The 65,906-nt window shown below is 32.3% G+C and overlaps 3 protein-coding genes and 1 pseudogene across 11 annotated transcripts; all 4 read right to left on the bottom strand.

Annotated features, from left to right (window-relative positions):
* Window positions 1–6,521: 6,521 nt before the first annotated feature.
* On the bottom strand, window positions 6,522–14,234 carry LOC148191804 (putative disease resistance protein At4g27220; annotated as a pseudogene).
* Window positions 14,235–20,408: 6,174 nt separating this feature from the next.
* Window positions 20,409–23,464, bottom strand: LOC148191805 (uncharacterized). 2 transcript variants are annotated; one of them, XM_088100760.1, is made up of 4 exons: window positions 23,011–23,464; window positions 21,392–22,210; window positions 20,851–20,907; window positions 20,409–20,651 (listed from the first exon to the last, which is right to left on the bottom strand). In XM_088100760.1, the coding sequence occupies exons 1-3, from the start codon at window positions 23,380–23,382 to the stop codon at window positions 20,893–20,895; spliced, it is 1,206 nt and encodes a 401-aa protein (XP_087956886.1). In that variant the 5' UTR covers window positions 23,383–23,464; the 3' UTR covers window positions 20,409–20,651; window positions 20,851–20,892. The 2 variants fall into 2 exon arrangements, 1 of the variants encoding a protein (XP_087956886.1); XR_015782664.1 differs by lacking the exons at window positions 21,392–22,210; window positions 23,011–23,464 and adding an exon at window positions 20,995–21,073.
* Window positions 23,465–24,811: 1,347 nt separating this feature from the next.
* LOC148191806 (putative disease resistance protein At1g62630) lies at window positions 24,812–26,532 on the bottom strand. Its single transcript, XM_088099967.1, has 2 exons — window positions 25,880–26,532; window positions 24,812–25,606 (listed from the first exon to the last, which is right to left on the bottom strand). The coding sequence occupies exons 1-2, from the start codon at window positions 26,183–26,185 to the stop codon at window positions 24,812–24,814; spliced, it is 1,101 nt and encodes a 366-aa protein (XP_087956093.1). The 5' UTR covers window positions 26,186–26,532.
* A 15,281-nt stretch (window positions 26,533–41,813) lies between these two features.
* Window positions 41,814–60,103, bottom strand: LOC124849249 (uncharacterized). 8 transcript variants are annotated; one of them, XR_015782659.1, is made up of 16 exons: window positions 55,080–55,278; window positions 54,815–54,890; window positions 54,547–54,630; window positions 50,412–53,488; window positions 50,087–50,329; window positions 49,306–50,010; window positions 47,551–48,372; window positions 45,993–46,577; window positions 44,552–44,612; window positions 44,305–44,387; window positions 44,035–44,112; window positions 43,833–43,931; window positions 43,598–43,690; window positions 43,467–43,499; window positions 42,566–42,648; window positions 41,814–42,062 (listed from the first exon to the last, which is right to left on the bottom strand). XR_015782659.1 is itself a non-coding variant. In XM_088100758.1 (13 exons), the coding sequence occupies exons 3-12, from the start codon at window positions 53,445–53,447 to the stop codon at window positions 43,601–43,603; spliced, it is 5,802 nt and encodes a 1,933-aa protein (XP_087956884.1). In that variant the 5' UTR covers window positions 53,448–53,488; window positions 54,547–54,633; window positions 54,815–55,278; the 3' UTR covers window positions 42,563–42,648; window positions 43,598–43,600. The 8 variants fall into 8 exon arrangements, 2 of the variants coding, with proteins under 2 accessions (XP_087956884.1, XP_087956885.1); XR_015782658.1 differs by having other exon boundaries at window positions 54,547–54,633; XM_088100758.1 differs by lacking the exons at window positions 41,814–42,062; window positions 43,467–43,499 and having other exon boundaries at window positions 42,563–42,648; window positions 54,547–54,633; window positions 54,815–55,278.
* Window positions 60,104–65,906: the final 5,803 nt, after the last annotated feature.

Consider the following 65,906-nt stretch of genomic DNA (forward strand, 5'->3'; position numbering starts at 1 on the left):
ACTTATCTTTTCAAACTATTTTTATTATACAATTTAATTTCAGGATTGTAAGAACCTAAAAAATAGAGTATTAGAGTATATAGGTGTATTAAAATAATGAGACGAACATTTTATTTTAAAATAACCTTATAATATAAATATAACTTTTTAAAGCTCGGTTCATTATCTAAAACACTTTATCTCTCTAAAACACTATTCTCTTCCGTTTCTTTAACTTCTCTCTATTATTCCTCACTTTTTGGTTGTCGGTTTGATGATCAAGAGGTACCTAGACGATCACGGCGTCAAGGGCTTCACATCTGACTGATCAATTGGGCGAATCGAGTGGGTAAGTGGTTAACCTTTTCTTGAGCGTCTAGGGTTCTTGATCATGCAAATTGGTTCTGTTTGCATGGATCAAGGGTTACCTTTTCTTCTAAATTGTAGCTCAATTTAAGTTCTAAGGTTGGTTTTCCATCACCAATCGATGATTGGTAGGGTTTTCTAGAGTTACCTTGCGGTGTAAGCATTGATTGGAGTTTTCTAGAATTGGGCAGCATATCTCTGAGGTAAGGGAATCTAGATTTGTTTTGAATTAGAAATTTGTAATATATGCATGATGAAATTGTGAATATTGAGTTGGTTGAACTGAATTTGATTTTAAGATATATGTGATGTGTAACTTGAATGTGGTAATGTGCAAATTGATGATATGTGTAATTAAACATGATTAGATGTTGTGTAATCTGTAATTGGCGGTGTGAAAGGTTTAAAATTTGTTAGGAAGGTGTTTAGTTTGAAAGTGAAGTGATTTATAATTGTTTTAAATCATTTGTGAGGAAGTGGAGTAGTGAAAATGAGAAGTAGAGGTTAGATGCTCAATTGTTTAGTTGGAGCAGCTTTAGCAAGTCAAATGTGACTTGCTTGAGTTCTTAAAGTGGACAAAATTGTGTCAAAAGTGGTATAAGGGATTTTGAGTCCATAAGTTGTGATTTTTGAGGTTTTGAAGTAGGAATTGATTCATAAACACTTTAGATTGATGTTAGATAGGTTTAGGAACGTTTAGTTAAGTCTAATTAGGTGTATAATACAAATTAGGATGGTTAGAAGTTGGAAAAAATAGTTAGAATTGGTAAACTTGGATTGTGGTTTTATCACACAAAAACATTCAGTATGCATACAGTAGATATAAACTCAATTTTGATCATAGAAGTATGCAAACCAAACAACATATCATCATATGTATCAATCATAAAGAAACATTTACATATCAACATATGTATCAATCACAAATACACAATTCTGTTGTTGTTATGAAAACACATATGTGTTGTTACAATCAATGTGTTGTCATCATCAAAAATCAAACACATCAGGGATTTGGTTTAGCACTTATATTGCTCCTCCTATCAACAATCTCTCCCTTTTTTAATTATGCACAATCATGATGTACAATGCACAACCAAAAATTATTTTCAAACATTTATATTCAGGCACATAGTCACATATATTTTATCTATCAATCCAACATTCATAATGTCAACTATCTCTCTTGTTAATTTAATTAGGATTAACAAACAAATTCAACTATCTCTCTCCCCTTTGGACATTAGCAAAAAAGGTATCAGAGTAGATATTTGATGCAAGAGACTATAAATCTTGCAGAGATACATCAAAATGTATATGTATGAAATAAAATGATGCTCCCACTGTCAATAATCAGTAGCTCAATTTTTTTCAATTTCTCCCCTATTAATTTGTAGAAAAGCTAACAGTAATGGATTTAATCAATCAGAGTATAAATTATCGATAAAGTTTTAAGAATATATCAGATGTAATCAAACATGTATCAGATATGATCAAGCATATATAAGAGTAAAACAGTTAGTGCTTGAATGCCAACGTATTTATGTTTGTGAAACATTTAAGAATACACATGTTCATTAACAGCGGATGTAAAATGATAAGTATCAGAATGTATGACCAGATATATCATCAAAATTAGTGGTTCAAACTAAATGATTTAACAGTTCGAAATGTTCAAACCACATTCACGCAATTTTATCGATTTTGTTAGAAAAGAAGTGCCTTGTTTCTCTTACCAAGGGGGGAGGGGGTGAATTGGTGATCAATAAAAACAATTTATTTTTCAATCTTTTCATAAACTTAGAATGATCTTTAATCTATCTTTAAATCCAAGCAATGAAGCGCATGCAATGAAAGTAAAAGAGATAAGGAGAGAAATACAAACACAGGGTTTATATTGGTTTGGCCTCAATGCCTACATCCACTGTCCTTTCAATCAACTTAAGATTGAAAGCCAATTGCACTATATTTTACAACAAGGCTTCACAACGACCAATCTATCAAAATATAAATCACCTCTCTAACTCACTAATCTAATATACCCAATAACAAAGCTCTGTAGTAAGAACAATCCTCTTCTACAGTCACCCTTTCAAACACCTCTCAAAGTACAAAGAACTCCTCGCTCTTCTTCCTGGCCGCACGCACAAGGAACAAAACAATCCAAGATTGCTAATAAACGAAATCTGATCAGTAAAAAGTACACCTCAGTAGTGCAGTAGTTGATTAGCAGTGAAAACCAAATATGTTCTTTAAGAAACCTTCAAGATTATCAACTTCTGTATATCTTGTTTCTTGGAGTATCTCAACACACCTGTAATTCTTTTCTCAATTAATATCAGATATGAAAGTTAAGAATGATCAAAAGTCTTGAGAGTAGTGTGCAATGCGTCAATTTATAGTTTTCTCATAACAAACTCAATTCAATCGATTACTTAAGTAATGTAATCGTTTACATTATTTACATTTGTAACAAAATTACAATTAAAAAAGTTCTAATTGAATGCACATTTATTGTAATCGATTGCTAATAAATGTTAGTCAAATTTTTTGAAAAATATGACTGTTATTACTGTCATGACTTAGCTTGAAAACAATTTTCAAATAATAACCGACTTAATTGAAAACTTTTTCACTTCAAAACTCATCACAACACATTTAAAAAGATGTTTGCAAAGACACTAATTTTAATCGATTATACGCTTAATGTAATCGATTAAAACTTGTTGTTTTGCTACAGTTTAAAACATAAGTTATCTGATGAACTTAATTGATTACAACATCACTATAATCGATTATTTCATACAGAGTTGCTTTGTGCTTGTGGTTTTATCACACAAAAACATTCAGTATGCATGCGGTAGATATAAACCAAATTTTGATCATAGAAGTATGCAGACCAAACAACATATCATCATATGTGTCAATCATAAAGAAACATTTACATACCAACATATGTATGAATCACAAATACACATTTTTGTTGTTATGAAAACATATATGTGTTGTTACAATCAATGTGTTATCATCATAAAAAACCAAACACATCAGGGATTGGGTTTAGCACTTATATTGCTCCCCTATCAACATTTTTTTTACAATTTTAGAATTATTTTATAATTAAAAATCAATACTTTTTATTATTTCAAAGTTTCTTAACCTTGATTAGTGAATAAACATAATTGTTATGCATAATAACGCAAGTCTCTATGAGAAATAATATTTGGACTTATCCACTTTATTACTTGTACGATTTAATACACTTGTCAATTTTGTAACACTATTAATAAGCTCAAAGAGTCGAAATTATCTAGAGAAAAATATGTTTTTTTATTTTGATTGGCAAAGTGCAATCCGTCTCAATAAAAACTCGACCTTGCATTCGATGTCAAAGCATATGAAGGTCATATGTCATTGGATACTATGTACATTACAAAGGAAGCAATTATCATTAAAGAAAATTCATATGGATTAGAATGATTCATACATGATGACAAAGATTTTACTTGCAAGAACTTGCTACATTAAAGGAAAAAACTAGTTTTGTTAACCATGATTCCAATTAATTGATGAGATGAAGATTTTGTTTGATGGGACCAATTTATTGGACCCTAGCTTAAAAGAATGCAACCATTTGCATCATGTTGTTTAGCTAGATACCCATTGAGACATTCTTGTGTCTTACTGGTGAAGATAATATTTTCTATTGATTCTTGAAGCTCTAAAAAAATTTATGATATACTTATTAACTATTATTTCTGGAATAGTTTTGACTGGACTTCCCTACAATTTTTCCTTCATATTAAAGTTTTCCACATTAAAAAAAAAAGTTTGGTGTTAATTTCTTTCTTTTATTTGGTACATTTCATTACTTTACATTTTTTTATATAAAAAAAATTATGTAAATTTAACTTTCACATATTATTTTTAAACTTAACATTATTACATTTTTTATGTAAATTTAACAAAGAACATAATCCAAGAGTTCTCTAAAGCCCCTTTTCGAAAGGACTTCAAGTGTAATTTTTACAGCGGAGGACCCCTTCAAGAAACCATAACACACCACAAGCTTCTCCACATTTGGCATGAGTTGCATAAATTCCAGAAATACATCGGACTCAATATGAAAGCACAGAGTAACTACTTTTAACTTGTGAAAGTGGTTTCCTTAATATTCTCCGTTCACAATCATCTTCAATTCATTTTTACCCACTGTCAGATGTTCTAAATTCGGTGTAATTACTAAGAAATATAAAGCAATGACGAAATAAAATTATTGCAACTCTGCTACTTCACTTTAATTCATGACTTTCACCTTTACTCAATATTCATGACCGTTCATCACTTTTAATCTCACACATTACACAATATAAATAATATAATGTATAAATCTTCAACGAGGTAGAACAACACAATTTTTTGTTTTATAAAAACACAATCACACAGATATAGTAAAATAGGGACAAATTCATCTTCATCCACTCTTTAATTATGTCTTCAATCTCCTCTTAATTACTGCAATATTGTAGTCGGCAACTCAGATTCAACCTATACAAATTATAAGAATAATTACTATACTTTCATAAAGTTTACTAAGAAAAGAATATGAAACTAATTATAAAGGAAGTAAAAGTAGAATTATTTATAGAGAATATCATTCTATACTTAAGTCTCATAACTAAAACATCACAGAAATATCCATTTAAAGAGAAATCAATAAGACATTAAATTAAACTAAAATAAATTATTTACAAGCTTTGAAATCTGCACGTGCAAACAATAAGTAAAAATATGAAACTAATTATTTACAAGAGTCAATCATATATTTAAAATTAATTAGTACTCTACAAATATGAAATACTCATTATTTTTATTAGTGGTTTTTTTTTTTTTTGCGAAAAAAAACACACTTTACATACCTAATTCACATTACCTGACTTCAAGACTTGCAAAACCAAGTTAAGAATTGAGATTTATAATTTTATTTAGTTATCATATTAAAAATTTGTTGAACAGTTACGGTGTGTTTGTGACGAGTAAATAAATAAATAAATAAAAATGGTTATTATGAATGATAAAATTTATAATTATTTTAAACAATGTTCTTTTTCCTTCTTCTTCATATTTATTATTTTTAGTGACAAATAATATATATATAACCAACGGGCTCTCAGAGGTGCATTTTTTATATAGACCAGAACGTAACAATGTTCAATAAAAAATATATTAACGACGTACCTTTCTCATAAATTCCTTCTTGATAATAGAGTTGAGACCTATTTCCAAAGTAGTGTTTGATCCTTCATGTTTAACTTCAGACAACTTACTTGCCTCCAGAGTACCTCCACATAAATTCATTTTCACCCACTTTCAGATGTTCTAAGTTCGGTGTAATTAGCTACAAAGAGAAACAAATAACGAAGTGGAAGCAGTTAGCAGAGTCATATATATTGGTCTCTTTATATAAAATTGAACTCGTGAACTTTCATGCTAAAATAAGTCTGATAATTAGTGAAAAATTAAACAAATCAATATAAAATAAAAATAGGTGTGAACAAGTCAATTTGAAAGAAAAAACGTTTATTTACAAAAGTGTAAAAAAGATGAATTAACCAGGCCAGGTATACCGTATGCACTTACAACAATTTCGAGTTTAAATTTTAGATGAAAAATTTGATAAATGAGAGAAAGGTGGTTCCTCCGTGTAGAAAATAATGTAAAAAACTTTCGATGGTTGATAGGAGATTGTTATCAAGATTTAAGCAATATTTGATGCATCATAATTTCAATGGATGTAGAAGAATCTATGTATACTACTATGATTCAACTTCGGCAAATGACAGTATCAATGACGTTACACTGAGAAATTTAACCTTAGGATTTGTTTGCTCTGTAACAGTTTCAGCAGGATCTTCATTCCAAACAGTTTCAAGATTTGGCAGCTTCAGTAAAACTAATTTATTAAGAGGAAAAGTGATTGTTTCTTGTGCACATTGAACATCAAATATGGTTTTGACAGAATAACAGTTTCGAACTTCCCATATGATAAAAGTTGGCATCCATCCACAACCAAGGTTTCCAAGTAAGTGAAACAGTCGGGGTTTTGCAGTGAGACACGCCATATCTCTTTTAGGTCTGTCCTATCTCTGAACTCAAGAATCCATCTCCTTCCCATCTTGCGAAATCAGCACATGTAAACGAATAAATAAAAATATGAAATTAATCTTTTCCACGATAACAAGAATTCAGATTTTTTTTAATATAGTTTTGCTAGAAACCACCAAATATAACTAATATTTCAGACATTCAGATTTGTTTGTTATCATAGAAAATGTTCCTTTTTTGGTACCAGAATGTTGAATAAATAAACACGTAGCTTGCTCATAAATTCCTTAAACAGAGTAGAGCTAAGATCAATTTCCAATGGAATAACTTCGGCCAACTTAATTGTCTTCAGAGTTCATGGACATAAAGTTGCCATCTCGTCGCACTGTGTTATTGACAAGTCCTCCAACAATGGAAAACTTAAACTCCCTTTGTAAAGCCATAGGAGATTGTTCAGATATTTAAGATTCAAACAATTGAGCTTCGGAAATATTATTTCATCCTCATCATCTGATTCCTGTTGGTACCAAATATACTTTTATTGAAAATAAAAGCTTTCAGAAATACAACAATCACTCTTTACTCTCACAGTGGTGCACACAACATCACAACTCGCAATAACTCAACACAATAAATAACATACTCACTTTCTCTCTTCACGGTGGTGCTACACCAATTTTCCCGTGGTTCTCCCTCTCTTCCCACACACTCACACAGCTTTCTTTCTCTACTGCAACTTTGCTTATTTCTTTCTCGGTGGTGGTGGTTTTTTCTTTGCACATCTTACACTTCTTTTATAACCAATAAAAGAACTAAACTCCAAGAAACATTGTGCATATTTTCGGTACTTCAGCAGACAAGGAAAAACACTTTCCCCAAAATCCTCAACTTTACAAAGTGGGGAACATTGGCTTCCTTATTCAACAAGTGGTGGTTCCCACCCATTTAACGTTTACCCAACAATTCCTCCCCTTTAGACGCTATTTCTTCTATTGATTCACACTCTTCTATCGCCATTCTTTGGAGTTTAGCCAAACTTTTGGCTGTTGAAGATGTGAACAAATATGACAAGCTATCGCAATTTTCAACTTTTAAATATATCAGATTCGAGAAAGACACTCTGCATGTTACCAAGTTTTCTAAACTGGAACACTTAAGGATTTCAAGGGTTTCTAGATTTCTGACAAAGGGCTGAGTCAAAGAGTTCTCTAACCCAATGGAAACCAACTTTTCGAGGGACTCCAAGTGTAATATTTTCAGCTGTAATAGAAGTCCACTATAATCTACATTATTAGGACTTTGACAGCAGAACATCTTCTTCAAGGAACCACCACATACCGCAAGCTTCTCTATATTGGGAACCTCTTCTAGAATTTCATACCCAAATGCATCCGAAAACAAGATAGTAAGAACTTAATTCTCCACGTAAAATCATCTCTACTCCCTTATTCCCCAGTGACAACCACTTTAACTGAGAAAAGCACCAGCAAAAGCAGGTTATGGCTATTAGTAATCCATCTCTTTTATATACAAGACAAATAAATAACCTTGAATGCTCGAATATTCCTGATAAGTAATAATCGGTGACAAATTAACTACGTGATGGTACAAGATTGTCTGTGAGCAGCCTTAGCTTTAGAAATGCAAAAGTAAAGGCTGAGGAAATCTTTACTTGCACAACTTAAAAGTATAGGCCGAAATCATAAATAAGTATCCAATAAATAATTTTTCAAATTGTGATTGATGCATGTGTTCAATCACGTGTGTAAAATCAATGCACGCTTAGTCACATTATAAGATTGGCATGTCGGAATTCATTTTCATGTTTGTTACCCAAAGTTACATAGATTGAGGGCTGGAGGCCAATGATGATATGTAATAATCACTGTCAGATTGTGATAATGTAGAGGACGAATTGATGATATTTGATCTATAATTAATTGAACATACATTTGCTCGTAGAATTGTAAGGAAATACGACACTTGCAGCAAAGTGTAAGGCATATGCTGAATGATATCAACTTTGTCTTGTCAAGATAACATCTCATTTATATAAAAGAAAGTGATTCTTTGACAGTACCATCACCACTTGACAATAAGGTAATATATACTTATAAAAAAAGGGAATTTTTGAATTTATAAAAAAAATTGAAAAAAAATATATGAAGTGATTGTAAAATTTTATTGAGTGTCAAAGTATTATAATCCTTGTATAAAATATTTGATACATGCACACAGAGTACATATGTTGTCTCCACTAATGTAATCAATGGTGTATGTAGTGTAACCGGTGGGCACCGAAAGAGGCCTAGTCCGGTAAGGAAGGTTGGCCAATCGGTTAGATAGGGAGGTGGCTGATCGGTTAAAACTGAGAGTGGGTGGAGGCAAATAATAGACAAATAAAGAGCATTAAAGGTCAATCAATGCAGTGAAAAAACGAAACATGGGGCGTTAATGGTCAGAGAACAAACAATAGGAAATAAAATATACGAAATGAATATGGCATTAATTAGCAGGTAACGGTCGTCGTTAGGAATCAAGTTGATAAATATATGATGCGTGCCCAGGTTAAGGTACTTTTTGATCTAAATAATTACAGCGTTGAGACTTTTCGAACTAAAAAACTGACTTGAGCGTCAGAGTGTTTTCCTACAGGAGACGACCGATCGGTGTAGTGGAGTTGATATCTTGAAGGGGATCGCGGTGGCATCGCGCTAAGACCGGGACCTTTCGTGGACTTCCTTTATGCAGAGGAACCCCAGACATTGGCCGAGCTGCAGAATAGGGCAGCAAGGTTTATTCGAATTGAGGAGGGGCGTGCTTTCTAACAAGCACAAAGAGAAGAGGTGCTTCTGTAGGCTAGATCAAACCGGGGAAGGAAGGATGAAGGACGGATGTTGGGGAGAAATGAGGGAGAAAGCGAGCAAAGACACAGAGACCTTCCTAGGGTGCCTCAGTATGTTCATTATACGCCTTTGAATGCACCAAGGGCGAGGGTAATGGAAGAAGATGGTCTGCTAACCTTGGCGCAATCCCCCACTCCTAGGGGGCTGATGGGCGGAAGCATTGTCAATATCATCAAAACTTGGGACACATCACGGAAGACTGTATCACACTGAAAGATACATTGGAAAGTTTAGTACAAACAGGGCATTTTAGAAGATATGTACAAGATATATTCAGGAAATTCAAGGTCCTTATTGCAAAGCAAAGTGGAAAACAGATAAAAGTACTTAAAAGTGATCATGGAAAGGAGTAAGACATAGAATGATAACTTATAGTAGCATATTCTCCTCAACAAAAATGGTGTCTTAGAGAGAAAGAATTACACTGCCATGAAGATGACAAGATCAATGATAAAAGAGAAAACTATGCCCAACACTTTTTGGACTGAAGTATTCTACACTTAACTTTACATTCTAAACAAATGTCCAACCAAGGTAGTCAAAAGCAAGATTCGTATTAAGCTTGAAGTAGTCAAAAGCAAGTTATTCTACACTTCAGCTTAACACTTACAAGTATTTGGATCTATCTACTACATACATGTTGTTGATCAAAGAAGGCACAAGCTTGAAGACAAGACTATACAAGTAATATTCTTGGGATACAGTACATAATCAAAAGGCTATAGAGCCTACAATCTTCAGACAAAGAAGCTAACCATTAGTAGAGACATTGAAGTATATGAAAGCACTACTTGGAACTAGGAAGAAGTGCGAAATGAGAGGAAGACAATATACATGCCCATCAATCAATCCATTACAAGCTAACACGATAACAATATACATGCTCTAGAATCTCCTACAACTCCAACATCAATTTAAGATTGAGAATAATCATCACCTTAATCTCCAAGACAAGCAAGATCTCTAGTAGACATATATGAATCTTGCAACTTGGCCATACTAGACTTTAAAAGATTTGAAGGCCCCGCAAAACAAGATGAATGGGTCAAGGTAATGGAGGAAGAAAATCAAATTACATATATTTTCACAAAGGCATTACATAGAGCAAGGTTTGAACTATTGCATACTATGCATGGAGTTATCGAATTTACATCAAGGAAGAATATTAAAGTGTAATGCAAATTCTAGAACAGTATAGAAAATCTTAAGATAGAATTATTGAAATTTAATACAAATTATAGAATACTATTGAAAAAATTAAGATAGTAGCAATTTCTATAATAATCTATTGTTTATAATTACTTATGTATACTACCATTTGATGTAAGACAGCATCTATGACAACACATAGCACAAGACAACTACAAAATGCACTTCTTCCAACTATTATTTTCACATTATATTATCTCCATATTTTCTCTATCTCATCAATTATTCCTTTCACAACCTCAATAATAATAAAGTCATAAACTTAATATTTGGTCAACTATAAACATTTACTTATTTATGCCAATACACACCTTGTTTGCACTATTTCTTTCAGTCTCAAAAATCTTCTCCATAACTGGACATTCACTTGTGACAAGGCTTTTCAACTTCTTCAAACTTCTAGCCATAGACAACGAACATAGATATGTTAATTTATCACAATCTTTCACAACTAATTTTATCAAGTTTTGAAAAATGAAACTTGACGAGTGTTGGTCACTCCATATCTTATAAATCTTGAGTGAGGATAAATTCAAGGTCTCTAAGTTTGGAATTTCAACCTGCAAACACATACATACATGATTAATATATTTAGAACAATTGAACTTATTATTTAAAATTGTAGGAAAAGTATGCAATATCATACCATTTCACCAAAAAGAGGAGGTTCCTCATCACTTTGTTTTTCTTCTTCACTAGTAAGTTCAGTGTGACCCCTAATTGTAGTTTGAGCCTTTGCTAGATGCGGCCAACAAAATTTCTCCACTTTGGTATAAAAACATTCAAACAATGGTAATAATCGGAGTGTCAAAGTATGCAACTTAAGAAACTCAATCTTTCCATAATGCTTTGGTATTTGAAGGATCTCCTTTAAAGATTCACATTCAGAAACTTCAATTATTTCTAGACTAGAAAGAAATATATCCATGTCATAATTACATTCAGAAATCTCACATGTTTGTGCACTAATAGGAAACTTAACCATGTCAAAGGAGTAGAGATTCTTCAATCGATGACACATCTCAATCTTGATGTTTCTTAATTTGGCAAATGACTCAACTGTAATTGGACCATAACATATCATGTCCAAGTTCCCCAGATTATAGAGACAGAGAGATTCCAAATTGGGGAAAATATTCACATAAATATTACACAATTCTGTTGAATTGACATATTTGATGTCCTTGTTATTTAAGATGGATAAGTGCCTCAGATCTTGAAATCCATCTATATTCAAATCATTCACAACTTCTTGAACACCATTTATCTTTCCTAACAACAAAGTTTGTACTGTTTTAAACAAAACTTTTATGCTTTCCTGAGAATGAATGTTAATTAGTGTTATCCTTTAGTTGCAATGATAAAACTCTGAATGTTTCATGTTTATCCAGCATCCTAAATTCTCCAAGAGAAAAGGATTCAAAGTCACCAATCACAATCTTGTAATCTCTTAACTTGTCAAAGAACAAGCGATTGGGAAAATTTGAAACACATGGGATACTTAACTCCACCACTTTCAACTGATGTAAATTCTTTAGCTCGGAAAGAAACAAATCTTGACCTTTGTTTGTCTCTCTTTCCACCAACATTTTGATCAAGCTTTCTCTTATATATAACTCTTCCAAACATGTTAACCTTGATATAACATTAGGTGGTATAATCTTCAATTCAGAACAATCACTGATATCTAACATTCGTAACTTCTCCCAGCATTGTAACTCAGTCGGCAAATTTTTAAGTAGAGATCCAGAGAAGCTGAGAATTCTCAATTTTTTCAGCTTTCCTATTATAGAGAGGTTGCAATCTAAAGTACATCGCTGTAAACAAAGCATTCTGAGTTTTGATAGGTATTGAATTGAATGTGGTAAGTTTGATAAACAAAAACCAGTCATTATTAGAACTCTCAGATTTTTCATTCTCTAAAAAAACTCTCAGGTATTTCCAAATATGGATCATTAGTGTCGATTTGGAAAAGTTTAAGTTGAGGACAATTTATGACTTCAAGCCCATCAATGATATCACTATTGCACATAGAAATGGAAGTGCAATTTTCGAGTTCGGGCCAGTCATCTAGCTTTCCATTTCTCAGATTAAAAACATTATGATCCTTGTGTGCTATAGACAAAGCAGTGTCTCGAACCATGCCATGCATGTTGAAATGATTACTAGAACTTTCGTCCAACAATAAGCCAGAGTCTTTTAACTTTTGGATTGATGTCTTAATTTTTTCTCGAGCTTCCGAAAGCGAGGAGACCCCTTCAAGTATACCCAAACCAAAACAATACTTCACTAAGTCCATGATTAATGCTCGAGGGCCTATTTGAGCACAAAGTAAGAAAATAGACTTGATTTCTTCATTTTCAAGATGGTCATAACTCATCTTCACTGAAATATCCATAGATGTCCCTTCACCCCCCAATTCATGCTTTTTATGTCTTTGTATTGTTGCTTCCCACACTGATTCACTCTTGTTTCTTAGTGCCCTTGCAACTACTACTATTGCCATAGGTAATCCTTCACAATACTTCTTCACAATTTCTTGTTTAAAGCTAGACATTTCATTATGTATTCCAACCAACTTTTGAAACAACATCAAAGCATCATTATCATCTAATTCCCTTACACAAAAAGTTGACTTTACATTCAGTTCAACGCTTAACACATTTTTATCTCGTGAAGTTAGAAAAATCTTGCACCCCTTGTGACCACCGAAGATTTTTTCTTTTTTCAACACTTTGCCACTAGGATCACTGTCACCATCTTTATTATCCGGCTTTTGTCGATCAAAATCCTTGTTATCACTACTTAAATCATCACCTTCATCATAATCTTCAACTGGAATCCCTAACTTGTTTAGGTCTAATTTGTCCCAAAGGTCATCAAAGATTAAAAGGATGTTCCCCGATTCTTTCTTTAACCTCCTCCGCAGACAATCAGCTCTCACATTTTCACCTTCCCCTTCCAATCTTAGTCCTAACACTTAAGCAATTTCTTCCTGAATTTTATGTGGATTAGGGTCGGCTGTTATCTCTACTTTAACCACCACATCAAACAATTTTTTCTCTTTAGCCTTCCTTGCAATTTCTTTGACTAAAGTGCTCTTACCCACACCCCCTCGCCCATACAATCCAATCATTCTCACAGTAGAATCTTGAAGTTGGATCATTACGTTTTCCATCATGGATTTTATAGAACTAAATTCTACAAAACCACAAGACAATGTGGCATCATTAGATGTTACATTTTGCCTATAGAAAACTTCATCAAGCTCAGGGGACTCATCAATTAGTCTTTTAAGATCATATTTCATCTTATGTGCCTGTCTTCCTAACCTGTGTCTATTCCACAAGTATGGAAAAACAAAAAATTGGGTGATCGGGCCCTTGTGTGGTCATCATCGTTCTCAAACACCTCTACTGTAGTCTCAATTTCACTCACTTTTCGAACCCATTCAATAACCTTTCCTTCAATGTTGTTTAGATTTTTTGTACCCTCGTCACATTTATGATCTATCTTTTGTTTTTCAAATCTTAGATCTTTAACAGTGTCGCTCAGTTCAACAACATTTTGCTTGTAATGGACAATGTAAGTCATGTGTCGAACCCCATGTTTCCATACAAAATTAGCCACTCTTTCGACAACTTTTCCAAAAGGCCCCAAAAAGTCCATCTTCAAAGATTATTTATCTTGTACAAGGTCGAATTACATCTATTTTCCAACAAACATAAACATAAAGTGGAAACATATTAGTCAATAACTAATTAAGAAAAGAGGATATTGTTTAATTACTTAAAAAATTATATGTACATGTACTAAAATAAAACCATAATCAACGTTAATGGCGTGCTAAATTTTTAAGAATGGGAAAAATATTGGTTAGAAATGTAATGGATTATTACTTTAAAATAATATTTTTGATAAAATCAAAGTGTTGCAAATTTGAAAGGACTATGTAAGTGATACACTTATTTGATTTTTACTCTAAAACAATTAAGATTTTGTAATTTGAATTTTCTTGGCGTTTATGTAGTGAGAATGTAAAATGTTTAAAATAGTTTTATAAATTTATAAGATTTGATATAACTTATTGACTTATAAAACTTTCAAAAATTACATGATTACATGTTTGAACAAAATAGAAAAACCAAGATAACTTTTTTCAGTCTTTTAATGAATGATTGGTTTGGAGCTCATTTTTTTTATATTATATTAGTTCTCTATGTATTACTATTATTATTATTATTTTATTTCCCCTATTGAGTTTTAACAATAAGTTCATATTATGGTATATATTCGAAATATTAAAAATATTAATGGCATACTACAGTTCAAATGAATATTTGACCTTCAACAAATAATTGTGCAGTACAAATGAATATTTGACCTTCAACAAATAAAGAATATATTGTGCGGAAGAGGGATACACGTAGGAAAGCGTAAAAAGGTGTGAATGGTAAACTGCTTTCCATGATTATTTTCCTTATTATGTTTTTTTTCTAGAGATTTGATATTTTCAAATTAAAACTAGCATGAATAATTGGAATTTTGTTTGAATCAAATCGTAAAATGTAGTTTGATTAATTTTTTGAGTAAACTAGTGAAGATTAAAATAGCAACGCAAATGAAGTTTTTGTTGGAATTTAAAAGTATTAGAGACAGTTTTAGATTTATGAAGAGTTACAATATTCATGAAGAGTTACAATCATTCATGAAAAGTTACAATAAAAAAATGTAACTAGTCAGAAAAGTTGTTATTCATGAAGAGTTACAACCATTCATGAAAAGTTACAATCAAAAATTGTAACTAATCAAAATCTGGTATCTCTTGGATTAGAAAGATGTCTGATCAACATCTATATAAAGGGATCATGTGCTCTACTGAAATCTTTTCACTCATTCTCTTAACACACAAATCAATTCCTGGGAATCATATTCTTGTTTAACGTTAATACTAAGAGTGAGTATCATTGTTGTATTTCTTCTTTGTATCTCAAAAGCGGATTTCGTGGTCCCATTCACTCTTATAAGGGACGAAATATTGCTTTTAGGAAAGTGTGTATTCACGTCTAGAAGATTATATCAAGTCTACATTGTTGTTCATCTTGTTTCCCAAAGTTCTTGGAAAATTGTTCCAACAGTTTTTAAAGCACGAATTTGCTTACAATAGTTGTCACTTGCACACTCATTCAAGGGGTATTCGAATTTTGTGCATTTCTTAAACAAATAGTGTTACTTAAGCAAGAAAGTTAAAAAAAGTGTTACTTATTCACTCAAGCATATAGAAACATTCGTTAAGAAGATAGGTTTCAAAGAACATGAATTGTTCTCAATTTGGCAAGTGTAAGTCTTTGAAAGTGAGGAAGGTCATTGAGAGCATGCAATAAGGTCCTTCATGAGAGTAAAAATTATCATTGACACCTCCAAAGCCATAAATGAGATTGTTTTATTACTTGAACGAGATTAGACTTTAGCCTCAATTAAAATTGACATGGATAACTTATTTTGAAGTGTTTGTTTATAATTAGGTGAGAGGAAGTTCATTAAAAGAGTTTGAAAGTTTGTTCTAAAAGGGTAAAATTGGGTGAGATTAGACTTTTCCCCTCTTTCTTTCCATTTGCATAATCCTCATTTGTGTTGTCCCGCACATCACCAAATAGTCTTCCTTCTTCTTCATTTTTGTGTAATTGTCTCCTATCACTAACACACCACAACAAACAGTCTAGTCTTCCTTCGTGTAATTGTCTTCTTTCACTAGTACAAAATTAGGCTTCTACTAATATGTTTAATACGCTTTGATTTTGATGAAACCACAGCATAAAATGTTATAGTAGAATTTTTGTAAATTTTGTGAACATATAAGTCTCAGTTCACTAAAGAACCAAGGTCATATGTACCTTTTTGTCTTAATTAATTAACAAATAAAACCTAAAGGGATGTTAAATCATCAATTTTTTTCAAAAAGATGACAGTTTAAGTTATTCCCTCGTGAACAGGGTTTACACTAGTGCAAAAATGGCCTTTAACGTCATGCGTATAATGTCTGACCATCGAAAATTCAACGTAAAAATGGCCGATGACATTTTTCTAAATAAAATGTCATTATAAAAGTCGGTTCCCTAGGGTCAGACGTCAAATCCTCCTTAGACGTCAGGCCCCTCAGATTAGACGTCAAAAAGATCCGAAAATATCTCATTTTAAAGGTAATATTTATTTTTTTACGACATAAACGTTGTCCCCCCAAAATCAGACATCAAATCTTTCTTTAGAGGTCGGCCCCCACAGATCATACATTAAAAAGGTATAAAAATATCCCATTTTAAACCCCAATATTAATTTTTTTTATGACATAGACGTCGAGCCCCCCAAATCAGACGTCAAATCCTTCTTTAGACGTCGGGCCCCGAGATCCGACGTAAAAAAAAACGTCGATGACTCCAGATCCGATCTTAAATCCTCTGCCGAAAGCTGCAAAATCGTAATTGAAAGCTCACTTTTGCAGACATTAGACGTCGGATCCCCTTCTCCAAACGTTAATAAGCTGCGAAAATATCCCAAAACTAGCGCCAAAATGGATATTTTTAGCAATTAGACGTCGGATCTAGGGGGACCGACGTCAAATGCCCTTTTAAACCCCAATAACTCAAAATGTGAGCCTCACTTTCTTTCACGTTTTCGTTTGATTTTTTGCTTCGTTCGCGTTCGCCAGTTACACGTTTTCTCTCTCGTTGCGTTCATCTTCTGCTCTCCTTTCTCTCGTTCGCAATTAACGTTCATGTAATTTTTCTTCCATGTTGCACCATTTCAAATTATTTTGCACTGATTATATTACGTTTGGAACCATTATCTTTCATTTGCACCGATTAAAATTCGTTTTCATTAGCTTTTGGTGCAGTTCTTGGCCGCATTCTAGGACAACTACGACAGTGATTTTTGAACCGTATTGTGCGCGTTTTTCTCCTCACCCTCTTAGCGGCACCTGTTTACTTTCTCACCTTCACGATGGAAATTTTTTTAATTTAAAAAAAACCCATAAATTGATGTCTATTAATAGACGTCAAAAGTCTAAAATAACAGAAGTCAGACGTTTAACCGACGTCACTAAAGAACCAAAGTCGTATGTAGCTTTTGGTCTTAATTAATTAACAAATAAAACCTAAAGGGATGTTAAATCATCAATTTTATTTTTTTTTAAATGACAGTTTAAGTTATTCCTTATTGCACAGGGTCTATGATTTCGATTATTTATAGAAAAGCTACAATAGGGTCTTCCAAAATTGATTCCCTCACAAAACAAGACTTATGGCTACAGTTATTCATAGAATGCTCTCATAGGATCTTTGAAACTAACCGTTATAATTTATTACTTGTCCGAATAGCCCTTAATGTCTTAGTTGTTTTTAGAATCGATGACAAAGAGTATTTATGCTTGCAAAAACCGATGCCAAAAGTTTGATCCAAATTTCTTAATTGCCAATGAAAATTTGATTTTTTTGTAGGCTTTTTAGGCATTTTTTTATTAGTAAAATCGAGGTGTTATATCTTCCGTTATTAAAATAATTGAAGCAATATTTATTTCCAGGATTAAAATTTTGTGGAAAGTCACAAACCCACTTCTATAATTTTCTTCTTTTTCACCTATGTGAACCAACAAAGCTACATTTTGGTGTCTCTCTTCATCTCCGTATGTGAACGCCACCATTGTCGCCACACTTCTTTCATTGTTGTTGCCATCACGTCACTTTTTCATTCCACTGTTCTTTGTTTTAGTCGCTGGTCTTCTCCATTGTGGTGAGTGTTATTTTCTTATTTTATTTGTGTTTTTGTGCTTGCTTTGCTTTGGTTCTTGAGCTAATATGTTGTTTGCAATTCTATTCGAATATTTTATTTTTGTGGTGGAATTTTGTACCTTTCCAATATGTGTAGTGTTGCATTCTTCTCTATTGTTGTCTTTCTTTCAGGATCTCAAGTTCTTATTATTGTCTTTAAAGTTAACTTTCTAGAACCATGGAGTTAATAAGGTAGAGTTGGTTGTGATGCGTACAAGTCTTACATGACAAGAAATATTATTCGTTGCATTAAAAAGGTGGAATAAGAAAATAAGAAAAAATTTAAAGGATGTTAAATGGCTATATTATCAACCAAAATAAGTTGGCTTAGTTGTAAGGTGTGGTGTGTTTCTAGTGTGTGACTTGAGGGGTGTCAGATCGAAGAAGGGGTAGTTCAGTGAAAAAGAGAACCTAGCATAGTTAACATTAGTGGTGGAGGAAAGCCAAACCAGGTATGGCGAGCTAATTTGTTTGCATATGTACTGTATGTGTAATGATCTTGTTCTTGCTTGTGGTTCTTGATTCGTGAATGTAATGTTGGGTTAATTGTAACTGTATGATTTGTTAAATTGATATTTTAAAAAATCTGAGAACTAATTGTTATGGAAATGATAAAATGATGATTAATTATTTCATATTAACTAAATTTTACACTAACCGGCACTATAATTCAGCTAAAAACAGTATCATTTGAGCAATGGATCCATGGATAAGTGGTAGTTTAAAAATATTACCTTGAGTGTGAGACAAACTAAGAATAAGAAACCTCTGATTGATCACCATCAACCATTTTCCATTTCTTTTCTCCTTTATACGCGTCTGCCTCACCCTTGCATTCTCTTTCCCTTACTCAACATTACCCTCGTTTACAGGTTACTGCTGCTCACACTTGAAACATCCAAAAAATTCTAAGTAATATCCATCTTTGTATGGGTCAATTTTTTTAATTATAATCTTAAAAAAAATGAGTCGATATACAGATTAATATATATATATATATATATATATATATAAGAGAGAGAATAATGTCAGACACATCTGAGATTTTATCTTCAAGCGAATTGTTAAATTAAAGATTAAAAATAAGTTTATTGCATTCAAGCGAAGAGTTAAAGCTTGAGTACAGAAAACCAGTTCAATTATTAATATGTTCTTAAGAGCTTTATAGGGTTTATAGGATTTGTGGTAACCAAACACATTGATTAATCATCAATGCTGTATATTTTTAGTCAGTTAAACTTATTAATCAATTAATACCGTATATTTGTAAAGAGTAAGGCAATATAATCTATTAATGCATGCTAACATACCTGTTAACTATTCATAAATGACTATTAGTAAAATTCTCAATTCAGCTAAACCAATTATCCAAGACAAAGATAAACTTGAAATTACAAATTAAATATTTTTATTTATAAATGCTGTATTTTTCAATGTATGCTTCTTATTTCGGCTTTGCTGTTTTCAAAATGGGTTCAAAGTACTAAAAACAACCTGAAATTTGAAAGGAACCTGACAACCTTGAGTTTTTATAGTTCACCAACTTCATAAAACTATTCGTTAAAAATGCATGTGGATGTTTTAAACATGAATTAATTATAATCTATATTTAAATTGAAATTACTTTTTTTAAGTAGTTTATTACTTCATGTCTTCCATCAACAAAATAAACCTTTCTACAGTTTTATTCCTGCACAGAGCTTCTATTAAAATGTTGTATGAGACATTTTCTCAAAAATCTTCATGCCTTCATCAACTTTCTTTTATAAACAAATACGCATGTACATTACCTATGTGACAACAGAAGACTCAAAAGTGAACCATGATAAAAGTTGAGTACTAGCGAATCATTATGATCACATGAAGGTAAAATTAAGAGCAAATGAATACAAGCATACATTTTTTTTTAATCAGCATAAGCACATGCAAATACAGTCAATATTTAGTGACACAGTTCATCACTTCACCTTTAATGAATATTCATGACTGTTCATCATTTTTAATCTCACACATTACATAATACAAATAATAATGTATTTCATCTTCAACTGTTGTTTTTTTTTTTTTGAAAACACAACCACACCTAATAAAATAGGGACACATTCATCTTCGACTGGGTAGAACAACATTTTTTTTTTCATTTTTGTAAACACAATCACACGTAATAAAATCGGGACACATTCATCTTCATCCATTCTTTATGTCTTCATCAATCTCCTCTTAATTTATGCAATATTGGAGACAGCAACAGGGGCTCAACCTAGACGAATTATAAAAGCAATTATACTTTCATAAAAGCCATTTAAAAAAGTTATAAATTAAACTATAGAAGAAGTAAAAGTAGTATTGTAGCGAATATCATGCTGTACAATAGTTTCATAAATAAAAATTAACAAAGAAATATCCCCTTAAATAGATATCAATAAAACATAAAATGACACTGATACAAAATTACTTACCAAATCTTACGTAACCATATGTTATGCTGTGAAAAACTGCTTCTAATTAATCATCACCTGCACGTACATAGAGCAAATGATAGTATCACTCATCATAGAAAAAAAGTTACCAAATTTTAGTAGCATTAGTTAATATTGATGTACCGTGGTCACTATCTCCATCGGCATCTGAATCTGAACTATTTCTAGAGGCATCGAGAGCCTATTTAAAACAAAAGAACGCATAGAAGTTAATCTTAAACACGATGCAGCTCAAGAAAACATTACGCTAAAAATAATGTTATCAATTCAGAGCACGAATAACTAGCCTTGTTTATGACTTTGTTACTGAATTCCCCTTCGAGAATTAGTTGAATTAAATTTTTCCATTGAAAAAAAGAGAATAACCTAGCTACTTATAAATTGTAGGTAAGAAAATGTAGAGTATTTTTTAATGAAAATGATGAATCATACCACTTGATAAAAGGAAATTAAAAAGAATGTTACAAATTAGCATACACCTAATTCTATGGAACAAATATTAAGACAAAAGTATGCATACCTCTTCTTCAAAATTTCTGTGCAGGGCAGAATTAAGATCAGTTTCCTTTCGGGGTCTCGCATATTCTGAATAGTACCACCTTGTCGGATTATCTATTTTGGTGACTGCACTAAAAGTTTTCATGGAGCTGCACTCGATGACATGGACTTCCTCTAAAGATGGAAAACTTAAAGTGAAGTTGCCAGCGCAAAAGCACGTCAGTTCTTTTAATCCTCTAAGATCCAAAACCTGAAGCCGCTCAAATATTATCTCATTCTCATCTGTTTCCTCCCTTTCTGTAGATACGATTTCTACAATTGATTTACAGTTGTTTATCTCCATTCTTTGAAGTTGACCCAAACTTTTGGCAGTTGAGGATGTAAACATATATGACAAACTATCACAACTTTCTACCTTTAAACATATCAGATTTGAGAAAGATACTGTGCATGCTACCAAGTTTTCCAAACTGGAACAGCTGATGACCTCAAAAGTTTCTAGTTTTCTGACAAAGGCATCGGTCCACGAGTTCTCTAACCCAATGGAAACTAGCTCTTCTAGGGACTCCAACCGTAATTCTTTCAGCTGTGATAGAAGTTCACAATTATTTGGTCTTTGATCGAAGAAAATCACTTTGAATGAACTACTACACACCACAAGCTTCTTTACATTTGGCAACTGTTGTAGAAATCCATAATCCGGAAATTCATCACACTCAATATCAAAACACAGACCGAGAACTTTTAACTTGTCTAAAAGATTTCTCTGAAATTCTCCGTCCACAATCATCTTTAATTCATTTTTACCCACTGTCAGATGCTCTAAGTTGGGTATAATTAGCTGCAACGAGAAACCAATAACCATGTAAAAGCAGGTTTGTACAGTCATAAATTCAACTCTGTAAAATTGAAATTGTGAACTTTCATGCCAAAATATTAAAATGTAATGCAAATTCTAGAAGAATGCAGAAATTCCTAGGATAGAAGAACTGAGATGTAATATAAGTTTTAGAATATTATAGAAAAATCTAAGATAAGAAGAAAAATAAAAAATATTCTACATAGATAAAAATCTAGGACATTTCACATAACTAGCATATTCTATAATAATCTATGAGTTTATAAATACCCATATACTCTACCATTTGAATGAAGCTAACATCTACTATAAAGACAACTACACCACTTTCTTTCAACTACTATTTTCACATTCCATTATCTCCACATTTTCTTTATATTCAATTATCTCTACATTTTCTTTATCCCATCAACTATTCCTTTCACAACCTTAAAATAGTAACACAAAATACCAAACAATTAGTGGAAAACTGAAACATTTCAAGATAAAATAAAAAATGTGTGAACAAGAGCATTTAAAAGAGAAAAAAGGATGAACTAGCCAGACGAAGTAGCTGCTCATAAAGCGGCAACCATTTTGATATTTATAATTAATTTTGAGAAGAAAAGTTTGATAAATGAGATGAATAGTGGTTTCTATAGGAAGAAAACAATGAGAAATATTTCGATGGTTGGTAGGAGATTGTTTACAAAGATTCAAGCACATTTAATGCATTATATATATTTGATACAAAGCATATGTGTGAGAATGTATATGTTATTGAAAAAAGAAGAAGCGCAAACCTCAAATGTTGGTGGTGCATCATCATGAATGCCATATATAGTATTATGCTTGAAGTTGGGCAAATCCAATAGTGTCAACGACGACACACAGGGGAACGTAATTATAGGATTTGTTCCTTCTCGATGAGCTGGATTAGCTTCTGTAACTTCACTACAAACGGTTTCCAGATTTGGCAGCTTCTGTAAAACCAATTTCTTCAGAAGAAAGGTAATTGATGTGTCTTTTGTTGTACATTTGATATCAAATATGGTTTTCACAGAATCACAGTTTTGAACTTCCAATGTTTCCAATTTAGATAATAAAGGAAGTAAAGTGAAAGATAACAGTGCATCTGATGAAATTTTGCATTTATTCACAATCAACGTTTTCATATAAGTGAAACAGAGGGGTATCTGCAGTGAGAGACACCATATCTCTTGTAGGTCTGCCCTATCTCTCAATTCAAGACTTCCTCCCATCTTTCCAAATCAGCACATGTAAATGAAAATATGAAAATATGAAATTAATGTTGTACAAGGATTATCAAGAATTCAGACTTTACAATGAAAATTGTTTCTACGGTCAACTTTCATATTTTATATATAGTTTTTATTTTATAATTTCTAGGTTATCCTTAAAAGCCTATAATATTGATTATAGTATATTTATTTTATTTTTATCATTTTTATTTATTTATTTGGATTACGGATGATTCATTTTATCTCTATTAATTACTTTAATTTAAATATCATACATATGTTTAAAAATGTGTTGTTTTTACATTATCCTAAATTTGTGTATAAATATGTTAAAATATAGAGTTTAATAAGAAATATTCCTTATGACAAATGTATAGCAATTAAAAATAAAATAAATATAAGCAAAACAATTTATTAATAAATAAAAATTTAAAATTAATTAAAAACATCCTTTATTAGTAAAGATACTAAATTAATGTTGAAATGGCATATACAAAATATCTGATTCTGTTCTATTTATTTATATTTATAAGTTATTTTAATTAATAAACTTACCATTTACTATGAATACGTTAATTAAGTTAAATTTAATTTAATTTGTATGGGTTATTGGGACAATGTTTAAACCATCAGTTTATCATAGTTTTTGTTAAATATGATTTTTAAAGTAATTTATTTGAACATAATTATGATTGAATAATAGATAATTTACATTTTGTTAACATATAAATGATTTTCTTTTTCAATGTATTTTTGGTGCATTTTATATAAAACTATTGGGAAATTTGTAAGATACAATATATTTTGTTTAACATGATTTAGGATAAATAAATAACTTTCCTATAATTAAAAATTATTTAATTTTTTTATTTTTATGTTGTATAGCTGTCTTTATAATTTTTGTTAGAGTTCTAATAAAGTAAAGTATATTTCTAAATAAAATAAAGGTGACAAATTACAAAAATATAAAAGTATCATTTATTAATATATATGTGTGTAAATATCTGATTGGATTGTCGGTGTTAATATTTTTAAAACCATAATAATCCCTCTATAAAACAATTTAATAACATGACAATTATGAAAGCCTTATTTAGTAATTTTTTACCTTATTTGTGAAAATAAAAATCATTTAACATACTACATAGTTTGAATTTGGGAGTTAGCAGAGTTTATTTGGAAAAACTTCTCAGTAAAAATTTTAACTGGAAAAAATATTGTATTTTATTTTTGTTTTCATTACTAATAAGTTTGACAAAGAAAAAAGCCATAAAGTCAAACTCTTAAAATATCAATATTGACCAATAATCAGACATGTATTTTAAATGTTAAATTAAAAATATTAAACACGTACCTCTCTCAGATATTTCTTCCTCATAGTAAAGTTGAGATCAATTTCCACTTGAATAACCTCTTCAAGTTTAACTTGGAACAACTTGCCTGCTATTATAGTACCCACACACAAAGTTATCATCTCATGGCAATATATTACTGACAGTTCCTCCAAAGATGGAAAACCTAAACTCCCTCTGTAGAACCTTTTGAGCTTTGATAACCTTATAAGATTCAAACAACTGAGTTGCGGAAATATTATCTCATCCTCAGATTCCTCCCCATCTTCCTTACACACTATCTCTTCAATTGAATTACACCATTCTATGTCCATTCTTTTGAGTTGACCCAAACGCTTGGATGTTGAGGATGTCAACAAATATGATAAGCTATCGCAATCATATACTTTCAAATATGTCAGATTGGAGAAAGAAACTGTGCATGCTACTAAGTTTTTTAAACTTGAACATCTAATGACTTCAAAGGTTTCTAAGTTTCTGACAAAGGAATCAGTCCAAGAGTTCTCTAGCCCAATGGAAACCAGCTCTCCAAGGGACTCCAACTGTAATACTTTCAGCTGCTGTAACACATTATCAGGACTTTCACGACAGAACATCTTCTTGAAGGAGCCATCACACACCACAAGTTTCTCTATATTAGGAACCTGTTCTAGAATTTTATATCGAAATACATCCGAACCCAAGCAGAGAGTAAGTGCTTTTATGTTGTGTAGGATGTTTCTCTTAAATTCTCCTTGCAAAATCATATCTACTCCACTTTCCCCCAATGACAAACACTTGAATAACTGAGAAAAACACAAGAAAAAGAGTGTAATTATTTTGATAACTAGAGATCCATCTCTTTTGTAGACATTGACATAAATAGCCTTTCATGATGCGAGATTCGTAATAAGTTATAGTTGGTGACAATTAACCACGATATGGCATCGTACGTGAAAGTTTAAGATTTTAGTTTTCACAGTAATTCGTACTACGAACAATGACAAACAATTAAAGAAACTGATGATTCCATATTTAATTTTTAGTTGAAGGGGAAGTGATAAAATAGTCGTACATACCTTTTCAGTTCCGACTTGATTCATGGTATGTGATTCTAGATCTGTAAAAATTTCACAATACAGTGAGTTGTAGTAAAAATACTTGAAGCTGGACAAACCCTGAAGTTCCAATGATCTCACAAAGGGACATGTAAGCTCTAGCTTTGTTCTTGGATCTATATTATCCTCTGCAAAAATAGTCATCAATCTTTTACAGTCTTTCACTTCTAGATATTTAAGTTTCACAAGATATTTGTCTTTTGATGGTGGAAACACACTTGTAAGGACTTCACATTCCTTAACACAAACTTTTTGTAAATGGTGCATGCTTAGAATTACTTGAGGATCTTCATTCCAAACATTCTTTAGTTTTGACAGATTGATTAAAGTCAATATCTTCAAAGAAAAAGGAAGGGTTGGTCCCACAGAGGTCACTTCTCTGTCTTGTGTTGTATATTTGACATCAAAGATGATTTTGACAGAATCACAGTTTCTAACTTCCAACTCCTTCAAATTAGTTAAGAAAGGAAGTAAATTGAACGGTAGGAGTACATCTGCTAAAAGCTGGCAATCATCCAGAGTTAGAGATTCTAAGAGACCGAAGTTGGAGTTTGGAATGCACCTTGAGCCAAGACATAACTCTTGTATATCTCTCTCACTCAAATTTGATATAATCTCCTACAAAAGAAATTAGATTTAGATTTTCATTTTCATCACATCCAAATTTGATTGAACTGTAAACTTTTGGAAATATATCTTTCATGATTATGAAAATGTTGATGAAATACATGCAAATAGGAAAAATACTAGCAAATCATAATAATAAAATAAAAATGAGGACTTACAAAATTAAGATTATAGAAAGTAACAGAATAGAACGAAGAAAACGATTTTTTATTAATTAACAAGTAACCTTACAATGAAAAGAAATTGAAGGAATAATTTCATTTATAGGTTTGATGATAAGATTCGCATTAGAGAACTAAAGATGTTTAAAATAGGCGATGTAGAAACGTTTCAAATATTTAAATAGGTTTCTCAATTAGGTTGTGAAATTATCTTAAAATCTTCGAACTTATTCTTAGTAAGTTTCCAAGCTTAACTTAAAGTTTTAGGATACAAAACTCATAAAATATAAGGGTTATGGAAACTTCTTGTTTTAGTAATGAAGTATAAAGATCTTTAGCTGAAGTATTCCATGTGTAAGTCCTTGTATTAGTGATGAAGTACCAAGATCTTTATGTAGAATATTCCTTGTGTAAGTCCTCTCCATGATGGATGGAGAGGCAATTATTTATATTCATTTAAATATAACTACGGGGTCTTCCTCCTATTTTTCCACTCCTAATTACATCGTGATTGTTTCTTTCCCAAAGTGATGGTGTGAATGAGGTATAGTTAACGGTCTAGGTTAATATATATAGCTTATATTAATTATCATGATTTGTTATTAAAGAGGGTATAATTATCTAGACAATATTATCCGTGATGGTAGTATTTGGATAACAATTCAAATTCATCCTTGTCTTGGGCGTATGGTAGTGGACTAAAGTGATAAAAAACTGACCTAACACAACTCCCTAATCTTAGCCTCAAGATTTATTTTAGATTATTTCACATTGTTACTCCCTTTCTTACTTTCTTCTCCATAGATTACCGCACTCTATATCCTTGGGTGAAACTAGATGTAGTTAGAGAAACTTGTATTTGTACATCCACCAAAAACCTCTAAACCCTTTTGTCATGCCTAGACATTAAGCTATTATGGGTTTGAAAACTATATTATTGTTGACCCTTGTCTTATTGAAGAATCAATCTCTATGGACTATAAAGATGACTCTCCCTTCGACTATATTTATGATACAATTTTTTCAAGCTCGGGTTGTGTCTTCCATTAGAAACTTTTAAGAAATAAATGATGAATGTTGTCCTTGTAACGTGTGAGAAGAACGTTGAGACTGAATGGGCAGAAGAAATAAGGGGAAAGGATGAGTTAGTTGGAGACTCAGGACACCTGGCACCTACTGCAGGAAATAATGGCAGACCACAGCACGTGAGGGAGAGAAAAGTGAGCACACGGTTGAAGGATTTTCAATGGGGAAATAAGGGATACAAAAGGGGAATGTAGTGGGCCTCTGGGAGGGAAGGCAAATGATTGAATTCTCTTTTTCTTTCTCTGGATGTAATTTCTTCTTTTGCTGAATACTTGACAGAGAGCACGTTGTACTCTGTATTTCCTTTCAATTAAAAGGCAAGACCGACCCTTAGTTGGTGGGTTTTGATTCTTTCGATTTCGGTGCTCATTTTCTGTGCGTTACTGTTGCATTGATTTCCTTTATGTTACATTGGTACTTTCATTCCACATGGCCGACACATCCTCTTCAAATGATCTCAAGCAAATATTGGACCTCATGCAGAAACGTGAAAGGGAGCATGCTGTAGAGATGGCAGACCTCTCCATTGAAGATTTGAAGGAGAACATGTCCCATGGTGGTACGAACTCTCGACATACCCACGACCCATTTCAGGTGAGAAATGTCAAGATTGATTTTCCCCGTTTCAGTGGCTCGGACGTTTTACAATGGATTTTCAAAGCGAGCAGTTCTTCGAGTATTATGCTACTCCTGATGAACGCAGTTTAACCATAGCATCCATTCATTTCGAGAAAGAGGTTGTTCCTTGGTACCAAATGATGTAACGCAATAACCCCATTGTGTCCTAGAATACCTTAGTTCGATCTTTAGAGCTTGAATTTGATCTTTCCCCCTTTGAATCACCTAGATCCACCTTATTTAAACTCACACAAACTGCATCTGTAAATGACTACTATGTGCAGTTTACAGCTCTAGCTAACCGTATTTATGGTGTAAGCAATGAGACCCTTCTTGATTGTTTCATTAGTGGGTTGAAACCAGACATCCGTAGAGAAGTCATAGCTCAAGCCCCAAACACAATCCTCAAAGCCATTTCATTAGCCCGATTTGAAGAGAAATACACCTTCAAACCTAGACAATACCCCATCAACACTTCCAGACACTCCAACCAAACCACACCACCTTCCAATAACCAATCCTACACCAATCCACCACAACAACCACTTCTCCCTACCCTAAACCAACGCCTGTCTTCCCAAACCATTAGAACCCATAATGTCAAAAGACTTTCACCTGCTGAAATGCAGTCCCGTAGAGAAAAAGGCTTATGTTACACATGTGATGAACGGTTCACAGCCACTCACTGCTTTCCTAATCGTCAATATTCTTTTATCCAAGGTACATATGAAGAGGAGGACAATACAGCTGCAAAGATTCCTGATTTAGGACAAAATCTAGAACATCATCTTTCCCTTAACGCTTTGAAGGGTGCTGCTGGTGTGGGAACGATGCGATTCACGGGTTCATTGCAAGGAATGACAATCCAGATACTCCTGGATAGTGGTAGTTCAGATTGTTGGGAATGGTATCAGAGCTATGTATTCCGCTGCTATTGTCATTAGAATAGTGTTGGTAAAATTCTGAGTATGCTCTGTGGTTGCGGTTTAATCCGATCTTTCGCATCAGAAAAGAGTTATTACTAGAAACGTTTGGTAGTGTGAAAGTGCTGTCTGGGAAAGTTCTGGCTAGGAAAGACTTGGTACTTAAGAGTGTCCGTTTGTGACCCACTTCTCTTTCCTGGGAACTTCTTGGTGCTTTACTTCACGGTCTACCTGTGTTGTTCCAGTAGACAATACTATTCATAGTGAGAAGTGCATAAGCCGGTTCTTAAAAACCATGACAACAAAATACGAGATAGAGAGGTTCAACGGCAACAATTTTGCGTTGTGGAAATTGAAGATGAAGGCAATTTTGAGAAAGGACAATTGCATAGCTGCAATTGAAGGAAAACCCGCAGAAATGACGGAGCAGAAGTGGAAAGAAATTGACAATAACGCCATCGCGAATTTGCACCTATCAATGGCAAATTCAGTGTTATCTAGTGTGGCGGAAAAAGAAACAGCAAGGGAGATTTGGGATGCCCTCATAAAATTATATGAGGTGAAGTCTCTCCACACAAGAATATTCGTGAAGAGGAAACTCTACACTCTCCGAATGAGTGAGTCCACAACGGTGACGGACCACATCAACCATTTGAACACTTTGTTTGCCCAACTATCAGCGGCTGATTTCAACATAGTTGAAAATGAACGCGCGGAGCTTCTACTGCAGAGTTTACCCGACTTGTATGATCAACTCATCATGAATATTATGAATAATAATATTGAAGGTAGTCTACACTTTGAGGATGTTGCCGGAGCAATTCTTGAAGAAGAATCCAGGCGAAGGAACAAAGAAGACATGCTGGAAAGTTCAAAGCAAACACAAGCTTTGGTGATGATGAGAGGAAAATCAACGAAATATGGGTCTAGTGGGAGTCAGTCCCATGATATATCTCAAAGTAAGAAGCATCTCAAATGCTATAATTGTGGTAAGAGGGGGCATGTTAAGAAAGAATGTTGGCACGGGAAGAGTGGAAGAAAGAACTCTGAGGCATCAACCTCACAAGGTTGTATGGCAAATACCTTAGAGGATGAAGATATTCTGTGAGAAAGAAGGGAGGTCTGGTAAGTCATAAAAGCTCAGAAGATCATGGCATATGCTTATGGGAGATACGTTGCAAAAGGCTAATGCAATGGTTACATCGACAAGTCAAGAAGAAGCGGTGTTGACGTGACATCGTACTTGGACAAATGTCAGAGTGAAGTTTGCAAGGCAGAACGTAATCTGTACCCGGGCTTAAACATAGATCGAGGTTTACTAGTTTGACTACCAGAAAAGAAAACACAAGAAGACTTGGTTCATTCTGATGTAAGGGAATCACCGGAGTTATTCCTAGGAGAAGCAAAGTTTATTCCAGGAGTTTGAGTGTATTACATCAAGAGGAAGTCAAATGTGTTGTTACCAGTTCAAGGAAACTAAAGCACAAGCTTGAAACTGGGGAAAGAATTAAGTGCTTGGATATGCTAACAATGTGAAGGGGTATTGCCTGTGAGTTTCACCGTTCACAAGGTTATTGTTAAGCAGGAATAAAATGATGCTCCAACCAGAAGGCTTTGAAGAACAAGAAAACTTGGTTTGTAGGTTGAACAATGGCTAGGGAGTTTGATATGAAGGACTTGGAACCGACAAACAAGATTTTAGGGATGCAAATTCACCGAGACAGAAAAAGATAGGAAGATTTGGCTTTCTCAGAAGTAAAACTTACTGAAAGTCTTGCGGCGCTTCAACATGCAAGAGTGCAAGCCAGTTTTACCCAATCTCCTATCAATCATCCTCAAGTATGAGTCCTAGCAATGAAGCGGAGAGGATGGAGAAGTCTCGAGTATCGTATGCATCAGTGGTGGACAGCCTTGTAATTGCTATGATGTGTACAAGACCCAGACATTGCACAAGCAGTGGGAGTGGTTAGTAGGTTCGTAGCAGGTTTTGGTGGAGAGCAGTGAAATATTGATCGGGTGTTGCATTGTGTTTCGGAGAATCAGAATTAGGTGTCAAAGGTTATTGGCAGGTTTACGTAAATTCGATTCTACTGAAAGTTTAATGAGCAACATGAAGGCAAAAATGGTGTGAAGATTTGATTAGTTTCATCAAAATCTTCAAGTGGGAGATTGTGAAGAATGAAGTCCCACATTGGTGGGAACTTCTAAAGTGGTATGGCATGGTGGTTATAAAAGAAACCCCTTGCCCCCTTTGTAACACATCCCATTCTCTCATTTGTTCTCTCCTTTCTTGTATTCTCATAATTTTGAGAAGTTCTTTAGTGAAAGAGAGAGTTGCTGTAAATTTCTTTCATTAGTATAAAATTTCCTTTTTGCCTATTATCAGTCTTTTCTTTTCTCTATTTAAGTTGTGTGTGCTTGTGCTGTATGACTGATACCCAACAGTGGTATCTGTTAGGACTTATACTTGAGGATGATTGATAGGAGATGGGGTAAAATTGGCTTGCACTCTTGCATGTTGAAGCGCCGCAAGACTTTCAGTAAGTTTTACTTCTGAGAAAGCCAAATCTTCCTATCTTTTTCTGTCTCGGTGTATTTGCATCCCTAAAATCTTGTTTTTCGGTTACAAGTCCTTCATATCAAACTCCCTAGCCATTGTTCAACCTACAAACCAAGTTTTCTTGTTATTCAAAGCCTTCTGATTGGAGCATCATTTTATTCCTGCTTAACAATAACCTTGTGAACGGTGAAACTCACAGGCAATACCCCTTCACATTGTTAGCATATGCAAGCACTTAATTCTTTCCCCAATTTCAAGCTTGTGCTTTAGTTTCCTTGAACTGGTAACAACACATTTGACTTCCTCTTGATGTAATACACTCAAACTCCTGGAATAAACTTTGCTTCTCCTAGGAATAACTCTGGTGATTCCCTTACATCAGAATGAACCAAGTCTTCTTGTGTTTTCTTTTCTGGTAGTCAAACTAGTAAACCTCGATCTATGTTTAAGCCCGGGTACAGATTACGTTCTGCCTTGCAAACTTCACTCTGACATTTGTCCAAGTACGATGTCACGTCAACACCGCTTCTTCTTGACTTGTCGATGTAACCATTACATTAGCCTTTTGCAACGTATCTCCCATAAGCATATGCCATGATCTTCTGAGTTTTTATGACTTACCAGACCTCCCTTCTTTCTCACAGAATATCTTCATCCTCTGAGGTATTTGCCATACAACCTTGTGAGGTTGATGCCTCAGAGTTCTTTCTTCCACTCTTCCCGTGCCAACATTCTTTCTTGACATGCCCCCTCTTACCACAATTGTAGCATTTGATATGCTTCTTACTTTGAGATATATCATGGGACTGACTCCCACTAGACCCATATTTCGTTGATTTTCCTCTCATCATCACCAAAGCTTGTGTTTGCTTTGAACTTTCCAACATGTCTTCTTTGTTCCTTCGCCTGGATTCTTCTTCAAGAATTGCTCCCGCAACATCCTCAAAGTGTAGACTACCTTCAATATTATTATTTGTAATATTCATGATGAGTTGATCATAAGAGTCGGGTAAACTCTGCAGTAGAAGCTCCGCGCGTTCATTTTCAACTATGTTGAAATCAGCCGCTGATAGTTGGGCAAACAAAGTATTCAGATGGTTGATGTGGTCCGTCACCGTTGTGGACTCACTCATCCGGAGAGTGTAGAGTTTCCTCTTCACGAATATTCTTGTGTGGAGAGACTTCACCTCATATAATTTTATGAGGGCATCCCAAATCTCCTTTGCTGTTTCTTTTTCCGCCACACTGGATAACACTGAATCTGCCATTGATAGGTGCAAATTCGCGATGGCATTATTGTCAATTTCTTTCCACTTCTGCTCCGTCATTTCTGCGGGTTTTCCTTCAATTGCAGCTATGCAATTGTCCTTTCTCAAAATTGCCTTCATCTTCAATTTCCACAACGCAAAATTGTTGCCTTTGAACCTTTGTATCTCGTATTTTGTTGTCATGATTTTTAAGAACCGGCTTATGCACTTCTCACTATGAATAGTATTGTCTACTGGAACAACACAGGTAGACCGTGAAGTAAAGCACCAAGAAGTTCCCAGGAAAGAGAGGTGGGTCACAAACGGACACTCTTAAGTACCAAGTCTTTCCTAGCCAGAACTTTCCCAGACAGCACTTTCACACTACCAAACGTTTCCAGTAATAACTCTTTTATGATGCGGAAGATCGGATTAAACCGCAACCACAGAGCATACTCAAAATTTTACCAACACTATTCTAATGACAATAGCAGCGGAATACTAACCAGCCTTGGTCACCAACACCAACCATCGGCTCTGATACCACTGTTAGGAGTATCAAGGGGGAGGTTTTTGATGGGGAAGTCAATGAGCAATGAGATGTGAGTCCAACCTTATAAGTAGTTGACACCACTCTTCATCCAAAACCTTAAGGCAATGAGTTAATGTGTCTTCCCACTTATAAACCACTCTACTTTCTCATTTCTCTCCAATGTGGGACTTAAACTCACACTTGGATTCCCAACACAGATAACTTCTTACAACCACTGATTGCTCATTGCCTAAAGCTTCCTGTGGAGGCTATGTCATCACTTCAAGTTATGGTAGGGAATGGAAATGCTATGTCTACCGAAGGAGTTATAAAGGAGATCCAAGTTAAACTACAAGGACATACACTCAAGCTTCCAATATATTTGTTAATAGTTTCTGGTGCTAATCTGAATTTAGGTGTTGCATGGCTAGCCACTATTGGACCACACATTGTTGATTACAACACCCTATCCTTATTATTGACTGCATGAGAGAAGGTGAAAAGAATGGGGTATTACCTAAGGTAGGTGGAAAAATAAGAAAAATAGATAATATTATTTAATGAGAAAATTAAAAGTAATTAATAATATGTAATATCTGCATAGTCTCTCACATTCCAATTTTTTTTTCAAATTTCCAACAACATTTGTTCTCTAATTTCCTAATAAGAGTGTTCGTACACATTTTGAAATCGAAATGCATCCAATCCTTTGTTGTAGTTGCATAAAAAATCATATCATGTTTTAGGATTCTTTCTCTTATCCTTTCCATCCTTCTTTTTAAGGGATTATATCTAATTTAACGTGTTATTTTTCTGATTTTGGGATCTCGTTTCAACAACAAATCCTAAGGATTTATTCCTTCGCTTAACCATTCCTTAATCACTACCACCACGACTGACGAAAAAGAAAAGGGATACGAAGGGGGAGCAGAAGCAAGAGACAAGTTTCTAACAAGAGCAACAACAACAAAAATGTTGGTTCTCCAAGCTTCAAGATCCTGCTCAAGTTAATCATTCATAGCGCTCACTCTCTCCTCTCCTCCCATTTTCATGTATGCCTTCCTCCTCCTCCAAGTTCCCACCATTTATTAACTTATTGATTGTTAAAGTCAATTGGAATATTGACATTATGTTAATTACCTGTGATTTTTTTCATTTTCGTGGTGGTGATCCATTTCATGATTGAATTATGATATTTTTGTAGTGCTTTTCATTTCGATTGTTGAGAGATGATGTTTGTGCAATTGGAGTTGGAGTCAATGTTGTAGTCGAATTGTCTAACAAATAAAATATAATTTTAGTTACTACTTTCATTTAAATATAAATATTTGAAATTGTTTCTTGAAAAGCAAGAAAATACTATAATGGGATTGAACAGTGTTTTAAATCTTTTGTAAAACAATGCTTAATAATTGTTTTATGAGTTAGACGATTTGATATAGTTGTTAGACGTATGTGTTTTTAGTAAAGCATTTTAGAAACACATTTTAAAACATTTTAAACAATGGAAGCAATAAAACGTATTTTTATATTAGTTCACTCAACCAGAACTATATACAGTCTTCCTTATAACTTTTTAAGGAGTTTCACTGATCTTTTTCAAATATTACAAACGAGTACAATCCACTCGTGATATATACCGAGTATTAGGAAAGAAAATGACAAACTCATTTTAAAAAATGAAAATACTAAACGCTTAGAAAAACTTAAGGAAGAAAATAATACTTTGCTCAAAGTGTTGAACAGAACTTATGAAGGCAATAAGCGTTTAGGTCTTTTAATAACAATGCAAATGGTCAACACCTATTGCTAGAGTTGCCAACTGTGATAACCTTAACTTCACATCTTGCAATTAGAGATGTGGTGTCATTTGAGATGCTCTAAGCCAAGTCACTATATGCAACTATTTGTATCTACAATAATAGCTAACTTACATGCTATAGTAGCTCAAAACATCTATCCTGACTATTCAAGGCTTGTAGTCAATATTGAAGAACTATCTGAAGAAGAACAAGATGTCTAAGATATAATTGAGATACCATTCAATCCTCCATCAACCACTACCTCTCCATCTCAACAAACACCAAGCCAAATTGTAGAAGACCATGGCCCTACCTACCAAACCCTGACTACCTACTGACCTAGCTTCTACAGCCCTATTGTAACATGTGTATGAACTCGTGGCATAACACTTTGCAAACACTATTGCAAAACTTAGTGCAATCAAGGTGAAAAGAAAGGTGAACATATATTTTTTCATGGAAGTGACCAACAACTTAAACACCCTATCCCATAGACTTTTTCATCTACCTGGTCTAACTACAAAACCATCACCACAACCACCTTCAACCCAACAACTTCTACCTCCTTTATCTTCCTTTGAGCACTAATCAATATCATCTAAAGGGAGATTAAAGCATTTAAAAGCTCAAGGAGTCTAGAATTTGTAGAATATGTTTTTCTCTTATACATTTTTGTTAATTGCTCTGATACATTATCTTTGTAAGATGCTTTAATTCATTCATCACTCTATCATATATGCTCTTATCATTAAATTAATGCTTGCAATGATATGCTTAAACGTCTGTTCTGATTGTATGATGCATTGCATATGTCTAAATGATTCTGACTTATAGAAGTCATAGATCATTCATAGCATACTTGGTAATATTCCTCTAATCAACATCTTTGGTCTAATAATTATGTTATGCCTTTACTAAGTTAATTTGATAACCACCTTGATAATTTTTGTTCTGAACCCTTTCTGACCATTATCCAATAAGAGGGAGAATTTTAATATGCTAAATGTCGTAAAAAATCATATGATAAAGGGAAGAATATGCTAAGGGGGAGAAAACTATTAAAGGGGATAATATGCTAAACACTAGAGAAATATAAAATCTAAACAGAGAAAGTCATATACTAAACAAAGTTCTTTGTATGCATCAAATAAAGGGAGAGAATGCATTAAATGATATCGAATTTTAATATACTAAACACTAAACATTGTTTAGGTACCAAAGTCAGGGGGAGTATACCCTTGTTATTGATTCTAACACTCTGATGCTATCAAACTTTGATGCCATTAAAATCTTGACGATTGTCAAACTTTAGTACAAAGCTCTAATCCCATAAAATTTTGATGTTTGTCAAAATATAATATAACTCTGATGCCATATATTTTTTACGTTTGTCAAACAAATTTTAATACTATGATTGCATAAACCCTTGATGTTTATCAAACAAATTTTATGATTTATACTCTGAAACCGTTGACATTCCCTAATATTCAACATTCTAGAATATATCTTGTAGACTATAAAATGATTAAACGTTCTTAACTATATAGTCTAACAAAATCTTCATAGATATATTTTGTTTAGCATATTTATTTGTTAACCATCAAAAAAGGGAACTTTGTTAAGACAATATTGTTTAGAGAGACTAGATTGTTTAGCAACTAATGTTTTAAAGTTAAACAAACAATACTCAATGAAATATTTCTTATAGAATGTAATGTCTAACAATTCTATGTGCTAAAGAATAATACTAAATGAAATGTGTTTATTAAATATTTTTGTCTATCCAAAGTATTGAACGAGATAAACACTTATAATAAATGAAGTATTTTAAAGTAAATTCTATCCAAACAAAGGCAACGTCTAATCTAATGTAAACATTCAAGTAAACGTTGAGCTAAACACAATAGCTCAAGATTCAATATTTAAAACTTTTAAGCCACTAAGCGTCTGACAAAACGAATCATGTAAAATATCATTTGTAAAACACTTAACGCTATCAAATGATATATGATTATCTGACATCTCAAACACATCTAAAGCATTGACACAAAAAGATGCTAAATGCCTATAGAACTATTAACAGAATGTCTAAATACTATAATCTCTAAACGTTAGAACGTTAGAATTGTTAATCGATGCATTGAAACTTAGACAGCTTTATAAAACAAGCGTTTAAAGATTATATCATCTAAATGTAACACGTCAAACAATTTACCTTCAAACGATGCTTTTATCAAAGGATGCTGACATGAGCCAAAGTGTTTTAAACATGTAACGTGCGTAAAAATCATCAATGTTTAAAACATTTCATGTTGTATGAAAAAATGATTCTTTACCTGCATGCTTTGCTCTCTTTGTTTATATGTAGGTAATGAAAAAACCAAATTTTATTAAGAAACTCTACACAAAGAACAAAATGTTTTATCTTTGAAAGACCATACAAGACATTCATGGAATGTTTTATCTCTGAAAGACCATAGAAGCTACTTGTGAAAGAAAGAGTTGATAAAACATTGACACTCTACAACATAGACCTGACTCTGACCAACTACTTAAAAAGGCTATGAAGTCTATTTGGAAGTCAACTCTATGTCCATTGGTTATTTCTCAAAGAAGGCTATATAAAGAAGACTTGTACATATAAGAAAGAGACAATATAAGAAAGATCATTGAATACTTACTTTGTTACTCTATCTCAAAGCTCACATCGTCTAAAGCTCTTCATTTTAAAAGAAAGAGCTTTACAAGTTCTCAAATTTATTGTGTTGTATTTATCATCTCACTAAGAGTTATTTGAATATGTAATCGTATTCAAAACACTTATTGTGTTTGTATATTTAGAAGTGAATTAAAAAACTTCTATTGTTTAACTAAGTTGAGTTAAACGATCTAGACATTTGTCTAGGGTTGATACCAAAAGTTATTAAGCTCGAACTAGTCAAGTTGACTAAGGGAACCAAGAGTGATTTGTACTCATTTGTAATTTTTTGAAAAAGATTAGTGGAACCCTCAAGAGGTCTTAAAAAAGACTAGACAGGTAACTTAGGTTGAGTGAACTAATATAAAAATACTTATGTTATTGTTTCTCTTGTTTAAAATGTTTTCCTAAATTCTTTATTGAAAACACACACATCTAACAACTATTGCAAACCGTCTAACCCCTACCATAGTTATTAAGCGTTGATTTGCGAAAGAATTTAAAACACTATTCACACACCCTCTGCCCCCTCCTCCCCGCCTCTCCCCTTCCTAGGGTTTTCCTACATTTCAGAGTTCTACATGAGCAGTTGATCGAAGTGTCAAACAAAGGAAGTTTGGTTTTGCTCTATTTTAGGAAATCTATTTCTTTGGTTGTATGTAGAGCGTAAAGGGCATGTAACTTTTGGTGACTGTTAGTTGCTTTTTGATCTAAATGGTAGGCTTAAAACTCTAATTGAGGTTTTTGGTGTTGGTTTAGGTGATCTCTTGTGTTTAGGTGCCTTAGGGAGTTATTGGTTAAAGGTTAACATCTTGTCTCAAGTGAGGAAAGCTAATTTTAACTTTACAATCCTTGAATACTTTAAAATTTTAACTTTTCATTAATGTTAGTTATTATTTTAAAATCATAAAGCTCAATCTGTCATGAATATGTTGGTTATGTATGAATGACAATTTTGGTGCCTAGATTGGTGCAACAAGGGTCACGGTCAAATGGTTTGAAGTTAGACCAAAATTTGTTTTACTATGTCCTTAACAAGAGATTGGATATGTCCAATGGTGCTTACCTAGGTATTCCCATTAAAGGCTTCTCTTTATTTTAAAACAAGCCTTTTTAAAACTCTATATTTTAAATCTGTGATTTGCTTGAAAGGGAACTCTTTTTTTATCTTCCCTTTGTTTTCTTCTTAACATTTAATAAGTTTCTTATTTTGTGATAAGCTCCCAGTTAGTACAAAATTTGACATGAGAAGTGATTTGGGTGTAGTAAGGAATTATATGCATGTATGATGGATGTTTCTACATGATAATAAGGTTTATATCATGTTTGTGTTAGATTTTTCCTATGAAAGTATGTAGGGTTTTATAAGTTTTCCTATGATAATATGTATTAATGCTAAGAGGGGACAAATGTATCTTGTTTGAGGGTTTTACTGTGCAAATATCGATTGTAAAGAGTGGTATGATGATCATATGTAGTATGATAGGTTTGTTTGGGTGGTAATCTACATAAAGATGAGTTTTGGATGATTCAAATGATGTAATGTATATATTTGGGTTTGTTTACAAGGGTAAGTGAAGCTTGAATGCATGTATAATGTGTTAAGTATGATTGTTCGTGGTTTAGGGATGATGTTTATGTGTTTTTAATACTTGATGTTTGTCCAAAATGAGTTTGGGTTCGACAGTAATCGATTATCTTAAGTGATAATCAATTATTTGCACGCTGTTTTTTAGTTTCGTCAGTAAAATAATTAGTTATTTGGGTTAATAATCGATTATCCTTTCAAATATTGTAATGCTAAAAATTTGGTACTATAGTTGTCTAGAATAATCGATTATAACCATTGACAATTGATTATTCCAGTGTATTTTTGTTAGAAAAGAGCGTTTTGGGGAAGAATGGATGTGGGACAAGCATATGAACTACAAAACATGATGATGTGTAGGGAATGAGAATAGTTTATATGTTTAGGGTCGTGTTTTTTATTGGTGATGGAGCATGAATTTGTGATGGAATGCACAAGGGTGTGTGTGACTAATTAATGAGCATGAGCGTTGGAGATTAGTCTACTTGTTGTAGCTAGTAAATCCTAAGACTCTTTACGATTAATGGCTCTCTTTAGCATTGGTTGTTGAAAAGGGAGTACTCTCTTTGGCATTGGTTGTTGAAAAGGAGGTGATAATGATATTCTCTTTGGCAAATAGTTGTAGAAAAGACAATGTTGTTTGAGTGTTGAATCTTCTTTGGTGGGACGATAGATGTTTCACCATGTGTGATAGGGGAACAGGTCGAAAGCCAACAGAGGGATGACTCGAGCAGGCCTGTAAGGGAGACTACAAGTGGGTAAGGTAGGGTACAGGAGTGTGATAGAGTGTTGCCATGATGGAGTTCGTGGTTTGGTGATGCTTATGGTGTGGTTCATGATTGGGATAGTCATGATGGGGATATATCTATGATAATGATTATGTTATGGAAGATGCTCCTAGTTATGATATGAGTTATAGTGGTGTTACGATAATGGTGATAGTAAGGTAGTTAGCATAGGTGCTAATGAGTTGATAGATCAAGGGTCTATGTGTGATATGTTAGTGATGACATCAAGGGTCAAGGATCGAGAGTCAATGATCGAGGATCAGGGACCGGGGATTGATGATAGAGTAATTGGACATGTTTGAAATGTTAGAGGATTAGGAATCCTATTGTTATTATTACTATGTATGAGGTGGTTGTTTATGACTGATTTAATCAATGTGTTATATCTTGCTATTATGATAGTTTTAATGGCAGTTTACCCAATATGTGTTTGTGTTTGTGAATGAAATTATGGGCGATGATCATATATTATGTTTTATGTGAGCAGATGATGTTACAGATGTTCTAGAAGCATGATAGATGCGAGAAATGACGGGGGACAAAATTGGAATTTTCTCTTTATTTCCATCATTTTTAATAATGTAATTGAACACGACTTTTTGAACCATTATGTTTTGAATTAGTTATGCACGTTGAATAAAGAGTTCTTTTTAACACGTTTCCACGCTGTTTCTGTTGAATGGGACCGGGAAAAACTCCTACTGCCTCCGCCCGAAAACACTCCTCCTCAACCGATCGGTCCTTCGCCTTTCGCTCTCCTTGCATTCGTTCTCAATACAAATGGGTTGACCTGCAACAAACACTCCGACGCTCAAGTCAGAATTAGCCTTTGCAAGTCTATATAATTATCAAAGAACAGAGAGTTTACACTACAAAAAATTAGATTTTTACTGGGGGTTAATTTTTCCGTTTCCGGCGGTTTTAACTCTAGGAAAATATGTTACCCGCGGTTAGAAAAACCGCCGGAAAAACCTGCGTCGCTAAGTAATTACCGGCGGTTGTTTGCAGAACCGCCAGAAATAGCGGGGGTTTTCAAAAACCGCCGGAATTACCAGGGGTTTTGTGAGAACCGCCGGTATTAGCGGGGGTTACTGAAAAACCGCCGGAACTAGCTGGGGTTCTCCTAAAACCACCCCTAATTTGCATGGTTTAGTTAACCGGAGTTTTAAAACCGCCGGAAATGTATCCAGTTAATTTTTTATTTATTTTTTTATTGTAATAAAATTGGATTATAAAAAAAATGGGTTTATTGAGAAAACAAACAATAAATTAATATGAACTAAAATTGAATAATATTGTATAAAATAAACAACATTGTTCAACCTAATATCGTTCGTACAACTAATAGGTGTTCATTACATATGTTCTATATAGATGTTCAATACATATATTCAATACAAATGTTCAATACTAAAAATATGACTCCTAAAGATATTCAATAACAATATCTAATTTTCTTCTTCTTCTTCTTCTTCGTTACATCCATTGTTTGGCACACTCCCTTGATCAAATACCTACAATATAAAAATGAAATCACAAAAAATTAAAAAAAAAATTCTTGAAAACTTTAAAACTGAGGGTAACAAATTTTCTTATTTTTTCAGTTGAATTGTACAATTCTAGAGTTGTCAAATTAAAAGAGAGTATATGTATCAAATAGTATATGGTAAATTAAAGCACAAATAAATCTCAATCAGTAAAACTTAGCAAAAATTGTACAGAATAATGAGCTGAATAAAGAATCATACAGTTATTTTGACATTGGTAATGCAATTATATTTTGCTATATCACATAATGATAAATAACCTTTTTATCATCACGTCAATGATATTTTCATAGCTATATATATATATATATATATATATTCAACAAATGAAACACTGATATTACTGTAAATTTAATTATATCAATTGTGTTAAATTATATGTACAGTACACACATGCATTTCTAAGATCAAGAATATGGTTGATATTTGCAGGAACAACTTGAACAAGAAATAGATAGTGATATTCTTACCAGCAGCCGTAGTCTCACCAAGAATATCCTTGAATTGGTGTGAATCAAGTTTAGGACCTGAACAAAGCATTGAATAGAATAACCTGCAAAGGGAGGGAAGTTTACCAGATATCAAGCTAGAATCCTTTATCTGACAAAAACGTTCTTGCTATCACAATGTCTCTACCTATTAATTATATTAGAAAAATAATTACAAATTTGACACTTCATATTGTTTTCTTAAAAAATATTTTTCATATATTTTATTACTGTTTTTTGTGTTGCCAATTAATATCCTAAATTAGTAGTTAAAGAGTTAAAAATATATAATGAAAATATGACGAGTTGATGATATTAAATAATTAAAGGAAAAATATATTGATAAAATATAAATAATACGAGAATGAATCAGATAATAAAGTTGTTTTTATTAAAGATAGAAAGGATAAAACGTCTAATTACAGTAATTAACCGATAGTAGCTTACGAACTTGAATCACTACAGCTATAAAATCACAAGGTTTCTTTCATCAATTCCCAAATGGAACAAACTTCATTATGATCAGAAGCCACAAGGTCCCAAGCAACTTCCATCCACTACTTTTTGCCATGCAAATTTTGTCCTTTTTCATTTTATTTATTTTCGGAACACAGCCCAAGATGTTGAAGATAATGCTCTAAATACTTGCAATAAGAATTGCATAAATAATAACCTACTAAACATCTCTACAGTCAAAGCATGGACCTTCCAAAGCAAAACAGTATTTTTAGGGGTCTTCACTACAGAGCTTGTTTCTTGCTAAGATTAGCAGGTTTTGCAGTTTTCTCCAAAATTTTATGAATTCAAATTGACGAGTGAACACCAAATACACAAAGCTTCACAATGCGGAATATGCATAAAATAAAACCAAATTTAAACCAACCTTTTCCTCTTCAGAGTCACTTTCAAAAGAATCCTGCAAAAGTTCAATAAATTTCACCAAAATATCAGAAAAGATGAATTTAATTAAAAACTATAAAACCAAAACCAATGGAGAAGATTTAAATAAAATACCTCTTAATCTGAATCACTAGTACTTGAGGTCTTAACAGGCTGCTTAGACACATGCACTGACTTGGCATTGGAAACCTTTTTGGCAGCCTTCTTCTGGAAACACAGAGACATTGGGTTTGTTTAAGTTCAATATCTGATTTACTTGATAAAAACAATCACAAACAACTAATCATTTGACTTCCAGAACATGAACCAAAAAGCACTATTAAAAGATAAATAAAATTAGTAAATTTACATTGTCTTCATCAGAGCTGCTATCATCAGAATCAGAACTATCAACTTTCTTCTTTGACACAGCAGGCTTTGACACAGCAGTTGCAGAGGGCTTGACATCCTGTATATTAACAATTATAAGAACAGAACATAACGCCCAATAACAAATTTATAAGAGTAAAATAAGCTCAGTTATCAATTGCATCCAATTACCCACAACTTACATCGTCTTCATCAGAGTCTTCACTTGAATCATCGTCTGATGAAGCAGGCAGCTTTGTAGTTGCAGATATTTTCTTTTTCTAATATTATCAAGCAAGTAAACCACGAGACAAAAAACAGAAAATTATTGCACAATGTTCCCACATATATTGGCGAAATAAAGATTGTCCAAACAGAAACACACTGAACAATCTACTTGATATAATTTCTTATTTTAATTCCAGATAAAATATACAACAATTTGGTGATGTCCCACTGAGTATAAAACTTACATCGTCCTCATCAGAGCTGCTATCAGAATCAGAATCAGAACTTCCACTTGGCTGATATTTCTTGTTAGAAGTTATATTCTTTGCTGCAGCAGGGACCAAATTCATAAAACATGCATCATGTAAATAGAGAAGAAAAAAGCTTTTTGAAGCCATTCCACACTCAAGTATTTGACTTACTAATGAATGAATAAGTGAACTAACATTATTCTTACAATGTACAACAATCAAACACATATATGGGATGTACCTTTCACAGGGATCTCTTCATCACTTTCACTTTCCTCATCACTCTCGCTATCATCATCCATCTACAGTTTTCAATGATGGAAATTATCACATAATCAGATAAGAAAAAACAAGTCGTTATTTCCATAACAAATGTACCATTATCTTGACCTTTCACTGGAAGATCCTCCTCCTCCTCTTCTTCACTATCTACTCAAATTACACAAAACAAAAACATGCTTGACTATAAAAACATGCCATAGTGTATGCTTTCTAGGTTGAGGACTAGTCTCCTTGAAGAAAAAAGGTTGTCTTGCGAGTTGCAATACACAAACACATCAATAGTTCAATGAAAATGAAACTGAACATTCAGCCACAACATACGTGTTTGTATTATTGCATTGTAAAAGAACACTCAAAGTAAGTATACAGAGAGGTATGTGAACAAATTACAGCTACAGTCAACAAGCTAGGTCCCATATCAAGACAATTTTCCTTAAGTGACATGATATCTAACCACTGGATTTCCATTTTTCTCTTTAGTTTGCCTTCAAGAACTTCCCAAACTAGATTTCGTTTAACGAAGTAACATTTTGCCACTAAATCACCCTCATGTTTTAATTTATACTGCCACAAAGAGAGACATCCTTGAGTTATTTAAAACTCAATGAAAATAATAGTTTCCCAAAATTCTAGAGACAAGTAGTTATATCTAGAATATAACTTCCACGAAGCAATTCTTAAAAGTGAAGCTGGGAAATTTGAAGCCTTAAGCTTTTCAATAGAGCTTGATGCAGCCGCAGCCGGACTTTCCCTTTTCAAACTAGAGCTTAAATTTTCATTTTGTGTATATGCAATAAAAGGTAAGTTCGTTAGTAGAACCATGAAAAACTTTGAGTGAAGCAAGAAATGGTGAGTCACAAAAACCCTTAAAAAAGAAAAAGAAAACCCTTTCAACCTCTTTTCTTCAAGACGGAACTGTGTTTTCACAGTTTGGGTGGCGCAATGTTGCTCGTGGTAGCGGATTGCAATTTTTGGTTTTTTGCAGGTGCTGATTTGTGATTTGTGGTTGATCTATTCGTAGACTGTGGTGGTGATTTAGGGCTTTGCGTTTTGATTCAATGAGGGAACAAAAATAACGTTGTTGTTGATTCTGATGACTCACGGTGATCGATACGGGTGCGAGGTGGTGGCTGGAAGGTGAAGAAGATGGAGATCTAATGAAGGTGGCGCAGTGAATGACAGCGTGAAGGAGATGGTGGCCGACAAAGATGAAGAGTCGAAGTGGAAATGAAGAGTTGAAGTGGAGATGAAGAGATGAACTCAAAACGGCACTGAAGGAAAATAAAAACGCGCTAAGGAAGGCAGATTAGGTTAACCAAAATAATATTTTACTCCGAAAATGATTTTTTTAAAAAATATTTATAACTTAACTGCGATTTTACGAAACCGCCAAAACTTACCGGTTTGAGGCTTGGCAATCCTAATAGCGTCAATGTGGTGAGACCACCTAAGACAAGCTTTTGTGTTGTTCCTTCTCCTTCCTCATCCGCTCCATCCTTAAATATTTCTGCCAATTCCTTACACTCTGTTACCACAAGCACTTGAAGTCTGGTCAGATCCTTGGCCACTGATGCTGGAAACAAACTTTTAAGACGCTCACAATTATAAACCCTTATTTCCTTAAGGAATTGAAGGCCAATAATTCCCTCAGGATCCTTGTCCCATATATGCGTCAGTTTTGCTAGATCATATAAATTCAATATTTTCAGACGGAATATTCCGGAAGGTTTTGTCATCACCCTGTTCTCATCGCTGATATTAAAGATGACTTGTGCTGCTTTGCAATACCCTACTTGTAATTCTTCCAAATTGTGAAAGCAAGAAAGCAAATGAGATGGAATTATATGCTCTAGACTATTACATTCCCATGCACTCAATTTTTTCAAATACCCAAAGCTCTTTTGCCGCACCCAATCACTGCTATGCCATAGTTGCTCTATAATAAATTCATCAAGCAGCAGATCTTCACTATATGCGAAACTCACCTGTGAATCAGACAAATTATTGAATTAATTATCTACCTTTAAAATATATAATGATACTTCTTTTATCCTCAGAGTTAAAGAAAAGACAAATTTACATATTTCAAGTTAAAAACTTTTACTATAACCATCACTTTAATAATTTAGTATTTTTTATTTTAAAATTACAACTTTAAATAACTAAAAATATTACTTTTTCATTTATAATATATTCATTATTACTAATAACAGTAATAAATGGTGTGTAAATTCATATAATCAAATTACTATGTAAATATGTTTTTGATATTAATTAAATTTAATATACTCACTATACTCTAACAAAACTATTAATATAAAATAAAATAAATAGTAATACTACTTTTAGGCAAGCATAATGTAATACTATAAACTTATTAAAATAGTTATATATTAATTTTTTTTTATTAATTTAAAAGTACTCATACTCATAACAATAAAAATATATATAAGTAATAAACTTATTAAAAGTGTTATATTACAATTGATTTTTAAAAAAAATTAATTATTTTAAATTTTAAATAACTAATTAAATACTGTGCAGACTGTGTTATTGTTATTTTAAAAACATAAATTATAATATATAAAATCCATTTATTAATTATACTGAAAATTTTCTAACCGTCTTGGGTGAAAATCACCTAGTATGTGTCAAAATAGGACACCTTGTTCAGGGCTTATTTTTGTTGAATGGATTTATAGCATAATGCTTTTTCAGAAAAATAATATTAAATTAAATTCTTTAAAAATAGAAGAATGAAATCTAATTTAATAAATAGATAGAAAAGGACTTAAAAAATTAATCTTTAAAATAAAGTCAACATTCTTGCTATTTAAAGCTTGTATGGCAAAAAAAATGTATTTATAATTTCCAATCATGATTTTTTATATTTTTCCCATATAAGAAAAGTTCATAAAATTAGGAGAAATAGCATTAGATAAAGGAAATAGTAAGTACCTTATCATCGAAAACCTTTTGTATGGTGGCATTCAAGTCACCTTTCCACTGCCATTTGGCTTTTTGATCTCCTTCCACACCAAATACATCTTTCAACTTTGGTGCTATTGCTCTTTTTTCACTGAATTTTTCCATCTTTAGGCACTCTCTTACAATCAATATTTCCAGTGATGGAAATTCAAATTCATAGTCCTTGTAACTGCAAAAACTTGCGAGGTTTTCTAACTTCACAAGTTCTATAGAGATCAATTTGCTGAATACAATTTTCTTCACTTTGCCTTCTTCGTTTTCCTCATTGCTTACTATTTCCTTTAAATTAGAACAGTCGATTACCTTCATAGTTTTAAGTTGAATCATGCTTTGGGCCGTGGAGGATGCCATTAAGTTTCTTAATTGGTCACATGACTTTAGTTCCAAATATGTCAAGTAACTCAACGATACAGATGAAGGAGCTAAAGTTTCCAATCTGTAGCAATTTTCTAAGCTCAAAACCTCTAGTCTCTGGAGAACTTGGTATCGTTCAAATCCTAGATCATTTATATTTGATAAACGAATAAACAATTGCTTCAACCGTACTACGACTCCCAATCTGTCTTGTTGCCCAATGTTTGTACTTTGCAGTGACTCTAGCGATTCAGAATAATAGGAAGTCAATGTTAACTTTTCTAGATTTGGCATTTTGTACAGAAACGGATAGAAAAGATCTGATGGCCGAATTTCATTCAAGATAATAAGCTCTTTTAAATTGTGCATTTGGTACTTGGATAACAAAATTTGGGGTTCCTCGAAGTCAATTTCCATATACTCCAAGTTGGGAAATACCTAAACATTAAAAGTAAATAGTTAGAAAAATGAATTAAATGCCTCCAGTACACCCCCTTCAAATTTGTTTGATTTTAGGCATTTTTGTTTTCTTTTTGTAGTTTGCATTGAATAATAACTGTTTATGATTAGTATTATGTATGGTTTTTGTTCTTGTTTGGTTGTTTGTCATTTTAGAAAACTTAAATCATGAACTAAAACAGGAACATCATGTTTTTCACAATTTCATTTAATTATATTAATGTCATGAATGTATTGATCTAAGATTTTTTAAAGAAAAATGTGAGAATAGAAATCCCAAAGATCCTGTATGTGGAAAATAAAAGACTATTAGTTAAAACTCGTTTTTAATTATGTTATAGTTTTATTTGAAGATATGTTAGTACTTAAAAAAAATTATAACCATTAGTTTCAACTAATATTAATTAAAAACTAATGCAGGAAAATCAAATATATATATATATATATATATATATATATATATATATATAATAATAATAATTATTATTATTATTATTATTAATTTAAAATGTAATACGCTTCAATTAAAAAAAATGTTCTATACATATAGATTTGACCATAAAGCCTTCACTACAAATTACTTGTCATTTTTATACAAAGTACAAACTTTTTATTACTACGATAATAGCAAACCAAATATTTTTAATAACACTAAAAATGAAAATTTTAATGAAAATAATAATATGAATAAAATTTAACAATGAAAATAAATTAGCATTCCTGTAATTTAATTTATATTTTATTTTTCTTAACCATACACAATCAATAATTTTATTTTGGTTTTCATCTATTTTCTTTTCTTTCCAATTTTCGTTACATATTTTTAATTATACTTCTTTTATTCTCTATCTATCAGACATATCATAAAAGTTTGATTAAAATTTACTGTAATAAAGTTGTAATAATGCTTACCGCTTCAGCTGAGAAAACAAACTTTTCCTCACTTGTTTTTTGTTGAAATGTTTTAAGCATCATACACTTGTCCATACTCAATTCCTTCAACTTTGGACACTTTATTGGATGTCTCCCCTTGTAGAATTGTTTGATGTTTTCAAGCTCATGTAATCTCACATAGGTTAGTTCAGGAAACTCTAATGGATCATTGTTAGCTTCTGATGCATCTTTACTTGAAACAATTTCCTCCATCTTCTCACAATGGAATATTGATATACGTTCAAGCTTTGAAACATCTTTTGCTATAGAAGCTGGAAACAAATTCTTCAATTCATCACAATTACTTACATCTATAGTCCGAAGTTTTTTAAAATTGAGAATTCCATGTGGATCTTTGCTCCACAATTCCTTCAACTTTGGGAGGTCTTTAAGAAGAATAACCTGCAGATTTGTATCTATACCACCAGATACATCAATTTCTTCAGAATCACTAACTTCAAAAATCACTTTCACATACTTGCAGTTAGAAACTTTCAAGTTAATTAAACTTTCAAACCATCCTTCCATGTGACTCGGAAAAATCTTGTCCAATTGATTGCATTCTTCAATGTTCACCGAAATGAGACTAGAAAAAGAATCAATGTTCACTTTAGTATGCCATATATCTTTTAATCTCTTCATGTCGCTAAGGTGGATTTCCTCCAGCTTAGGGAAGACACAAACCTTCATTTTAATGAAAACAAACAATTATTACATGTAAATAAAAGATAAACAAAAAAGTATTTATACTAATATATACCTTGTGTGCATTAATTCCTTCGATCTCAAAAATATTTTCCATAATAGGACACCCACTTATGATGAGGCTTTTCAACTTCTTCAAACTGCTAGCCATAGGTAATGAACATAGATATGTCAATTTATCACAATCTTTCACAACTAACCTTATCAAGTTTTGAAAACTTGACAAGTGTTGATTGCTCCATATCTTATGAATGTTGAGTGAGGATAAATTCAAGTTCTCTATGTTTGGAACTTCAACCTGTAAACATATACACAGTTAATATGTTTACAACAAATGAGATAATGATTTAAATAAATATGAAAAATATGTGATGTCATACTAGTTCACCAAAAAGAGGAGACGCATTGTCACTGTGGTCATCTTCTTCAGTAGAAATTTCCGTGTGACCCCTATTTGTAGTTTGAGCCTCCATCGCATGTGGCCAGCAAGATCTCTTGACTTTGGTATTAAAACAAGTAAATGATGGCAATGATTGGAGTGTCAAAGTGCGTAGTTTGAGAAACTCAACCTTATCATAATCTATTGGTATTTGAAGGATCTCCTTCAAAGATTTACATTTACAAACCTCAATCATTTCTAAACTAGCAAGAAAATTCTTCGTGTAAGAATTACATTCAAAAATCTCACTTGTTCTTGAGCTAGTAGAAGTTTTAATAGCATAGAAGGAGAAGAGAGTTTCCAATTGGTAACACATCTCAACCTTGATGGTTTTTAATTTGGCAAATGATTCCAGTGTCATTGGACCGTCACATATCATCTTTAAGTTCATCATATTGTAGAGGCATAGAGATTCCAAATTGGGAAAAATGTTCACACAATTAGACAAATCTGTTGAGTTGACATATTTGATGTCATTGTTATTTATGATGGATAAGTGTTTCAAATCTTGAAATCCATCTATATTCAACTCGTTAACAACATTTTGAACACCTACATTCCCCAACAGCAAACTTTGTGTTGTTTTAAACAACAACTTTATGCCTTCATAGGAGTGAATATCAGTGTCGTCCTTCACCTGTAATGCCAATACTTTGAGTTCTTCATACTTATTGGGCATCTCAAATTCTCCAACAGAAAAGATTTCAAAGTCCCCAATTTCGATCTTGTAATCTTTTAACCCGTCAAAGAATAAATGATTGGGCAAAATTGAAACACATGGGATGCTTAAGTCCACCACTTTCAACTGATGCAAATTCGCTAGCTCAGAAAGGAATGCATTTTGACCTTTGCTTTCCTCTCTTTCCTTCAACATTTCGATCAAGCTTTTTCTTATATATAACTCTTCCAAACATGTCAAATTAGATATAAGATTAGGTGGAATAATCTTAAGTTCAAAACAATCGCTGATGTCTAGCAATCGCAACTTACCCAAGTATCGTAACTCAATTGGCAAATTTTTAAGTTGAGATCCAGAAAAGCTCAGAATTCTTAATTTTTTAAACTTTCTCACTACCGATAAATTGCAATCCAAAGTGCACCGCTCCAGACAAAGCATTCTGAGGTTCAATAGGTCTTCAATTGAATTTGGTAAGCTTGATAGATGAAAACCAGACAATATTAAAACTAACAAGTTTTTCATGCTGCTAAAAAAATTCTTAGGTATTTCCAAGGACGGATCCTTACTTTCTATTTGCAAAAATTTAAGTTGAGGACAATTTATGACTTGAGGAAACCCATCTGTAATGTCACTGTTGCATATAGAAATAGAAATGCATTTTTCAAGATTGGGCCAATAATCTAGTTTTCCATCTCTGAAATCAAAAACGTTGTGATCCATGAGTGCATTACTTAAAGCATCATCTCGAACCATATGAGACATATTGAAATGAACATTAGGATTTTTGTACGACACCAAACTCAAGTTTTTCAGCTCTTGGATCGATTCATTTATTTTTTCACGAGCTGCACTAAGGGAAGAGACCCCTTCAAGTATACCTAATCCAAAGCAATATTTCACCAAGTCATTAACTAAGGGTAGGTGGCCCATTTGAGCACAAAGGAAGAAAATGAACTTGAGTTCCTCATTTTTTGGAAGGTCATATTTTATGTTATTAGGAATCTCCAAAGACTTGTTCCACTCAACCAAACCTTGATTTTTAAATTTGTCCATTGTGGGTTTGTTTTCTGACTCACTCCATTTTTTAAATGCCTGTGCAAATTTAACTATTCTCATGGGCAACCCTGTACAATAGTTTTGGATTTCTTCTTTAGGCATAGATATTTTGTTATCTCCTCCGGTCACCTTCTCAAACAGAATCAAGGCATCATTGTCATCTAATTCCTGTAAAGAAAATTTTGACTCAACATCAACCTCATCAAGAAATACTTCCTTATAACATGAAGAAAGCAAAACTTTGTATCCCTTATAATCACCAAGAAAATTTGCTTTTTCTAGATATTTGCCTACATCTTGTTTGACTCTTGCAGCTTCCTCTGTGTGGCCAGAATTTTTCTTAGAACCCTCTGTGTTTTCATGATCCTGTCTACTTGACCTTATGCTTAACTGATTCTTCTTTCTTAAGTCATAATCATCATCAACCGGAATTCCTAATTTATTCAAGTCCAATTTTTCATGAAGGTTATCCAAGATTATAAGGATGCTAGGATTTTCTATCTTTAACCATCTTCTTAGATAATAAGCTCTTACATTTTCACTTTCTCCTGCTAACGACAATCCTAGCACATGTGCAATGTCTTCCTGGATTTTGAATGGATTGGGGTTGACAGTTACATCTATTTCAGCCACCCTATCAAACAACCCTTCATCTTTAGCTTTCTTAGCAATTTTTCTTATTAAAGTGGTCTTACCCATCCCTTGTGATCCATGGAGTCCAATAATTTTCATATTGGGATCTTTAAATTTTGTCATTATGTCTTCCACAATGGATTTTCTACTATCAAATTCAATGTAGCCAGAATCAGACGAAGTGAGATCAAAAGATGTTACTTTCTCTGCATGAGAAACTTCGTCAACCTTGGACTCTTCTGTTAGCCTCAAAGCCTCTATTTCCATCTTCTTTGCTTGTCTGCCAAGTGTGTGCCTATAGTAAGGAAGCAAATAATAGAGACCCCTTGTCTTCTTGTGACCTGCATTTTTCCTGTAATTCTCAACACTAGTCTCAAATTCATCCACTTCCCCAAACCATTCCTCAACCCTAGCTTCAACTATGTGACCTTTTTTTCTAGCTTCACTGCAATGACGATCTAACCTCTCTTTTTCTTCTCCAAGACGTTTAACTTTCTTATCTAGTTCCTCAAGATTTTTCGTGTAACGAAAAATGTAGGATACCTGCTTAATACCATGACCCCATAGAAAAACAATTACTGGATCAATTATTTTGAACACAGTCTCCATACTTCCAACTTCTTTTTCTTGTACCCTCCTCGACTACATCTCTTTACCAATGAAACACAAAACACAGCAAAAATAAATCAATCTAGTGACTAATAATGACAAGTAAAAAATGTTTTATTAAATAAAAATCACAAGTAAATTTGCATATGCACAATCAAACAACCGCAATTTACAAAACAGAAAGACATGTGAAATTTAAAAGCAATAAGTAAGATATTTGTTAGGTACAAACAAAGTCTCACACACGTCGGATAAAAGTAGATAAAATAAGAACGGATAAAAGTAGATAAAATAAGAAATGAACATAAGTTTAGGGATAAAAGTGGATAAAATAAGAGATGAACATGAGTTTATATCAGTGAGAGCTTTAACCCAAAGCAAATAATATCTTAGATATCTATGTATGTACGTGTGTTAACCTATGAGTGTATAACTCATAGGAAATACTAACTAAAGACAATTGTTAGTATTTGCTTTAGGAAACACACTGTACCCTCTTTTTAATAAAATTGATAGTTTTGATAGTTATCATTGCAACCTTCCAAGATAATCGTAATTTGCAGAGCACATATTTCTACCACCCAGGGCTGCATTTATCACCATGTCATTGGAGAGTAAATGATAAAATACTCTTTTCTATTTGATTTAAGTAAGACAAACAAATTTAAATGCATAGTTGAAAATTGATAATTAATAGGTCAAAGATTTAATAAAAATTTGAAAAATTATTAATAATTAATAGATCATTAATCGTTAATAAAATTAAATTGATGATTTTTTTTATTTTGTTCGTAAATTGCTATTATAGTTTTAGATATGTAGAATGAGTCTTAAATTTTTTTCCACGCATGATATATATATATGTGTGTGTGTGTGGAAAACAGTTTAAAAAAACCATATTATAAACTATGTAATTAAGTAAACATAATCATATACAATAGTAGAGAAGATAAAAATTTACTTGTATAGTGAAGTGTGCATATGTACCTATTTCTAGTGCTTAGCAGCTACCAAATATATCTGTCCTGTGTATTCATTTCAGCAAACGGATCCATTAAAATAGCGCAAGCAACTGGAAAGGGTATCAAGTATGTCATACCTTGAGTCTACCACAAACTGAGAATGAGGAAATCTGTTCTTAGTCTTCACCAGAGCATGTACTTCATTTTTTACTTCTTCGAAGCTGCTGCAGTGTTAAACTTTATTATTGCATGAAATGTATTTCGTCCAAGTTTTGAAAGATGGAAACGAGGACGTTATATATCTGTCTCTATTTGAATGATGAACAAAATTTCTTAAAATCTTAAGTAAGAGGGTATATAGGTAGACATTGATATAAGGTATAGAGAAAGGTACAGAATATATACCTGTGTTATTGGAATTGGATGATCCAGAATTGTGATGTGTCTTTACTTGTCACTATTCCAAATCCTAAGCAATAAACTGGAAGTGAAGAAGAGAGGAAACACAGAGAAGAAAACAGAGTGTTGCTAAACTTAGTGTACCTGAAGAAAAACCAAGCAAAATGGCACGAACAAGGAAATGGGAAAGCATACAAAGAAAAGCTATTTTCAGTTCTCTCTGAAATAGGCCTTCAGCTTTTAATATGCTTCAACTTTTGAACAACTTTACCTTTCAATATCCTTTAGATGTGGGTCCCAACCTACTTTGAATTAGGCCTTAAGCTTAGGCTGTAGGACACGGGTTCGTCTACGGTGATGATGCCCTATCTCAAAAAGTTCCTCTTCTTCAACATTGGCGGTGTTCTTCTCGACTTACTTCACGTTGTCCCAGATGTTGAGGTTCCAGGAGATAAGCTTAAAACCATTACCTGAAACAAAAATGCCCGCTAAATTGAAAATAAAAATTTAACCATACTTTCGAAAGTATTTTACGTACAAAACAATAACCAAAATAAATATTTTGCCATATTTATTTCTTGAACCAAACAAGAACAACTAAAATATTTAGGGAGTTATATATGACTCGATTTTCTGCTAAATAGGCAGATGATCAAATTATCTGGTCTAATTGTAATATTCATATCATTAATGGTAGTTTGTAGAAGGATTGAGATAATCCAAAAATATCTTTTGTACATATCTATACTATATATATCTTTTGCTGAGAAAAGAAAATAATAATATCAATGTATTTGTAATAAGAACGCTAGAATAAAAAAGATTTAGTTCAAACACGAAAATTCTTAAATAATGATTTGTTTCCGTAACTAAAAATAATTAGCTATTACACTAACCAATTTAAATATCAATTTATAAACTAAAAATTATTAATAATTAAAATAATTTTTATTATGAATAAAAATTATAATTAATTTCTAAATTAGTAACTAAAATAATTTTTATTATGAATTAGTATCTAAATTAGTCACAATTATTAACTACTTGACTATTAAATAAATTAGTAAATTGATTTCTAATTAAAAAATTAATTTCTAAACATATTTTTAATCATTAAAATTAATTATTATTTTAAAAAAATAAGTAAAAGTGATAACATTGTTCAGTCCACACTTTTAAATAATAAAATACATTAGCATATTTAATAAAAGTCAACCACCACAATATAAATAAAACATAAAGCACATTACCAAAATATAAAAATACACATGAAGTATTAATTAAAAATAAATTTCAAAGTCTAATTTTCTCATGATCTTATATCACAATAATCATACATACAAAAACAGAAAAACTTTTCACTCTTTACTTAAAAGTATAAAACACATTAGATATTAACTTAAAAACAGAAATGCAAAATTATATTCAAAGATAATGACATATGGAATGACAACAAAATGAACTTCAACTTAAAACATTGTAAACAAAGATAACAATCATAGATAAGAATTTAAGAAATGGAACAGCCAAATAATGGGGCTAAAATTTTGGTCTAAAAATGGTTGGGCTAGTGAAGTTAGTAGTAGAATTGGATTAAGAAGTTGAGAAAGAGAAGGTTAAGCTAGGTGGTAAGCCAAATTTTGGTCTAAAAACGGGGTTTCATCATGTGTCTTTTTGAAATAATGGTCTAAATGAAGATATGGTGATTTAGAAACTATTTTATTGTTATTTGAAACTTGGTTGGGTGATGAATGTACAAAGAATTGGTTTAGGAATGTAAAGTAAACAATAGATGGTGTCTTGAAATGGATTTTGGTGTATTTTAGAGGTTTTGGATAGTGAGATTTTGAATTAGAAATTCTGTGTCAAAATGGAAGTTTTTGAGAGTGTTGGTAAGTCATTTCTGACTTGTTAGAGTCCCCAAATTGATCAAAACTGAGCTAGAAATTATGGAATTGAATTTTGGTCTCTAAGAAAAGAATTTAGTTGTTTTTGAGTTAATACCTAATTGTAAACAATTAATAATTAGTTTCAGATAGGTTACACACATTTGTTTAAGTTTAGTAGTTTGGCAGTTGATAAAAATGGTTAGAATAGATCATGGGTGGTTTAAGGGTGTTGTTTAGGAAGCTTTGGTGTTGCAAAATTATGCAACGAGGCTAGGCAAGCAAGAGGGGCTCGTTGGGCAAGTTTAGGGGAGTTCTGGCAATGAGTTTTAGTGGCTAGGCAAGCTCCCTCGCTGGGCTGAGGAAGCTCCTTGTTTGAGCTCTCGCTAGGCAAGTGGTCTGTGTTCGCTGGGTAAGTGGTTAGGATTGTTTGGTTATTTTGCTTTTTATTTCACATTTGTGCTTGGATTTATATGGTGTAATGTTGTATTTAATACTTTGTGATATGATTTGGAATATGTGGTTAAATGGATGTGAGGTTTATAAGAGTTCTAAAGAGAATTCTTAATTATGGTTATCAAAATGTTGTTACTATGAATGTAGGAAGCTCAATATTAGGGTTTCTGACACTCGGATTGTCATCCATTCTCAAATAAAGAGGGATGGGGCATGTGGTGGTAGTATAGGGTTTTACCTTGGCCTAAAGCATTGATTAACATATTAATGTTATATGGTAGCTTGGGATGAACAAGTTGTTTCATCATTACAAGTGCATGAACCACTATAACTCGATATTCATACTATGTCCAGATGAGTCAAGTCTAAGTTTATTGTATGCTTTTAGGATGTTTGATTACTTGGTTTAGAATGTGATATGTGTTAAAATCTTAATTATTTTATTATAATTACCTTTACATTAGCTTACTTTATTTTCTTTTTTTCATCAAGGTCTTCTTGTTATTCGTGTGTTTAGACTATAATTATATGTGAATGTGAGCAAACGATGAAAACATGTCACGGGAACAAATTGTAGGTAGATATTAAAGTTCTTTTGAGTTTCTATTTTAAGATCTTTTATACATAGTATTGGATTAGAAAGTTGTATATAAAATTTAATTTATAGTTATATTTACATAACTCCATTTATACTTTATATATTCTTTCTTAATAAATATTTTATTATATTAAATTTGTGATAATTATTTTAGACTATTTAATTGGAATGTTACGTCATGATAATTAACAAAATTCAACAAATCATTTTAACTATTCCCTTATTATATTAAGCTATATTTATTTAGTTTTATTTACAAAAAGTAATCCTATTAATCATTTAAATTAAATATAATATTATTAAAATTATATTGTTATTTGTTTTGAATAAAATAATCGATTTAATAAAAATTTATATTTCATTTATTTTCAATATGTGTTTCAACTTTTAAACTTTTGTAAACTTTTAATTATATCTGAACTGTAACATTTCTTATATTTAAATTAATACAATTTAATTATTATTTGATTGAAAAGTATGTCATCATAAAAAAAAACTATTAATACTGTTTGGGTGAAAACCAATGAATCGGGTCCGGAAGCACGTCACGTCTCCCTCCAATGGCTCATGTATTCGTTCTTTTGAGAAAATTGTAAAAGTGGTCGAAAAAGTGAGAAGAAATTTGACCGAGTTGTCTCGCATGATGAAATTGAATTGCGAAGGTACATTATTAGCCCATGTGCGGACAAATTTGAAAAAAGATGTTGGAAAAAGTGAGGACAATTTGAGCAAGCTGTCTAGCATGAGAAAATTGATTTGTGAAATTACATAATTAGGAAACCCTAAGAACAAATTTGTAAAAGATTCAATTGCAAAAGTTGCATAATTGGATGGAACGAGTTCCCTGTGTACAAAATCAAAACTTAAAAAAATTCAATTGCATAATGGAATTAAATTCAATGCTAAAGGTTGTCCTTTCGAACACTTTTCACCCTCCCAAATCAAATATTCATATCCCAAATCAAATATTCATAATATGAATGAGTTTATACTTAATGTTTTTAATACAAAATAATTTAAACTTAATTTAATCTTATAAAACTAATTCAATGTTTGTCACATTTTTTGTATTTTTCATCTTTTCAAATCAAATATTCAATGTTTAATATGTTTATATTTATTTTCTTATTATAAAATAAATTTTAAATTTAATTCAATCCTATCAAATTAATTAAGATATAGTATGTGTCTATATATACTATTAATTAATTTTATTATGAAACTTTCAACATATTTTCTTAATTGATACATATACCACTTAGATATAAAATTAGATTATTAATTAATTTTATTGTGAAAACTTTCAACATGTTTTCTCAATTGAGACATATACCACTTAGATATAAAATTAGATATTAAAAAGTAGTCTGATTAAAATTAACTTATCCTTGTAAAACCAAGATAAAATTTGTACATGTATACTATAATAAATTTGCTTTATGTTAAAAAAGACTTCAACATTGTCTTTAAAGAAAACAAACGAACTGATAAAATTTTTATTTAGATTATTATACTCAGACAAATCATTTATTAGTTTGTTTGATAGGTTAAAATTGATATAAAAAAATTTCTCCATCCAAATCATCCATTAATAGTTTTTATTTTTTATTTTTAGAATACTCCAGATTCTATGCATATATGATATAAATATTTAATACGTATAAGAAAAGTTTACATTGATTAATATAACCTAATTATATCATAAAATTAGATTTTATTTCAGAGAAATTTATAAAAGCAATCGGTTTAAGTGATAGTTATATTTAGTGTAGTTTAATAATGTTTGAGCGAAGAAGAATGGATTATATGTTTAAGTAAGAATGAAGCCATAAAAGTACACCTCTCAATTCGGTGGAAAAGTAGTAGATGTATATACTTCACAATGGATCTTTACCTATTTTTGGTGCTTAGCAGCTGCAAAATATATTTCTTTGGTGTATTCGTTTCAGCAATAGATCCATTAAAACAGAGCAAGCAACTGGGAAGGGTATTAAGTATGTCATACCTTGAGTGTAATACAAACTTAGAAGGAGGAAATCTGTTCTTAGTCTTCACCAGAGCATGTTCTCCATTTTTTACTTGTTGGAAGCTGCTGCAGTGTTAAGCTTTATTATTGCAGGAAACATATTTCGTCCAACAAAATTTCTTACAGTCTCAAGTAAGTAAGAAAGTAAGAAAGAGGGTATATGGGTAGAAAATGATATAAGGTATAGAGAAAGGAACACAACATATACCTGTGTTATTGGAATATTGGATGATCCAGAATTGTGATGTGTCTTTACTTGTCACTATTCCAAATCGTAAGCAAATAAACTGAAAGGGAAGAAGAGAGGAAAAACTGAGAAGAAAGCTGAGAAGATGCTAAACTTAGTTTTGTAGTGTACCTGAAGAAAACCAAGCAAAATGGCACGAACAAGGAAATGGGAAAGCATACAAAGAAAAAATATCTTCACTTTTCTCTGAAAGGGTTCAACTGTTGTACCCAAACAGGCGTAGTGATAGAAAAGTAATCCTTTATAGTAGTTTACTTTCCCCACCACACTTATTTACTATTCACTGTTCTTTTTGATAAAATACATTAGCTTGTGCAATCTATTTCTGTTTTAAAAATGGAATTCGAAAATCGATAAACTAATTAGTAAATAGGTTCAAATAAACCATATATTCATAATTTAAAAACTATTCAAAGAATTAAACAATTGTTCAAAAATCCGTAAAAACCGATATAAACTCGTTCAATGCAAACAGTTTAAAATCTATCATTTAAAAATAAAATTACCAGAGTGATAAAAAGTAACTTAAAATATTTATGATTTTTTCCGATATAAACCATTACAAGAAAATTCATTAAAAAAAACTGCCAATTTAAAGAAAAAATAATTAATTAAAAATTAATTTAGAATCTAATAACATTAAGCAACTCAAATCTTGCCGGATTTAACTCTTATTTACGAATAAGTTATAATTTCTTATTGATAATAAGAAATTGTTTTTTGTTTTTCAAAATTGATTATTATTTAATATTTTTTTAATGAATATAAACTTAATATTTATCCATAAATAGTAGTTAATGTGTATATTTTAAAATTTTAGTTTAAAAATAATAACATTTTCTAAACGTATAAATATTAAATGTAAAAACGTATAACATTGAGTGTTATAGTACATCAGTTTTTCCATTAACACTATTCTATCCTCCCTTTTCTAGCATTTTTTAGGTACTTTAATAATACATTTCCAATCAACACTTAAGGACTTGTATTAGTTTCATCATCGGTAAAAAGTGCAGGAATGAATGAAGTGGTCACATTCATGGGATGGGGGAGTGACTTGCATATAGTTATTGTAGAAGATCCTTTGACTAGTGTCATACCGCATGCTACCATGCATGTTGTATCCACTAGTGTTGATGGACCAAAAGTAAGCTTCAAATTCTATAAGAAAGGATGCGAGCCATTGAGAGGGGAGGGGTGTGAAAGTTATGGGTTTAGTGACATAGCAAGATTAAGCCTAGTTCCTGGCGTGACAATACCGCACAAGTTTAAAGTTTCAGAATTTGAAAAATACAAGGATATTACTTGTCCTAACAACCATGTAACCATGTATTGTAGGAAAATGATTGCTTGTGTTTATAATGACAAATTACTTATCCACCTTAGTTAATTATTTAGAAAAAGAAAGATATTAAATATTAGGACGATTTAGAGCGATCACATAAGCACTCATACCTTTAAAAACGTAAAAAAAATCAATTTTTGTTTCTAATTTTTATATTTGATTTTTAGAAGAACAAAAATGAGTTTGAAAAGGTGAAGTACACAAATGTAAAAGAGTATAGTAGGACATAGAGAATGAAACAAGTGGTGTAAAAAAAGTAAAAGAGAAATCCAAAATCTTATAAAGTGAGCAAAATGTGTAGCAAAAATAAATAAGAAAAAATGTGTGTATCTTATTGGAAAATGTTAAAAGAATGATGATGCAGGATAGTGATAAAAGATGAATTGTGATTAGTTTTGAGTGTAAAGGAAAAAATGAAGTATGAAGTTTAATGTGCAAGGAGGACGTATGTGTGTTAGAATGAAATAATGGTGTGTAAGAGAAAAATGGGGTGAAATTTTTTTCTTGTAAGTGAAAAATATGAGTTATGGGTAGAGAAAGTGGGTGGAGAAAAATAATATGAAAAGAGGATGGAGAAAGTAAGTGGATAAAATATAATTTAAAAAATGAGTGGATGAAATAAAAAAAGGTTATTGTAGAAAATGAGTGGAGAAAAATTAATATAAAAAAGTGGTTGAAAAATTAGATGAATAGGAAATAATAAAATAAGGTAATGAAGAAATTAGGTGGAGAAAAATTGGTAGAGAAATATAATATAAAAAGTGGGTGAAGAAAGAGATGGATAAAATATAATTTAAAAAAATTGAATAGAAGAAATAAAATAAAAAATTTAGTGTAGAAAATGAGTGAAGAAAAATTAATAGCAAAAGCATGTGGAGAAATTAGATGAAGAAAGTGAAAGGAGTAAATAATAAAAAATTTAATGGAAAAATTAGGTGGAGAAAAATTGATGGAGAAAAATAATATAAAAAATAGGTGGATAAAATATAATTTAAAAAATTTAGTGAAAGAAATAGAAAATCTAATTGAGAAAATGAGTGTAGAAAAAGTAATATAAAAAGTGGGTAGAGAAATTAAATGAAGTGAATTAGATGAAAAAGTAGGTGATGTGGATGAGAAGGGTGAGGTGTATTGGATTAGTTCGATTTTAAAATAATTAAATTGGAGGTGCAAATAGTAAAATGAATAATAATGTTTTAATTATTTTTTTATATTTTAAATTTCGTTGTTTCCTTTCTTTTTCTTTTTTATTATTTTTTATTTTCATTGTTCAAAGTTTTAAAAAATTAATTTCTAATTTATGTTTAATTTTCTAAAACTTTAATTTCACAATCTTTTTTATTTACCTATTTTTTAATTTTTTTAAAATAAAATTATTCCACTTGAACAAAATTAGGTGTTGATAGTGGTGAAAAAAGGAGGAACTTCGTGAAAAATGAAAAAGAGATTTGTGCATGGTAAAGTGTTAAGACAAGATTGTTTAGATACATAAGATAATCTAGCAACTTTTGTTTTGAAGTTTAACAAACAAATATTTAATGAAATAATTTTTTTTAATATAACCATTTAAAGGATATGCTTGCTAAAAATAGTGTTGAACAAGATAAACAAATCTTCTATGATAAGCCTGTATAGGATGGTATATAGCTTACAAATAGTGTTCGATGAAAATGCGTTTAACATTAAAAACACTTTCACTAGTGCAGTCAGGGAAAACGACAACGGTTATTTTCGTCCATAGGCAGCAGTTTCTGAACCGAGACATATACATGCGAGACAAAAAGTCTACCATTTTATGTCTCGATTCTGAACCGAGGCATAAAAGGGTAAGATTTTGCCTCGGTTTAAAGGTAACCGAAGCAGTAGAGTTTCTGTGTTTTTTTATTTTTTTTTCACAGGACTTTACGCCTTGGTACCCTTTGCACCGAGACAGTAGAGTGTTTTTTTATTTTATTTTATTTTTCCGTCAGACTTTCTGCCTTGGTTGTGACCTTAACCGATGCCATATGGGGACTTTCTGCCTCAGTTATGGTCACAATCGAGGCGTATTCCCATGTTTTTTTAAGAACATGTCTATTTCTGCAACTTTTCCAACTACAAAAACAAACATGCAAATAATTTTACAGCCAGAACAGTCCAAAACAATCCAGAAGCATATATTTTCAATAAAAGTTATATTATAGGATAAATGCATTCAATGTAATCATAAATCAACTTCTTAGAAGCATAAATCAATTCAATGTAATCATAAATCAAATTCTTTGAAGCATAAATCAATTCAATGTAATCATAAATCAAATTCTTTGAAGCATAAATCAATTCAATGTAATCATAAATAAACTTTGAAGCAAAAATCAATCCAATGTACAAAGTTAAACTAATAATAATGTACAAAAGCATAAAACAACTTAGAAGCATAAAATTAAAACTTACTATATCCTAATATCTACTATATACTTGGCCTGGTAGAACCGATGCCAAAGAGGTCGATAAAAGGAATTAAAACCTTCAAAAGTCAGATGGTCAGCATTTTGAATTAATCCTACTGCCTCGGTTCAGGGGGGAACCGATGTCGTAGGTGGTTGCCAGACTATTGTCAGCGCAAGAGTTAGATCTAGGTGGAAAAATCATTAGTGCAGAAAAGGCCTTGAACGACCCTTTAGACTTCCGACCCCCAAATATCCCACGAAAAAAATGACCGGTGGCACTTCTGTAAATAAGTTAATGTTGTAAACGTCCGATCGGGCTGGTCCCCAACATCTGATGTCTATATAGACGTCCAAGCCCCTATGTCGGACGCCTAATGACCTGACAGGTAGGTGAAAAGTTGCCTTGATCCATTGCTTTAGACGTTTGGGCCCCTATGTCGAACGTCTAATGTCCCTATAGACATCCGAGACCCTATGTCGGACGCCTAATGACCTGACAAGTAAGTGAAAAGTTGCCCTGATCCATTCCTTTAGACATTCAGGCCCTTATGTCGGACGTCTGATGTCCCTATAGACGTCCAGGCCCCCATGTCGGACGCCTAATGACCTGATAGGTAGGTGAAAAGTTGCCCTGTTCCATTGCTTTAGACATCCGGGCCCCTATGTTAGACGTTTGATGTTGGCAAAGAATACCAAAAGACATTTTCATTTCGCAGAGTAGACGTCTGGGCCCCTATGTCGGACGTCTGATGTCCCTATACACGTCCAGGCCCCATATATCAGACGTATATAGCCTCCGCCAAAATTAAATTTTAAATAGACATAGACGTTCAGGCCCATATGTCGGACGTCTGATGTCTCTATAAACGTCCGATAGGAGAGGGCCCCGACGCCTAAGGCGTTTTATTACACTTTACGCGAACTCGGGGCAGTTACGCGCATTATTCATCTTCTTCCTCCTCGTGTTTTCTCTCTCGGCTTTGCATTTTTAGGTACATTTTTCGTCTTTTAGACCGTTTAAACTTATTTTTACTCCGATTAAATTAGTCTTTGATGGATTATCTTCCATTTGAACCGATTAAAATGAGTTTTTGTTGTGTTTTAGTGTAGTTTTGCTGGTTTCCTTGAGCGACGATTTCTTGCGTTTTGGGCATCTTTTTTTTGAATTTTCCACTCCTCAAATTCCTCCACTACGTTTGTAATCGGTTAAGAAGGTTAGCATTCTTGTTTAAAAGTTTTTGTCTATGCATGTTATTGACTTTTTAGTATGCATGTTGTTGGCTTTTAGATTTGCATGTTGTTGGCTTTTGGAGATATAAATGTTATTGACTTTTGGGTATGCATGTTATTGGCTTTTGCGTATGCATGTTATTTGCTTTTGAATATGCATGTGATAAAGTTTTGTTGTGTTGTTATGATTGGTATGTTAGATTATTAGTATCTAATTGAGTGAAACTTAGTTCCCGTTTGAAATTTAACACAAACGATTAATCTTTTAATCGTTTGTGTTAAATTTTGAATTGTCCGATTGGACAGTTTGGAAAAATTATTTTTCATAATTTGCTATAACATGTACCTTGGAGTTTATGGATAAGATTGATAAAATTTCGGTTCAATATTTGTATTGTTCTCCAGATGCATATTTGATTGTGGTCATCCTTGACTACTCTTATTTCGTGTATACTTCTTTGCATGTGTCTTATCAAATTTATGATGTAGACTTCTTTGCATGTGTCTTAGCAAATTATGAAAAATAATTTTTCTGAATGGGTAGGGCCTAACCTTGTGAGAGTTAAAAAATTAAAACTGATGAAGTATATTACGAACATAGTATGGATCGAAGCTGGATGAATGAACGTCGCATCAGTGAAGAATATGAGAAGGGTGTTTTAGAGTTCTTGCAATATGTTGAGCAAAATGCTAAGTCTGTGAACGAGACATATTTTTGTCCTTGTGTTCGTTGTCCTAATTAAACACTCCAAGACTTAGACAATATGCGTGACCATCTATTCATGTTCGGCATAATGAGAACTTATACCGTTTGGACTTGGCATGGAGAAGTACTGGACCAGCCTACCACGTCACGAGGAAAAAATTATGTGGAAGAATGA

The sequence above is a fragment of the Vigna umbellata genome, chromosome 10, assembly GCF_029865625.1.
Source record: "Vigna umbellata cultivar VRB3 chromosome 10, Vumbellata_1.0, whole genome shotgun sequence".
Taxonomy (NCBI): domain Eukaryota; kingdom Viridiplantae; phylum Streptophyta; class Magnoliopsida; order Fabales; family Fabaceae; genus Vigna; species Vigna umbellata.

What these genes read in the sequence shown, in the direction of transcription:
- LOC148191805 (XM_088100760.1), bottom strand. Translation starts at nt 23,382, where the DNA reads ATGAAAACGTTGATTGTGAATAAATGCAAAATTTCATCAGATGCACTG. An exon ending in ATGCACCACCAACATTTGAG is followed by an intron (nt 22,211 to 23,010) that starts GTTTGCGCTTCT and finishes TTCTCGTTGCAG; the next exon opens with CTAATTATACCCAACTTAGA.
- LOC148191806 (XM_088099967.1), bottom strand. Translation starts at nt 26,185, where the DNA reads ATGCACCATTTACAAAAAGTTTGTGTTAAGGAATGTGAAGTCCTTACA. An exon ending in ATCAAGTCGGAACTGAAAAG is followed by an intron (nt 25,607 to 25,879) that starts GTATGTACGACT and finishes TGTTTTTCTCAG; the next exon opens with TTATTCAAGTGTTTGTCATT.
- LOC124849249 (XM_088100758.1), bottom strand. Translation starts at nt 53,447, where the DNA reads ATGGAGACTGTGTTCAAAATAATTGATCCAGTAATTGTTTTTCTATGG. An exon ending in AAAAGGTTTTCGATGATAAG is followed by an intron (nt 46,578 to 47,550) that starts GTACTTACTATT and finishes TCTGATTCACAG; the next exon opens with GTGAGTTTCGCATATAGTGA. An exon ending in TGAAGAGATCCCTGTGAAAG is followed by an intron (nt 44,388 to 44,551) that starts GTACATCCCATA and finishes TCCCTGCTGCAG; the next exon opens with CAAAGAATATAACTTCTAAC.